At 51.1% G+C, this 68,299-nt stretch overlaps 6 protein-coding genes across 7 annotated transcripts; 2 read left to right on the top strand and 4 right to left on the bottom strand.

The window, feature by feature from the left end:
* Positions 1 to 10,115: 10,115 nt before the first annotated feature.
* Positions 10,116 to 18,500, bottom strand: crebzf (CREB/ATF bZIP transcription factor). 2 transcript variants are annotated; one of them, XM_068745042.1, is made up of 6 exons: positions 18,366 to 18,500; positions 16,767 to 17,596; positions 16,512 to 16,584; positions 15,458 to 16,133; positions 10,508 to 10,630; positions 10,116 to 10,332 (listed from the first exon to the last, which is right to left on the bottom strand). In XM_068745042.1, exons 2-3 carry the CDS (start codon positions 17,537 to 17,539, stop codon positions 16,575 to 16,577), a joined length of 783 nt encoding a protein of 260 aa, XP_068601143.1. In that variant the 5' UTR covers positions 17,540 to 17,596; positions 18,366 to 18,500; the 3' UTR covers positions 10,116 to 10,332; positions 10,508 to 10,630; positions 15,458 to 16,133; positions 16,512 to 16,574. The 2 variants fall into 2 exon arrangements, with proteins under 2 accessions (XP_068601143.1, XP_068601149.1); XM_068745048.1 differs by lacking the exons at positions 10,116 to 10,332; positions 10,508 to 10,630 and having other exon boundaries at positions 13,359 to 16,133.
* Positions 18,501 to 19,138: 638 nt separating this feature from the next.
* las1l (LAS1 like ribosome biogenesis factor) lies at positions 19,139 to 21,291 on the bottom strand. The gene has a single exon (XM_068745031.1). The coding sequence runs from the start codon at positions 21,186 to 21,188 to the stop codon at positions 19,491 to 19,493; it is 1,698 nt and encodes a 565-aa protein (XP_068601132.1). The 5' UTR covers positions 21,189 to 21,291; the 3' UTR covers positions 19,139 to 19,490.
* A 325-nt stretch (positions 21,292 to 21,616) lies between these two features.
* On the top strand, positions 21,617 to 24,927 carry haus7 (HAUS augmin-like complex, subunit 7). The gene is made up of 9 exons (XM_068749820.1): positions 21,617 to 22,207; positions 22,342 to 22,454; positions 22,543 to 22,613; positions 23,153 to 23,214; positions 23,297 to 23,484; positions 23,900 to 24,182; positions 24,337 to 24,552; positions 24,631 to 24,724; positions 24,799 to 24,927. Exons 1-9 carry the CDS (start codon positions 22,151 to 22,153, stop codon positions 24,861 to 24,863), a joined length of 1,149 nt encoding a protein of 382 aa, XP_068605921.1. The 5' UTR covers positions 21,617 to 22,150; the 3' UTR covers positions 24,864 to 24,927.
* A 525-nt stretch (positions 24,928 to 25,452) lies between these two features.
* Positions 25,453 to 26,052, bottom strand: mrpl49 (mitochondrial ribosomal protein L49). The gene has a single exon (XM_068751405.1). It carries the CDS (start codon positions 26,040 to 26,042, stop codon positions 25,533 to 25,535), a length of 510 nt encoding a protein of 169 aa, XP_068607506.1. The 5' UTR covers positions 26,043 to 26,052; the 3' UTR covers positions 25,453 to 25,532.
* Positions 26,053 to 29,228: 3,176 nt separating this feature from the next.
* si:dkey-93l1.9 (uncharacterized protein LOC562339 homolog) lies at positions 29,229 to 31,734 on the top strand. Its single transcript, XM_068749776.1, has 4 exons — positions 29,229 to 29,318; positions 29,999 to 30,233; positions 31,399 to 31,534; positions 31,614 to 31,734. Exons 1-4 carry the CDS (start codon positions 29,256 to 29,258, stop codon positions 31,672 to 31,674), a joined length of 495 nt encoding a protein of 164 aa, XP_068605877.1. The 5' UTR covers positions 29,229 to 29,255; the 3' UTR covers positions 31,675 to 31,734.
* Positions 31,735 to 36,568: 4,834 nt separating this feature from the next.
* On the bottom strand, positions 36,569 to 59,797 carry flna (filamin A, alpha (actin binding protein 280)). The gene is made up of 48 exons (XM_068750582.1): positions 59,347 to 59,797; positions 52,909 to 53,160; positions 52,700 to 52,797; positions 52,081 to 52,228; positions 51,834 to 51,952; positions 51,666 to 51,743; positions 51,380 to 51,542; positions 51,106 to 51,303; positions 50,339 to 50,476; positions 50,023 to 50,149; positions 49,811 to 49,947; positions 49,543 to 49,739; positions 49,354 to 49,467; positions 49,138 to 49,281; positions 48,939 to 49,062; positions 48,694 to 48,854; positions 48,517 to 48,607; positions 48,259 to 48,428; positions 48,010 to 48,127; positions 47,786 to 47,898; positions 47,564 to 47,713; positions 47,169 to 47,487; positions 46,874 to 47,047; positions 46,629 to 46,791; positions 46,386 to 46,546; positions 46,100 to 46,267; positions 45,848 to 45,971; positions 45,612 to 45,768; positions 45,349 to 45,538; positions 44,284 to 44,307; positions 43,746 to 43,993; positions 43,180 to 43,254; positions 42,677 to 42,776; positions 42,456 to 42,596; positions 42,199 to 42,327; positions 41,942 to 42,115; positions 41,698 to 41,859; positions 41,399 to 41,602; positions 41,137 to 41,289; positions 40,931 to 41,053; positions 40,542 to 40,808; positions 40,333 to 40,470; positions 40,125 to 40,240; positions 39,173 to 39,305; positions 38,904 to 39,080; positions 38,597 to 38,815; positions 38,315 to 38,512; positions 36,569 to 38,056 (listed from the first exon to the last, which is right to left on the bottom strand). The coding sequence occupies exons 1-48, from the start codon at positions 59,714 to 59,716 to the stop codon at positions 37,872 to 37,874; spliced, it is 7,632 nt and encodes a 2,543-aa protein (XP_068606683.1). The 5' UTR covers positions 59,717 to 59,797; the 3' UTR covers positions 36,569 to 37,871.
* Between the last annotated feature and the right edge of the window lie 8,502 nt (positions 59,798 to 68,299).

Raw genomic sequence — 68,299 nt, 5'->3', positions numbered from 1 at the left:
CTCCTCTCCAGACTCCTCAGCATCCTGAACTTCCTCCACACTTCTTTTCTTTGCTCGTGGTTGCACCGATGTTTCCAGTGGCAAGGAGTCACATGGGAGAAGAAGATTACGATGTAAAATCCTGGGTCTCCCTTTCCCGTTCTCCGGTCTGAGTTCATACACTGGAATGTCTTTACTCACTTGGCGCACAACTGTGTGAATAATATCCTCCCAGTAGCTTCTCAGTTTACCAGGGCCACCCCGTGGTGTCAGGTTCCTGACTAAAACACGATCGCCAGGTTGTAACACTGAGCATTTCACCTTACTGTCATAATGTCTTTTACTCCTCGTGGCAGCCCTGTGAGCATTTTCTCGCGTGATCTCATACGCTTCCTCCATGCCTTGTTTCCACCTTTCCATTTGTTTGTGATGATTTCCCTCCCCATGTCCTGGAGTCAGGTTGAACACCATGTCAACTGGCAACCGTGGAGAGCGCCCAAACAGCAAATGGAAGGGGGAGAAACCTGTAACTTCAGAACGAGTACAGTTATATGAAAAAATCAGTTTGTTCAGTGACTCTTTCCAGTTACTTTTCTGTCTCGCTGTGAGTGTCCTTAACATCTGAAGTAGAGTCCGGTTAAATCGTTCAACCTGCCCGTTCCCTTGGGGATGGTAGGGAGTGGTCCTTGACCCAACAACTCCACAGTATTCTTTCAGTTGTTTGAACAGTTGATTTTCAAATTCACCACCCTGATCATGGTGGATTCTTGTCGGGAAGCCAAATTTCAGTGCATAGTCGTTGAAGATTTTATCTGCAGCTGTTTTGCCTGACTTGGAAGTTGTGGCGTATGCCTGAGCAAAACGTGTGAAATGGTCAATGATAACCAGAATATACTCATAACCCCCCTTGCACTTGTCAAGATGCAAAAAATCAACAGAGACAAGTTCAAATGATTGGCTGGTCACAATGTTCGTTAGCGGTGCTCTTGTTACAGAACTGGGCTGTTTGTTTTTCAGACACACACATTTTTGTGTGACATAATCCTCTATCTCTCGTTGCATATGGGGCCAGTAAAACCGTTCCCGAATCAGTGATGCAGTCCTATCCACCCCCTGATGGCCCATATTATCATGAAGTTCCTTCAACACTGTACTTTTATGCTTTTCTGGAAGCACCAACTGTTTCTTGGTCATCGTTTTCCTGTGCATTACTCCACTCTCATCAATCTCAAGTTTGTTCCACTCCCGAAGGATACATGTGACCTGTGGACTGAGTTGTTTTAGTTCTGGGGCCAATGGTTTCGTTCCTCTCAGTTTGTACTGAACCACTAGTCCAATGGTGGGATCATTTCTTTGATCATTTTTGATCTGATCTATTGTCAGAGGAGTCAGGGGTGTGCATTCTTTTACTGTTGCACATTGGACTGAGACACCCATGGACCAAGACACACTGAATTCATCCTGATTTTCCACTGCTTGTGTAGCTGCTCCAATGACATCATATGAAACTTCCTCTGAACATTCTTTCATATATGTTTCCATGTCCAACGGCATTCGGGACAAGCTGTCTGCATCAATATTTTCCTTGCCAGGGCGGTATTTAATTGTGAACTGGAAATCTGCAAGTTCGGCTACCCACCGGTACCCTGTAGCATTAAGTTTGGCAGTAGACAGTACATAAGTCAGTGGGTTATTGTCACTGTACACTGTGAAGAATGGGGCGTAGAAAAGGTAATCTCAGAATTTCTCTGTAATTGCCCATTTGAGGGCCAAGAACTCCAACTTGCCTGAATGTAGATGATAATTTTTCTCTGCTGCCGTTAAAGTTCGGGAACCATATGCAATCACACGGAGCTTTCCATTCTGCTTCTGGTATAGAACAGCACCCAATCCCTGGTTAGATGCATCCGTATGGAGAACAAATGGTTGAGAAAACTCCGGGAAGCCTAGGACGGGAGGCTGAGAGAGACAATTTATCAGCTGTTCCAAGGTTACTTGATGCACATCCTTCCATTCTATGGGCGTGCGAGACGGAACCCCTCGGGTGTTTTGTTTTGTTTGCCACTTTCTGGTTGTTTTTTTCGTTGTGTCCGCTTTCACAGGTGTTTTAAGGAGGTCATACAAGGGGCTGGCAATACGAGAAAAATCTTTGATGTATTGCCGGTAATAACTCAGCAGTCCTAAAATAGCTCTTAACTCACCCACCGTAGCCGGCTGTTTGTCCTTCAAGGCTGTGACTGCAGCAGTATCAGCCGGGTCCATTCTGTTTCCAGCGGCTGACACAATCCTTCCAAGGTACCGTGTTTCTGCTTTAAACAGTTCACATTTCCGAGGCTTCAGTTTTATCCCATGCTCCCTCAGTCGTTGCAGCACCTTTCTAACATCGTTGACGTGATCGTCAAATGATCTGCTAAACACAAGGACATCATCAAGATAAGGCACACATATTTCATCCCTTAATCCCTCCAGACACTCCTCCATGCAGCGTTGGAATGCGGCAGGTGCATTCATGAGGCCAAATGGGATTCTGACCCACTCATACAGCCCCCAGGGGGTCACAAAAGCTGTTAAATTTCTACTCTCCCTAGCTATGAACCCCTGGTGATATGCCTTACCCTGATCCAACAGTGTGAAAAATGTGTTCCCTCCCAAGTTGTTCATAATGTCCTGTACTCTGGGAATGGGGTGGCGATCCGGGTGTGTTTTCTTGTTGAGCTCTCTGTAGTCGATACATAAGCGCAGCGTGCCATCTTTCTTTCTTACACAGACGACAGGGGAAGAATAGGGAGAAGCTGACTTTTCAACCCACCCTTGCGCTATCAAGTCCTGTAGGTAGTCTTTCATTTCCTTGTAGAGTGGTTTTGGAACAGAAAGATATGTTCTTGAGACTGGTTCATGACCTTTCAATGAAATGTTCATTTGCAGATTTTCCACACAGCCTATGTCATCATCAGACCTGGAGAATGACTCCGACTCATCTCTTAGCATTTGGCTGACCATGCTTCTCTGTTGTTCATCCAGATGAGTCAAATCAACAGGAGGGTCCCATTGTTCATGAGCAGGGTTAATTGAACTTGTGCTCTGTGCTTGCATATGGTGGATTGTTGTAGGTGCGGCACAGTCTGCTCTAAATGTGTTGGCCGGGTACAATGACCTGACTGACTGCACAGTTCCAATTACAGTCCTTCCATCCATCATGATGTCGCAATTTGTAGGGTTCTGTACACTGATGACGATTTTTGGATTTGCCCCTGCCTTCACTGACACAAGGGTATCACAAAACTCTAGTCCCTCAGGCCACTGTGGGTTCTCATAGGGCTCAAAAATGAGGGTTCGATCCTCTCTGAAAGGTGGAGTTTGCACTCGACACTCAATCTGTATGGAACTACGTCGGGGCACACTAATTCTTTCACTTGCTGTTCTTACATGATGCTCCCATGTCTGCCCCACACTCACTGCTCTAATGAAAGTTTTAGCTTCATTTTTTCTTAGATGGGGAAAAGCGATTTTTACTGCTCTCACAAGTTTGTCCTCATCTCCATGTCCCTTTCTTCCCTGCAAACTATCCACTACAAGCCGTTCAATCACATTAAAACCAATAATGGGACACTGCTGTTGTCCTCCTTTTAGTACTAATATGGGCACCATCAGCTCATCATCACTAGCAGCAAGTTTAAAGGATGCTTCAAGCCAACCAACATATGGCATATTTGTTCCATTAGCAGCTTCAATTTGTAAAGGGTTAATGGGGTCAACAATCTCTGCAACATCCCTTAGTGGCACATCATGTAAGTGGCTCGCTTTCCATACCTCATCTATAGTACAAACTTGGGAGCCTGTGTCCCACAATGCCTGAACCTTCTGTTTGTTTAGGTAACACTTGATGATGCATTTTTTTCCTACCAACTTCCTTAGAGAAGGTGTTTCCTCCGATGTTTTCCTTTCTTGACACTTCACTTTCTTACTTGACTTAGTTATCTGTTTCTTAGCACCAGAACTTGTGTATGGCTTACAATGTCTTTTGTGAGCCGGCCAGTGAGCTTTCTGGCATTCTTTCGAGCAATACAGTGTAATTTTACAAACTGAACAACCTTTAAGTGTCTCTCTGTTTTTTTCTTCTTCACAGTTTACGCACACTTGGGTCTTTTTCATGTGGCTGGTTGCTCCATGGCCCACGGGAGCAACCCCTTTTAGTTTAAAGGATTCTTCCTTGTATGTTCTGCTGCTGGTGGTCTCTGTGCTTTACAACCGGCCCTGAAGTGTTCACTGCTTCCGCACCTAAAGCAGTGTTGGCAGTACTCCTCACCTGCTTGGGTACAAGCAAAGCATCTTGGTTGGGGGCGTGGCGCTGGATAGTACCGCTGTGGTGCAAATCGCTGTTGGTATTGTGCTGTTCCCCTCATTTGTCCCGAGCCAAAGGGTTGCTGGTATGTTGATTCTGGTAGCTGCTGTTGATTAGATGGCATGGCACTCAATTCAGTCTTATACGATGAATGTGGAGGGGGGGAAAACATTGGGTAGGGTGCAGAAACAGTTCCTGGTTCTGTGCTGGGTGGAGGATACATTGGGAGTGGAGGGGTGGAATTTTGAATTGTTTCCTTGATTTGGGAAACCTCAGCTCTCAAATCTTTCAACAGCCCTATCTCAGAACGCATTTCTTTTATCTCATATAGAAGATCAGGAGGCAGAGAGGCAGTGCTTTGTCGGGTGGTGCTTTTCTTTTCTTCAGGAACTTCACTTGTCTGGACTGTGTTCACATGTGTTACTCGTGAGCCTGCAACCTGTTTCCTTTTGTCCTGTCTCTCCTTTTCGTTGGCGCAGGCCACATTCAGTTTCTCCAACAGTAGCTCATCTGAAGTGGTTGTTTGAGTGAGGTAAGGCTGCAGGTCGCTTTTAATACTATCATTTTGTAAGCCAGTTAGGACAGCGTGCATGAATAAATTCTGGACTAGTACCGGGTCATATTTTAAATTTGAATCATCTTCCTGTGAGGCAAAGAGGAGCGTCCGTCTCAAGTCCATCATCCTAATCAGGAAATTTTGTGCAGATTCTCTACTTCCCTGCGCTTCAGAGGTGAGTTGTTTATATAGCTCCGTAGCACCCCTTTCCTGGTAGTGACATCTTAGAATTCTACGAAGGGCAGGCAGTGTCAGTTCTCCTTTTCCTTCTAGGTAACTCCTTAGCTGCATGCCTGGTGTGATGGCACGAATGACGGCATCAATAATCTCTGACTCTGTGTAGCCTTTGCTGAGGCCACTTTCAATTTGTCTTGCCAGACTAGAAAAGGTTAGCCTATCTTTTTGCCCTGGCTCACCTATCTGACCTGATATTTTGAAGTCTTTGCGCCACATGCTACCACTAGAGGGGGCTGGGGGCATAGTTTTTACTGGGATGCTGGATTTTGCAGGTGTGGTTGTACTTGTGCTCACAAGTCCATTTAAGGCATTTTCTTTTTCTTGCAATGATAACCTCAGTGCCTCTACCTCTTTCTGTAGATGTTTCTGTTCCTCAGTTTGTTTTCCAGTTTCTCCTTCGTTCAGGTTTGTTGTCTTTAGCACTGTGACTATTATGTCCTGAGAATGGAGGAGCTCTCACATGCCGTTGTCCTCCAAGTCAGCTAGTTCTTCTCGTTCAAGATACTTTATTACCTGCGCAATCAATTGACTGCGAGTTTTACCAGTCACATCTTCTTCCGGTTCTGATATCCCGAGAGCATTGCGTACTTTAATCAGTTGCTCGATGGTCAATTTGTACAGTGCTCCTTTAATTTCCAACTGCAGGTTCTCAAATTCAGACTCCATTTTATCAGAGATGTGGGCATAAGCAGTCAAACAGGGGGTTAGTTACGTTATTGGCCCTTTGGTGCTCCTTAGTGGTCACTTCCGCTCACTTCAGAATGCAGGTTACCAGTTTGTCAGGAGACCACCTGCCTTGGTTGCTTCGCCAGCCTTTCTCCGATACCTGGGTAGTTTTAAGGGATGATCAGCCAGAAGGTTTCCACTACAGTTTAGGGATGATCCTCAAGCCAAACATCCCAGCGGTGCCTCCAAATGTTAAGCCCTTAAACAAAGGGAATAGTCGTGAGAAAGAGTGAAATAAAGCGCGACACAGCTCTGTCGTTCACTGTTTCTTTTGAATGAGGAAGAGAGCGCGCGCCTCCCCCTACTTAGACCCTGAGGCATTTCTAACCGATTACCGAACAATCGATCTATCTAATGTTTTGACTGCGCAGTCTCCCTCGACCTAAACCCTGAGGCATTACCAACAGATCACTGAACAATTGATCCAATGCCCCGACTCCGCGTCCGTCCCCTCAGCCAGCTGACTGCAGAACCCCGCCCAACGCTGAAAAACATAAACAACCACAACAACATAAAACACCTCCAACCATATACCTGAGAGTCAGAACAGACATCCCGACAGGAAATTATTGTTTTTGTTTCGGTGACATAATCACCGGTCACACCAGCGCGGAGCCGACAACGAGCAGCTCGTTAAGGAGTGACGTCACTGGAGCGTCGAGGGAAAGACAGACTGCAGCGCGGATTATCCAGACCAGAGGCAACCAGAGTCCAGGAGTGCAGCGTGGTTAAACTACAAGTAACACGTTTAAAACAAGTTAAATGTGAAAAGGTGGATTAACTTTGCTAACTTTAAAGGGACTAAGTGCTTAAAGGGATAACCTGCAGTAGTCTTAAATACAAGTTTAATTTGAGAAATGGTTTGTTTGATGCAAAGTGACTGTTACTAAATTAAGGTTAAAGTTAAGTCAATTACAAGTGGTTGACGATTTCAAAGTGTACACTAAGGTACTTAAAGTGATATGCTTGTAATTTCTGGTTGATACTGAAAGTTATTTTGGTGCAATAACAAGTGAAAGAAGATTCATTGTTTTGGTTTAAGGTGTTAGTGACACATTTAAGTTTATTTTTTGATGCAAGACATTATTCACGTTTGCCTACATTTAAGGGTGGTATTTAAGTTGAGTTAAAGCAATATTGCACTGATTTAAAGACATTTAAGCCCTATGTAGTACATACACAACACGAATACTGACATGGCCGACCAAGAAGACCATGACAGTGAAGCTGTGGACTCAGAGCAAGAAAGAAGTCTCGAAGAAAAGACTTCAGATAAAAGCCACCATGAAGCGAGCACAAGTCTAGCAGCTAAAGAGAGCTCAAGGAAAAGTGCACGACCAAGAAAACTCACTGAGAAAGCTCAGGTACTGTATGAAGAAAAGGTGAATAAGCTTCAAACTCGGTTCGAAGTCTGTTATAATGAATGGAAAAGTGCTGCTAAACAAGCTAAAGGAGCCCTTGATGCACCTGTTAGTGCAAGTTTGCAGGATCATATTCTCCAAATCCAACAGACCTCTGGAGATGCTAAACATGCTTATGAAGAGCTACGTGCTCAGGAAACTCCAGATAGAGACACTCGCCGCAGAGTTGACACCTGCCATGCAGTTTCTCAGAAGATCATACAACAAGCCGAAGAAAGTCTTGCTGCAGAAGATGATATAGGAAAGAAATCTGTGCGCTGGAGTGAAGCTGGCTCAGTGTTCATTTCAGCAGCCTTTAAAAAATCCAAGCATTCAAGTTCTGAACGTTCAAGCCGCTCAAGTAAGTTGTCTGTCAATAGGCAAGAAGCAGCAGCAGAATTAGCCGCAACAGAAGCCGCTCTAAAGGTGATGGAAGAAATGGAACGTGGAAGAAGGGAACTTGAACATCTGGAATGGGAGAACAAGCAAATGCTTGTGAAACAAGAAGCAGAGAATGCTGAAAATCAAAGAGCCTTAGAGCAAAAGAGGCGAGAGCTTGAACGCTTAGAGATGGTAAAGCAGATGAATGCTGCCAAAGCACGACTGAAGGTGTATGATGAAGAAATATCACACTTTTTACATGAAAAGAGTGAAAGGAATAAATCAAGAAAGTCAATAAGCCAGCCTGAACCCAAGACTATATTGTCAAATCTTAATCAGAATGCAAAGCCATCTACTATGCCACAAGACACCACAAGAGGGCATCCTACAAGCAACGTCACACAAGCAGATGGAATAACGGCATTGGCTACAGCTTTGGTAGAGGCTATCAACATAAGCCGTTTACCAGTTCCAGAGCCTGCTGTTTTCACTGGCGATCCGATGAAGTACAAGGATTGGAAAATGTCATTTCAACTGCTGATAGAAAGGAAGAATATCCCAGTTGGTGAAAAGATCTACTACCTCCGCAAGTATGTTGGTGGTCCTGCAAGAAAGACTGTTGAGCGTTACTTCCTATTGGGAACAGACGCAGCATACCATGCAGCTTGGAACACTCTGGAGGAAAGATTTGGAAGTCCTTTTCTTATTGCCAAAGCCTTCAGAGATAAGCTTTCATTGTGGCCGAAGATCGGAACAAAAGACAGTGCAGAATTAAGAGAGTTTTCAGATTTTCTCAGATGTTGTGAGACAGCAATGATCCAAATAAGAAGTCTTGAAGTCCTGAATGACTGCAGCGAAAACCAGAGAATACTAGGTAAGCTTCCTGATTGGCTTACAGCAAGATGGAATAGGAAAGTAATTAAGATTGAAGATGAATGTGGTTCATTTCCAACATTCAGCAACTTTGTTGACTTTATCGCCAGAGAAGCCATGATAGCATGCAACCCAGTGACATCGCTACATGCGCTCAAAGCAAATGATGCAGAGAAAGTGAGAACTCCTAAGATTCAAAGTGTCAGAGCAAACACTTTTGCAAGCAGTACAGAAGAGAAGATGGACGTGAAGAAATGTGTGTTCTGTGAGAGATCAAACCACAACATTCAGACATGACAAAAGTTTATGGAAGAGACCATAAGTGAAAGATGGGGGGTGGGGCAACAAAATCTGAGTACATACAATCAGAATAACACCCAAATCACTGAAGGCCCGTGTGCGTAATATATACCGGTCATAAACCACCCTTTATGACCGGTGCCAGAGCTTGGTCCGCATTGCCGGCAATAAGTCGGACCTATTTCCATTGCGGGTCGAGGGTTGGACTCCGCCAGCGCTGCCCTTTGTCACCGATTCTGTTCATAACCTTTATGGACAGAATTTCTAGGTGCGGCCAGGGTGTTGAGGGGGTTCGGTTTTTTCTTTTTTTTGTTTGTCCTCACAAGTCAGCACCATTCGTAGAACTCCTTGGAAGTGATTTGCACCTCATCCAAGTTGTCCACAATCCAGTCACTGATTTGCTGGCTTCTTTCTTCTGCATGAGAATAGTCGAGCCCAGCAGCGCTTTATCCAACTCTTTTTCTTCCGCTCCTGTTTCGGGAACTCCTCCTTTCGTTGTGCCTTCTCACACGCTTGAGCTAGCTCCTCAAGCTTCTTCCTTGTCTCACTGAGCTCTCCCCTAAAGGCTTCTGTCTGGTCGGCGAGCATCTTTTTGAAATGTTCCTCCTGCTTGGCGAGCAGCTCCCTGCTGACCTGCTCCGCCCGCTCAGAAGCCTCCACCCGTTGTTGCTCAATGTCCTCCATCAGCTGCCTGTGTTTAATCTGCAGCTCATCCACGCCCAACGTGACTTTCTCGTATTTGTCTTTTACGTCATTGACGTCATTGACGAAAGGTCTCTTGTAGACCTTTCCCTTCATCCTCACTGACACCCTCTTATCACATAGTGTGATCAGGCTAAATTACATGGGATTTGTTTGTTTGTTTTTTAGTGTGTTTTGCTGTGCTTTTAATTTGAAGTGTTCCCATGCCTTGCCAATCACATGACTCTTGCCCCAACCCCTGCAATCAATGATTGACAACACCTGTCCTGTGGCAGAAGGACGCTTTGAAAAGGCGCTATGTGGAGAAGCAGGGACGGGCCATTGAGATTAGAGCGCCAGGCCCTGCCAGTGGAGCACTACAGCGTCTACACCTATAGCGTAGCGCTGTAGCTAGCATCTATTATTGCCATTACTGTTACATGTAGCACGACTTCACAGAGAAACATTCCTAGTCTGTGAACCCTCATTGACAATAAACTGATTCTGATTCTGATTCTGAAAAGATGAAAACACTGGTTGTATCGTCACTTCTAAGAAGTCAGGATTACTGTCTGTGTGAGTTTTCAGGACTCGATGGCATGAAAGAGAGACGACTGAGTCGGTCTAATGAAAAGCACTTTATTGATCAACCACATGCACTAACGCAGCCGGTCCTGCTAGAGGAGGAGACGCTACAGAAACAGAAAAGGAAGCTGACATTCAGCTGAGTCGTCACTTCAAACAGAGAAATCCATACAAGAGACACAAACTGTCCCCAACGTGTCCAATCGCTGGCCGTGTCTTCCTTGGGACGTGAACCTACAATCCGCCGTGTCCCGGGGAACCTTCAGACTAACCTGACCGGAAAAACAAAGCAGCGTTTGTTAAAGTTAGGAGTCCCATGATGCAATGCAACGTCTGGCCCAGAGTACCTGAGTGTCCTGCAACTGACTTAGTATGGATTATTGATCATGATTATTGAGGATGATTTCACATCAATACTTCCGTCACTCTCATCATTTCCACTCTTACCTCGTCCATTGTTGCATCCCAGACCGCTGGGCATCCCGGTCCATCCGGGCTCCGAAGCAGCTTGAGGCCCATTTCCTGGTGGTCATCGGCAGGTCCTGCAGTCGGTCTCTTTGGCTTGCCGGCCTGCATGTTTTAACTTAAATTAATTAGAATCATTCATGGGGGGTTTTAAATGCAATGTTTTTCCCTTCATTAATATTTTATTTATTATTAACTTATTTAATTTCTTTTTTTTACTTTTTTTTACTAAATTTACTAAAATAACTCTGTTTTAGTGTTACATATACTCTATATCAGAGTAGAACTATAACACCTGAGGAGTGCAATTTTAACTCAGAAAAGGGGGTTCAAGATTAACTCAAAGAAATTAGTTACTTTTACTCAGCTCTGGAGTACATGCGTTGGTCACGCATGTACACTAAAATTTAGTTGTTTCTGACTCAGAGGGAATTTATTCCATAAGTCAAAATTTGCTGTGATAACTAAAACTAAACTATAATAAACAATCCAAAGCTATTATAACATTGGTCCTGTGGGGGGTGCTCCGGGAGTATGGGGTGTCGGACCCCCTGATACGGGGTGTCCACCCTTTATGACCGGTGCCAGAGCTTGGTCCGCAATAAGTCGGACCTATTTACGGTGCGGGTTGAGGGTTGGACTCCGCCAGGGCTGCCCTTTGTCACCGATTCTGTTCATAACCTTTATGGACAGAATTTCTAGGTGCAGCCGGGGCGTTGAGGGGGTTCGGTTTGGTGACCTCAGGATTGGGTCGCTGCTTTTTGCAGACGACGTGATCCTGTTGGCTTCATCAGGCCACGCCCTCCAGCTCTCACTGGATCGGTTCATCAGCCGCATGTGAAGCGGCCGGGATGAGAATCAGCACCTCTAAATCCGAGGCCATGGTCCTCAGCCGGAAAAGGGTGGAGTGCACCCTCCAGGTCGGGGAGGAGATCCTGCCCCAAGTGGAGGAGTTCGGAGTTTTGTTCAGTGTGCCAAAATTCCTTTTTTTTTTGTTTGTCCTCACAAGTCAGCACCATTCGTAGAACTCCTTGGAAGTGATTTGCACCTCATCCAAGTTGGCCACAATCCAGTCACTGATTTGCTGGCTTCTTTCTTCTGCATGAGAATAGTCGAGCCCAGCAGCGCTTTATCCAACTCTTTTTCTTCCGCTCCTGTTTCGGGAACTCCTCCTCTTGTTGTGCCTTCTCACACGTTTGAGCTAGCTCCTCAAACTTCTTCCTTGTCTCACTGAGCTCTCCCCTAAAGGCTTCTGTCTGGTTGGCGAGCATCTTTTTGAAATGTTCCTCCTGCTTGGCGAGCAGCTCCCTGCTGACCTGCTCCGCCCGCTCAAAAGCCTCCACCCGTTGTTGCTCAGTGTCCTCCTTCAGCTGCCTGTGTTTAATCTGCAGCTCATCCATGGCCAACGTGACTTTCTCGTATTTGTCTTTGACGTCATTGACCTCGTTTTGGAGACTTGTGACGTCCACAATGTTGCCCTCTACTTGGTTTAACTCCTTCTTGTCACTGAGAAACTTGATGGCATCTTGACCCTCAGGCAAGAATTGATCCCAGTTCAGGCCAGCCTTTGTCCATATAGCATGGACCTCCTTAGACTTCATTTCATTGCTAAGGACATAGAGGATGTGTACCAGCAGCGTTCCAGCCTGCCCCTGTGCTACGAGAGGCTTTGAAATCTCCCTGAAGAGCTGTCCCAGAGGGATACCCCCCTCATGTAGCATGGGGGTAATGAGCTCAGCAAGGTAACGCCAAAAGTCAGGAACATCCATGATGATGTCTTCTGCTGCCTCCAGGGTCTCTTCGAGTCCTTTGTAATACTGTTGCGGTGTCATTATCTTTTCCTTTACAAGATGTTGCAGCAGCAGACCCATTTGCTTTCTGTCCACAGTGTGCCGGGAAAGTGTCAAATCTACAGCTTTCTGTACAAACAGGTGGAGCAATGAGGGAGTGTTGAGTTCTGCCACACATTCTGATGCCTCCTTCATGTCTTTGAGGTGGAGGTATTCTTCAATGATGCCCTTTGACTTCCTTTCTACCTGCTCTGCAGTCAAGGTAGATTTCTCTACTGTGTCTTTTTTCAGCTCTTTCACCTCCTCTTTACGGTTGAGAGCAGATGCTTTCACAGAGGGTTTCCAAGCATTCTTAGCCTTGTGGAGCACCACGTCCTCGGTGGATATTTTATGGGGGCTTGTCCCGGGACTCCAGTTGGGATCATATGGCTTGGATTGTGGGTCCCGTGGCTCAAACTTTGATGTGCTCCTGTTCTTTTGCGACATCAAAGGAGTAACATCTTGATTGACGTTCTTATTCAGCTGAGATGGTTCAGCAGGTCGGAGACCTTTATCCATGTTCCTGTTTACTCGTTGAGTTTGCATTCCGCTTACTTATGTAAATATAATGCTGATTCATGCCTGATCCATTGCTCCTTATATAACCTTGTCCTTTAATGTCCATCTGCTTTGATGTCAATGCTCTCTTGTAGACCTTTCCCTTCATCCTCACTGACACCCTCTTATCACATAGTGTGATCAGGCTAAATTACATGGGATTTGTTTGTTTGTTTTTTAGTGTGTTTTGCATATGGGTTTTAAGTGTTTGCTGTGCTTTTAATTTGAAGTGTTCCCATGCCTTGCCAATCACATGAATTAGAATCATTCGTGTGGGGTTTTAAATGCAATGTTTTTCCCTTCATTAATATTTTATTTATTATTAACTTATTTAATTTCGTTTTTTTACTTTTTTACTAAATTTACTAAAATACATTTTTATATACAGTAGTCCCTCATTTTCCGCAGGGGTTAGGTTCCAAAAACAACCCGCAATAAGTGAAATCTGCAATGTAGTCATCTTTATTTTTTGACAATTATTATACATGTACATAAATGTGTTAAGGCTGTAAAACCCCTCACCACACACTTTACACACGTTTAACAGTCAGGCATTAATCTAAATAGATTGTTTCAGTATTATAGAATGAAACCAAAGATCAAAACCTCTTCAGAACGAAACATTTGTTTGAGAAATATAAATATATAGTACGTACAGTAAACGTTTTCCTGTTAATAATGTTAAGGCGTGCAGGTCGAGGAAAGAGCCGCTTGGAGTGCAGAAGAACAAATATTCTACTCGTGCTGTCTTTAGCCTCTCATGCTGCTTTATTGGATAGCTTAGCACAGCGGAGCGGCAGCGGCTACATGTATCAACAGGAAGAAACAAAACCCAAAAGGGACGTGACGTTTATGCTCCTACAAAATAAAAGCCTCTTTTTACACAGAGAATAAGAGCGCTATTAAACAAACGCTTAACAAATAAACATAGCTTTTAGAAATAACAAATTTAATTTTAATGACACAAGTTATTAATAGCAACTCGCGCGTATTTCACAGTTCCTGCGACCACGCCTCTTCGTCCTTGCGCCGTTTCAAGGCGCGTTCAAGTGCAAAAAATAAAATCTGAAAAATTTTATTAAAACTCCGCGAAGTCGCAGAAGATGAACCGCATTATATCGAGGGACGACTGTATTTAGATTTTTATTTATTTTTGTTTTGAATGTAATTTCGTTTTTAGGTCAAATTGTAGGCCTCTGAAACCTGCCCACTTTCCTCTTGGGCAATAATAAAAGCCCCTGTGAGACAAGGGGCTTTTATTATTGCCCCTGTGAGACAAGGGGCTTCTATTATTGCCCCTGTGAGGCAAGGGGCTTTCATTATTGCCCCTGTGAGACAAGGGGCTTCTATTATTGCCCCTGCGAGGCAAGCCGGTCGCTGTTTGATTCTGTCAGGTTTCAGCGGACCAGCTGGGATGTTTGTTGAAACGATATTCCTGTCGTCATCCTGTCCTCTGATCTAATTCATCTTTTACTGCATAGCCCCCGAGAGCCAGTACTTATTGGAGTACTCTTATTGAGTACTGCGTTTTTAACTTGACCTAAACTAACCTTAACTAACCTAACCAGCCATAAAACGAGCTTAACTTCGTATCCATGGAAAGAAAGAGAGAAAGAAAACTCGGCTGCTGAGCGGAGAAAGTTTTATAACAAACTCTGCAGTATTATAGTAAAACGTAGTAAAAATTAAGAAGCTGTCAAACAGTGGGACGAAGCAGCCCCCTCCCAACTCTGTTTAGTCCTCAATGACGAATCGATCAGCGCTCAGTTCGGTTTCTGATCAATACCCATTCACAGCTGTCCGGTGTCCGGGTCGGTCTCATAATGACGTCATCGTATGGGTGGCACCCAAATACCGACTCGCTGATATCAAGAGCAAGAAAGCTCGTCCACGGTGAGAGCAGATCATCAGCGGCAAATGAAGTATTAATCGAAGCGTGGCCGAACACTGGTCCGAGATTGTAGCAATTAAATTAATAAGAACTAAACTAATAAAAACAAACTAACCAATCCACTGTAAAAACTAACTGAATTAGAGAAAACAAATTCAAAACTAACTAAAACTAAATTATAATAAAAAATCCAAAACTATAATATTGGTTTCAGCGCAGTGATGTCACTACAGAACCCTGTGTTTTAATGCCGTGGTTACTGCAGAACCCTGTCTGTTTCACTGCAGTGTTGTCACTGCAGAACCCCGTCTGTTTTAATGCCGTGGTTACTACAGAACCCTGTCTGTTTCACTGCAGTGATGTCACTGCAGAGTAGATAACCTCTACAGATCTTTTATTTAGAACGGTTCAGCTCTCTTCATGTTTTTGTACATAGAAATCTTAACCTTTTACCAGGTAATTTATGTTTAGTCAAGTATTTTTTTTTGGCATTTCACGACATTTCCAGACCTTTGTTGCCATCTTTTTTCTATTGTGGTACTAGCATCAAACTCAATTCAAGCAATTTTCAACAATGAAGTTTCTCAATTTCAACAATTTATAATTTCATTTTCGTTTTGAGTAACTATGGGGTTTCAATGTTTGGATAATTACCACAATATCTCTTTCCATTTTCAGCGTGACCTTTTTTGAAACAGGGTTGTTGAAGTTGTGATGATTTGAAGAAAACGGGCAAAACCTTAAGTTGCCAGAGGCCCTTTCATGTGCCAGTACTTTGTAGTTCCACCACATGAGCTAATTCTGTCGTTTGGACAACCTTTACCAGACTTGACCCAAATGTTCAGGAAAAGTAAGACGTTAACCGGCAGAGAGCTTGCTGTTCAGAGAGAGAAAGAGAGATGCATTAATATCAAAAGTACAGAGAAAGACAGTCGTAGATATTTGTAGCTTACACTTAATGAAAACTTTATTCGAAATTTCATCATTTACCGCAAACACTACATTATCAAAGATATATACACATTTACAATTTGCTCCACTTCACATCTTAACGCAAATCATTCTGGATGGATGAAATCGATGCACTGAAATATAATCAATAAACATGGGAATTTTGATACCATTAAGCGACCCCCTTCCCCCGCCAAGTACTGGTCACCTCTCAAAAAACGGCATGAGCAACTCTTTCACAACCTGCACATGCTGTGGATTATTGGTGAAACAGAATTTAACATATACCACTTGATACCAATACTACCTTAAAAAAAAAATACCAGGCCGCGTCGGCAGCTGCTTGTCCAGCCTCTTCCCCTTCCACCAGCAGAATCCACTTCAGCATAAAGAAAAACAGGCGGTGCTAAATTAACGTGTTCTTTTACACAATGGTGCCGGTTCACAAAGAGTTCGGGTCTTAGCTAAACATGGAAATGAAGATTTAACATTCTCATTAAATTATGCCATTTCCAATTTCAAAACTGAATCATGCCAACTCTTTGTGGACCTTCACCTTTATCTTAATCTTAATCAAGAGACTCTGATTTAACTCAACTGATATTAGCTTAAATAAAAACAACAACAAATAACTGAAACCATTGTGAAATACTCCAAACTCGGCACGGGAGCAAGGACTCTTTAGAAAGAAGTACTTTGCAGAATGCCAGGACAAGAACCAAAACAACGAAGAATGAATGTCTTTTCTGATCCTTACCATGGAGTCAAGCAGGGAAAGGTGTTCTGAAAGCCACTCCTCGCATGGCGGATCGAGCATTACCTAGAAGAAACTGTCAACAAGGTTTAGCAGTAACGTGTACTTAACCCGTCATCACACAAACACGTGCACAGTAAACAATTACTGGGTATTTTTAACTAGTTGAGAAGTGTTCATCCATCTTCAAGCAGTCGAGCACTGAGCCTGATTACGTTCAGTCAATATCTGAAAACGGAGAACGGTACTTGAGCCTACATTTTAAGCGCCGTGCTTGCACTCTCTGCACACTTAGTGCAGAACTCCACCGAGACGTGGTTCTTGTCCACATGCAGACACACGCCGCCAGACGTGTCTTTGTCCTCCACTTTAACGCGCTTTCTGGGTAAGGCATAGTCGTGGTCGTTTGAGTCGAACCCCTGGAAAAGCGAGGAAGATAATTTCATCCCATTCATACCGCTTAGTCTGGACAAGAGCTGGGCTAACATGCTCTCATTGGCCAGCACAGCTCTCAAGTACCTGGTCTCATCCTCCAACTCCTCCACCCTCTGGGTCAGCTGGGTGTTCTCCTGTTTGAGCTTGCTGCTCTCCGTTGCCAGGACACCAACCTTCCTCTCCAAGCTGGTGACGTACTCCTTCTTCTTCAGGCGGTTCAGTTTGGCAGCAATGGCGTTTTTGTTGATCGTGTGGCTTGATTGGAGTTTCCTGTTCTGGAGCTGCAAGTCAGACGACATTCTGTCTGGCGAAGACGCCACGGAAGCGTCAAACCCAGAATCTTGTTCCTTGGCACTGCACACATCCAGATCAGCCAAGTCAAGATCAAAGAATGGGGAGCTGGCGTCTCTGTCAAGTGTCCATTTTAAGTCTTCCATTCCAAAGAGGGCCTCGACCTCTAACCCAGCCACGCTGACGTCATCGGCGGGGACTCTCTCAGGCCGACCCGGGAGCTCTTGGTCGGTTTCCGCCGCGTCCACCTCCGAAGGCCGAACGCCGGGGCTGCTAGCGGTGCGGCCTCTTCTTCTGGTGATCATTGTGCTTTGACAGCAGGACCACAAAGACTCCTTTAATTATATCTTGTGTTGCTTCCCCTGTCGAAAATAAACAAACGGCAGTTTAACGTCGAGTCCTTCAACTATTGACGATTAATTTAAGCATTTACACTAAAAACAAATCATGTTCTCAAATTATGATGACGGTCAATTAGGGACAAATAACGGATAATTGTGTTTTTTATCTGCAGTTTCACCATGAATTAGGTAAATAAAGTGTAATTTATGACTTTGCTAACTAGATTTAAAATGCAGAAATAAAATAATGTTTAATAAAAATGGGTTTAGACTTCCGGTCTGGCCACCGGGCTTTACCAGTGACGCGAGCGAAACGTTCCGCTGTCGTGCGTGGCTCGCCGCTTGGAGCAGGCCCTGCTAGCATTAGCATTAGCATTCAACTCCTCCCCATACACGTTCTTATTGCACATACAAGCCGCTGTCCACACATCCGGTCAATTACTTACAGTAATGCACCGGATGACGAATGATCAACTTCACCCGGAACCTTACGCGTTACATTAGCGCGTCACTGTAGCGTGAGTGTCGAGGTAGCATTCTCTACCGCGACCAGCCGGATTAACGGGTTTTATTCCGTCTAAATGTCTGCGCGCTTTGATCCATCGCTGCAGTCGCGTTCTGCGCCACAGCTTTATTCCTGGAGGCCGCGCACTTTTCCTTTTATGCTGCAAAGCTAGCCCAGCTCGGTCAGATAACACGAGCTAAAGCTAAAGCTAAGCGGCCTCGCGGAGCCGCATTCACGATCGACGCAGCATCTTTCACCGGCTCCCGCCCGTGAACTGCGACCTACCGTCCCGTTCCGTCCCGTTCCGGTAAATACTGCAAAAGCAAAGTTCTCCGGTTCGGCGGCTCCGTCCTGCCAGCTGACGACGATCGCGCGGTTTAATAACACCGGAAGAGACAGAGGTCCGCCACAAGGACGCAAACACTTCCGGTAAAATGACTTCAAGGCTTCTTCTTTTGTGGTTTATTTCTGGCGCGCATTAGCGCCACCGTCTGGTCGGATCTTTGCTGCTTCGCTTCGGGGTGGGTCTTTGTTCACGCCTGTTTAAATGTTCACTTTCAGTGGTTTTCAGTGGAATAAATAGCTCCTTTAATATTTTCTTCATTTCCAATATTCCTTCTTACGTATTCTCATAATACTCGCTAACATACTTTTATATTTCTTATATTCATTTTCAGCTTCTACTGTTCTGTGTCTTAGGAATGTGTTCTTTTTACAAGCATTTACACGTCCCTTTCAGAATACATCATGTGCTCTATCACTCATTTCTTTACAGTACTTCCCAATCCTCCATTGTGGTTTGTTGTTGCAGGCGGTCACTGATATCACAGACCAGTATTCCACTCGCTGCGTTATTAAGTACCATCAGAGGGAGGCGCTAGGAGAAGAAACTCGGCTGAGTCTGGGGACATTCTGCTTCAGACGAACGGGACTGACTGAAACATGTTCCTCCGTCCAGTCCCTGAAGAGGTCTCTGTTGGAACCTGGAGTTCTGAATGTTCAACTCACAATGAATTACTTTGTTATAAAAGACATAAACACAAACAAATCATCCAGTAAACCTGTAAAACCTTTAATTCCGTTTACATCAGAAAACATTCTGACGACTGGAGACGCGTCGATTCGGCGTCGCCGTGAAGGTTTTAACAAAGACATTAGGACCGATGTCCACGGCCAGCGGGAGGCGGGGCTGACCCCGCGGTCTGAGCCACGTTCAGAAAGCGCGTAGAACCAACACCAACGGGCAGGCTGCGCATCAAGTTAACGTAGGAACGCAGAACGTAGAACGTAGAACACGCTTATGGATTGCTAGGCAGCTGGAACATTCAAACAATCATCAACGCGTCAGTAGAAGAAGCGCCAGCCACCAGCTGACGGAAGCAGGAAGTGGAGGGCGGCTCCGAGCCGGACTCAGAAGAGTCTCAGCCCAGATTTCAGTTTGTTGACGTCAGTCTGGCTCCAGAGACGGCCTTCGGCCGTCCTGGCCGGCCCCACGGCGCCGGGCGGGCTGCGGGAGGCGCCGCCCTCGAGCTCCACTGGTTGCTCCGACACCGCCATCGTGGAGTAGTTCTCGGCCATGAGGTAGGACGGGTCGTCCGACTGGCCGGGGGCTTTCCCGAGAGGGTGGTCCCTCCACTGAACTTCATCCGCGCACACCTGCCACGGAGACCCTTCGAGCAGCTTGGCGTTTTCGGCCTGCGCCCACGCCAGCCCGTCCTGGGAGGACTCGCTCCTCTCCGCGTCGGCGGGGAAGCTCCCGGGATGGCGCTGCAGAAAGCTCTCCAGCGTGTACACGGGCTGCTGCCCCCGCCCCGGGGCCGCGTGGGCCACGCCGGGCGCCGTCTGGGTGTAGATGCGGCAGAGCCGGAGCAGCTTCTCCTGGGTTTCCGGGGGCAACGGATGCTCCATGTCGCTCAGGATCAAGCGGAGCAAGTGAGGCGTCCCGGAACATGGCGCCGCCAGACACGCGGCGAGCAGCCGCTGCCACCGCAGGTGGATGCGGTTCACGAAGATCCGGTCCCTCTCCCGGGCCTTCTTCTGAGCCTTGGTCTCCATGCAGGGTTCCACTTTGATGCCGTTACACACGAGGACTTGGGAGATCCAGGCCGAAATGTAGAAGGCCCGGTGGTGGTTCTGCTCGCCGGAAAGCAGCTTCAGCTCGCCGAAGAGCTTCTCCAGAAGCAGGTGGATAAAGGCCGGCAAGTTGAGCGTCCTCAGGAGGGGCAGCCAGAAGTGCAGGAAGGCCGGGGGCAGCGTGGGCTCGGAGGGAGCGGCGCCGCCCCAACAGCCACAGCCCAAGGTCGCCAGCTGTTCCACGGTCGGAACCAGAAACCCGTCCTCCAGCAACGCACCAATCAGCAGGTCGCTGGACTCCAGAGAGAACCGTTTGATCTCGCCCAGCAGCCAGCTCATGTCTGACAGCGGGGCGGGCCACGGACCCGCCTCCTTGCCTTCTGGTTGCCGGTCCAAAGCCCGGTACTGCTCCTTCTCAAAGGCTATCAGCAGGTCTCGGGCGTTCTTGTAGGCCTCCGCCTCTCTTTGCCGGGCAACGAGCTCGTCCTCTCTCTCTTCCTGCTCCATCTCGTCACCCTCCCCTCCCAACTGGGACCCCCAGTCCTGATGTGGACCCCCCCCCAGCTGCCTGGCCCAGTACTGCTGCAGCAGCCATTCCAGAGCCACCTGGCATCCCTTCCGACACCAATACAAGGTGGGCTTCTTCCGGTGCGTGAAATCGTGCCTCAGGTTCACGACCCACTCCGGGATGTTCAGGTTGCTCGCCAGCGCCCGGAGGGGGCGGGCCGATTTCCCCTGCTGCCGCTCAGTGATCAGGTTGACGAACCGGATCAGGGCCCCCCCGTAGAGCAGGACCAGTCCTTCTCCGTTCAGCGGTCCGCACCGGTCCTGGACTTGGCACCGGACCAGGTCCGCTGTGCACTCCACGGCCAGAGGAATGCTGTCGGCGCACCTGCCCTTCCACGCGGAGACCCGGTCCAGCGCGAACCTCTGCTGCGCCGGTTCCGTGGAGTAGAGGTACTCCAGAACCTGGTCCCACTCGGCCTTGTTGGCCCACGCCACCACATGGCGCCTCTTCTCCGAGCTCTTCTTCATTCTGGTCGAGGGAGGGACGAAAGTAGAAAGTTAGCGAACCCGCTAGCCGGCAGCTAACGTCTTTAGCGGGAAGCGACGCGGAGCGCGAGCGTTTACAACGAGCGCCGAGCGCAGCCCGGAAATGACGTATAACGTCTTCTTCTTCGTCGTCTCCTTTGACGCTCAGCGGCCGGAGCTAGCTGTAGCGCCGCATTGTTGTCACGGTCCGGAGGAGGGGAACTCCTGCAGGGTTCGGTTCTCCCGCAGGGTTCGGTTCTCCTGCAGGGTTCGGTTCTCCCGCAGGGTTCGGTTCTCCTGCAGGGTTCGGTTCTCCGGCAGGATTCGGTTCTCCTGCAGGGTTCGGTTCTCCGGAGTTCTGTCGGTCCCGGAAGGTAAAGTAGGAGAGAACAACACTATGTACATGTATACCATGTATATGTTTTATTGAGAAACCATTCCTGTCCCAAAGAACCTGAATCTGGATCCACGGTTAAAAGAGAAGAGCCTTCAGTATATTCTGTTAACAATACTAGAATTACAGTGGAGGAAGAGACGATAGCAAATACAAATACATCATTCTGTAAATGATGACCAAGATGACTCGACCACTGAGGTCATAGGTCATAGGTGATCATATGATTTGATGATGTACACACGGCACTCGCCAGAAACTGTGGAGCAGATTCTATTTTTGTTATTGCAGATATTTCTCCCTTTCTTCTTTCAATCTGATTTTACTGAGCAATTTAATGTTTGTTTTTTTCTGCGTGTTTTGTAATGCTATTTTCATCTGTAACCGTTTGATTTGTTCTCTGCACTTTCTTTAATGATAAAAAGCTCTCAATAGAAATAAAAAGTTATTTCAGATTTCTTTTCACGCAGCTCCCGTGTCCTGACCGGTAGGTGGCGCCAAAGGCAGTCAGAAGCTGCTTATTCCTGAGGAAGAAGAAGAAGCAGACGCAGAAGAAATCACCGTGCGGAAGATGGCGGGATCTTTGAAAGAGAAAACTCGAGGCCGGCGTGTTTATGACGCACTGCAGGTGAATGACGCAGAGTGCCGGAATATATTACGCGCTGAAGCCTCATTTGCGCGGCTCTAAACTAAACGCTGCGCTGCGCCCGCGCTAGCCGCAGCTAACGTCGTGACGCTCTTCCGGTCTGTGCGCCCGTGCAGGCTGCTTCCTGTCCCTGGGTCACGGATCCGGGCCTGCAGGAAGATGAAGTCCTGCAGCTGCTGACTCGTCCCTCGCAGCACCGCACCAACATCCTGGCCTGGACCTGCTGCAGGTAGGCGGCGTCCAGCCCCCCTGCAGCGTCCGGGCGGGACACCAGCTGACCCCCCCTGTCCCCGTCCCCGTCTCCTGTCTTTCTGCAGTATCAACCGGAGCCTGTGCCCCCCCAAGGAGGCTTCGCTGGCGCCTGAGGAGCACGGTGTCTTCAATCGAGGTGACGTTGTTGTCTCTTCCCGGCTGACGGGGGACGACCCGCTGACGGGGGGACGGCCAGCTGACGGGGGGACGGCCCGCTGACGGGGGGACGGCCCGCTGACGGGGGACGGCCAGCTGACGGGGGGACGGCCCGCTGACGGGGGGGGACGGCCCGACGGCCTGCTGACGGGGGACGGCCCGACGGCCTGCTGACGGGGGACGGCCCGCTGACGGGGGACGGCCCGCTGACGGGGGGGACGGCCCGCTGACGGGGGACGGCCAGCTGACGGCCCGACGGCCCGCTGACGGGGGGACGGCCCGCTGACGGGGGGGACGGCCCGCTGACGGGGGGGACGGCCCGCTGATAGGGGGGGACGGCCCGCTGACGGGGGGACGGCCCGCTGACGGGGGGGACGGCCCGCTGACGGGGGGGACGGCCCGCTGACGGGGGGACGGCCCGCTGACGGGGGGGACGGCCCGCTGACGGGGGGGACGGCCCGCTGACGGGGGGACGGCCCGTCGGAGCAGCCGTTTCTCATCCTGTTCTCGTCCCAACAGAAATGGCGTTGCTTGGGCGGGACCTGCTGCTGTGCCGCGCCGAAGACCTGGACCTGATAGAGGTTTCACAAAGCCGCGTCAGAGGTCAACCGGAGGGGACGTCCCGATAAACCCCGTCCTTCCGTTGTGTCTCCTCTCGTCCAGGGCAGCGCCAGTGTTCACAGGCAGCTCACCTTCCTGGAGCAGCTGTTGGCTGTCGTCTCCGGCGGGACGTCTGCCCGTCCTCCAGGCGATGCGGAGACGCTGCTGGACGCGCTCCACGGCGCCGAGAACCTCCCTCACCTGTCTCAGATGCTGGAGCCCACGCTTCAGCCGTGGACGGGACACGTTGCGTATGTTGTTGTCTCCACATGTCTGCATGTACTTTAGGACGGCCGTCCATTGGAAGTGGACTGGTGTCCAGTGTAGGACAGTCAGCGTGCAACCCACCGAGGACGGGCCGACTCGGAGGACAGCTGCACCCGAGGACAGACAGACTCGGAGGACAGACCTGCAGGGTTTGTTGTGGTGCAGCTCGGCTCAGATGGACTTCTTGTCCCTCGGGGAGCTTCTGTCTCCGTCTGAGGCCGTGCTGCCGGGTCCTCGTCTTCCCAGCGTGTGGACGGTGGACACTTCCTGCTTGATGATCCTTTCGTTTGCGTCTCTCTCCGGATCTGCGTCCTCAGCGTGTCCCTCCTGCTGTGTGTGCCGATACGTTCGTGTTCTCTCGCCTCCTTCCTCCCATCATTCCTCTTCCTCTCTTCGCAGAACCCTCGTCCAGGACAGCACGCCGTCCTCGAGGCCGAGAGGACAAGAGGCCGCTGGTGTCCTCGTCCAGGACAGCACGCCGTCCTCGAGGCCGAGAGGACAAGAGGCCGCTGGTGTCCTCGTCCAGGACAGCACGCCGTCCTCGAGGCCGAGAGGACAAGAGGCCGCTGGTGTCCTCGTCCAGGACAGCACGCCGTCCTCGAGGCCGAGAGGACAAGAGGCCGCTGATGTCTCGGCTCTTCTCCAGGCGACCCAGTCGGCGCTGCAGGAGCTCCAGTCAGAGGTGAGATGATGATGATGATGATGATGAAGACGAGAACGATCAGTTAGAACCGGGAAAGGGGCGGAAGGGGGCGTCGTCCGGTGTGATCTGCACTGGAGGAGGGACGACTGAGGACACGCGGTCTCAGTGGACTCTGCTCTCTGCTCTTCTACAGTGCGGCTCCTGGAACGACGAGGCTCCGCCTCCGAGCGTCTTCTCCCCGGGCTCGCTGCGCGTGGCGGCGCTCGACCTCCAGCAGCTGATTGGTGCGTTCGGCCACGTCTTCGGGAGCGACCTGAGAGCCTGCTGCAGCCTGGAGGCCAGAAGCAGCTACTGCACGGGGAGCGGCGTCTTCCAGAGCGTGCACCGGCTGCTGCGGGCCTGCGTCACGGTACGGGGACACGCCTCCCGGGAAGCCCCTCCCCGCAGAGAGCCGCCGCGCTGAACCCGCCCCCTTGTGTCACGTCAGGAACTGGAGCTGATGCAGGAAGTGTCCGAAGCGTCTCGGTCTTTGGGGGAGGATCTGGAGCAGCTGCAGAGGCGAGGACAGAGACCCGCGTTGCGTGAGTGATGTTTACCCCCCCCCCCCCCCCAGTGAATGCAGACATTCACCCGTTTCCCGCTCTTTGCTTTCCAGGGGACCAACTGGAGGAGCTTTCTAAACGGGCCGGCGACTTCCTGTCCCTGCTGGGATCCTGCTGACTTCCGTTGTTCCGAGTGAACGCGGGCTGACCAGCATTAACCCGAGTCTCTCAGGGACCGCAGAACCCGGTAAAACGTTCAAAGGTCTCTGCTTGATGGATTCTTACACTCCACAAACCGGCTCCGGCGCCACCGTGACCCGCAAGCCGGAAGAAACGCCCACGAGGAGCACCGCAGCATTCCCCTTTGGAGCCCAGGAGGAGCACCGCAGCATTCCCCTTTGGAGCCTGAGAGGAGCACCGCAGCATTCCCCTTTGGAGCCTGAGAGGAGCACCGCAGCATTCCCCTTTGGAGCCTGAGAGGAGCACCGCAGCATTCCCCTTTGGAGCCCAGGAGGAGCACCGCAGCATTCCCCTTTGGAGCCCAGGAGGAGCACCGCAGCATTCCCCTTTGGAGCCCAGGAGGAGCACCGCAGCATTCCCCTTTGGAGCCTGAGAGGAGCACCGCAGCATTCCCCTTGCTGGTCATTAAAGATATTCCTAAATGTTTAAATGCTCTCGTTTATTTAAATGCTCTTTTTAATTCTGTAGACTCAGATTGACTGTTTTCTTTAATAAACCACGTTTTAACAGAAACCAAACGGAGCCCGTTTTTCCCACACCTTTTAATGCAGCTCCACACTGTGACGTCAGAACAGCAACATCTGCAGCACGGAAAGGGGGGTCCTCGTCAGAAGCCTCTGGTGGTCAGCCAGTCCTTCAGCTCCCTGTCGAAGTGACCCTTCACCTTCAGGGTCATGGTGACGTCATTGACCTGCGTCGGCAGCTCTTTCCCCGTCACGCCCTTCAGATAGTGCTTCACGTCCCTGTCCAGCGCCCAAATGTCTCCCTCCACCTTGCGTATGACCGTCATCTTGCGGCTGCCGTTGGTCACGTCGGTGTAAACCGGGATGTTGTGCATCCGGGAGCGGCGGATCATGTACGGGAGAGGCGGCGGCGCGGCGGGCGGCGCGCTCCAGCCGGACGGGGCGACCCCGGCGTGCTTGGGCGGGTCGGGGACTCTCGTCGGTGGAATGAGCCGCTCCACGAACCTGTACGTCTCCGTGGACTCTGTGACCGTCTGTCTGTCCTCTGGAGCCGCGTGAGCGACGAGCCTGGAGGGGGCAGGAGGCCCGGCGGGGGCCCGGAGGAGCTGTCGGAGCCCGCGGAGCGCAGAACGACCAGCGGTGAACGCCGCCATGTTGCGGAGCCGGGACTGACCCGGAAGTAGTTCATAAATATACATGACGAGAAATGCGTGTTTTTAGGACAGAGACGAATTTTGATTGTTTGCATTTATGAATGTATTTTTACAACATAAACTAATTTAATATCCTCTGTTTTCGGTTTTAATGTGAGCTTCGCCCCACCCCTTAAAGGGGCGTGCCACCCGGTCCTAAGCGGAAGTCGTTTCCATTCTGGCTCTTCCTCGTTCAGACAGTAGACTCACTCATTCATGGTTTGTCCACCCAAGTGGCACAAGACAATCTAGAAACATCAAAGACCTGGTGCAGCTGGTAGCTCAGACTTACATTTTGTTCCTGCTCTCTCTCTCTCTCTCTCTCTCTCCCAACCCAGACAGATGCTGCTGAGCGCAGTGCCTTGAGGCAGCACTGTGTTCAGGTGAGCTGATGGAACAGGCACCGCCCCATTTTTGGTGTGAGCCACGCCCATATGGAGACTGTCCTGTTGGTGGGAATCACCAAAATGTACTGCTTGGATCTCGCTTGCATATTTCCATTTTTAGTTTTCTGCAAAATCAATTTGCAAGACAATATTGTCTTCTGGGCCCTGAGAGCAGAACGCTCAGGTGGATCAGGTGGATCGGGTGTATCAGGTGTATCAGGTGGATCGGGTGTATCAGGTGGATCAGGTGGATCAGGTGGATCGGGTGGATCGGGTGTATCAGGTGGATCAGGTGACTCAGGTGGATCAGGTGGATCGGGTGTATCAGGTGGATCAGGTGACTCAGGTGGATCAGGTGGATCGGTCTTCGGTGCGGCTGGAGTTGCCCATCGAGACATAAAGCGGGTCAACACCGATGTCCTCTGGGGACAGCGGGGGTGTCGGTCCAGCCACGGAACGCCTAACTTCAGCCAGTGTCTTCTCCCTGTGTGTCCATTCAGGGACCGATTTGAGGACACCTTGTTCTTTTTTTTTTCAGGTATCTTTGTCTTTGCTGAGAAACGTTCGGTATTTAAGCGGATCTGATTGGATCCTTTATCTCGATGCTTTTGATCTCTCTGCTGTGGTCTTGCGTTCCATCTAAAAAAAACAGATGGTGTCACATTTAAATATATATTATTTCATGTAGTTTGTGTACAAAGTATGAAATAGTGTATACAGTCTTTTGCATAATAATTTAGAGGTAGCATAAAATATACTCAAAATACACAATATAAAATGGTTATTTGTGCATTCGAAGGTGATGCGTTTGGAAATGACGACCAATAAATCTCCTCTTGGCTTTGCAAAGCTTGACCTTGTTTTGTTCTTGTTTCCCGTCCTTCCATGGAGCTAACACTGCTAGCCTGTAGACAAAGGTTTTGTGGAAATGAAAAAATAATATATCTTTCAAGCACATATTTTTCATTAATATAAGGAATTTCAATGCTATTTGTCAATAAAGTTACTGTTGAATCAAATGTTATTTCAGTCTTATGAGTGTCCAAAACCTGGCAAAGGGACAAAAGACATGGCAAATCACTCAATATAAAATCAGATTTTATATAATAAAAATAGTAATTTATCTATCATGAATGTTCATAATAAAGTTACTCTTTGTGTCGAGAAGGTGCAGCATGAATAAGAAATGACAAATGTATTTTTGTTTTTCTTATTTCTGCCTGAGACAAATTCTTTGACAGTTGGAGAATCACCCTAGTGTGACCTTGACATGGATGAAGGTCACAAAGGCCGTGTTAGAGGGCTCTTTCTGATTACGCGTCATTTTGAAAGTCAAAATGAAACAGAGCAGCGGGAGGACACAAGTAGGATGTGTCGGATGCAGCTAGGAGGAAGAAACACAAACAACACAATCCGACCGAGATGTAAATCCAACAGACGTAGATCCAACAGATTTAGATCCAACAGATTTAGATCCAACAGATGTAGATCCAATATATATAGATCCAACCAATATAGATCCAACATATATAGATCCAACCAATAGAGATCCAACCAATATAGATCCAACAGATGTAGATCCAACAGATGTCAATCCAACATATATAGATCCAACATATATAGATCCAACATATATAGATCCAACCAATATAGATCCAACCAATATAGATCCAACAGATGTAGATCCAACCAATATAGATCCAACATATATAGATCCAACATATATAGATCCAACCAATATAGATCCAACCAATATAGATCCAACATATATAGATCCAACCAATATAGATCCAACAGATGTAGATCCAACAGATGTAGATCCAACAGATGTAGATCCAACATATATAGATCCAACAGATGCAGATCCAACAGATTTAGATCCAATAGATGTAGATCCAACATATATAGATCCAACAGATGTAGATCCAACAGATGCAGATCCAACAGATTTAGATCCAATAGATGCAGATCCAACAGGTGTAAATCCAACAGATGTAGATTCATTTGACAGATTCTAGTTTCGTATCCTCTTGTTTTAACTGAATAATGTTCATCGTCTACATACATAGTTTGTATTTACTCTTTCTTGGTTTGAAGGACTCCAGTAGGCATCAAAGATACTGCAGTAATATTTAGTATTAATAAATGTAAGGCAATAGCAGATCAATACGGCACATAAAGATGATCAGTCCATTTGTGAAATCGTCTCTGGGTGAAGGAGCTCCACTTCTAGACGTCCGTGTCTTTATATTGTCCTTGGGACAGGAAGCAGTGATCACTGCGTTTGGGTTCTAAGCCTCTGTTTAGGAACCAAGCGGATCTTCTGGATGTCGAGAAGCTTTAACTGTAGAACCAGAGTCTGTGTTCCCTGAAGCAGAATCAGCGTCTTCAGAACCTGAAGTCTCTGTCTCTTCTTCGTCTTCCTCACTGGTCTGCTCTGCCTCTTCTTCGTCATTCCAGACCCCTGACGAGATGAGGCGTGGCTATTGGCTGAGTGCGGGTGCGTTTGTTTCGGCTGCCAGGGTGGCGCTTCATCTTTTGAACGCATCCGATTAGAACAAACGTAAAATGTTACAACTTCTCTCTTCATGCCGTAACACGCTGGTGAAATATCTGGCTCTCGCCAGCAGCTGTTCGCGACCGGAGCAGCCCATTGGATGAGAGGTCCAGGTGACTTCATTTAGAAGTGGGAGGGGAAACCTCCCTGTAACTGGAGCAGTTGTTTGACCTGTTACACCTGTCGGCGCCGTCAGGTGAGACGCCGCCAGCAGGACAGCTGCTCTGGACGATGGACAGAGACCACAGGTTTCACGGAGAGAGCGCCGCTCTGAACAAACTCTGCGACATCGAGGTACGAAGCGCAGCATTCAGCTAGCCGGTTGGCGTTGTCACGGTGAGACACACCGTTCAGGTTCGTTGATGTCGAGTCTCAGGCTGGGACTAGAACTCGCCCCACGCTTCAAATAAAACTGCGTACAAAAGAATGAGCCGAAAGAGGCGCGCCCAGGTGAGACTCGTCTACCTGCGGTGCAGCCGGGGCGACTGAACAGCTGCATGCTTTGCTGTTGGAGCCTAGAGAGAGTCTCGATTATAGACCCGCAGTCAGCAGTTTTCACCACCACACTCGTCTGGGACATATTTATATGCCTCTTTTGTACTTTAAGAACCAGTAGTTCAGGCCCCGGCGCCTTTCGGACACTGGTGCAGCCGACTTTCGGGACATTGTGACCGGGACGATTTGGTTACGCCTGTTGTCAGTTTTCGGGTACCTGTACCTCCCTCTCTGATGCAGTTGCCTTCACTGGCCACATATTTCTCGGTGAATCCCAGATGCCAGAGGACGGCGTGTTGTTTCTTGTGTGCGTGACTCCCTTCGTCTCGCAGCCACGCCCGACTCCACCGACAGGGAGCAACAACGTGACATGGTTCCGAGGAGAAGCCCTGTCCTCCTCAGGGTGCTGTGAAACCGCTCCAGAGGGACCGGAGTCACCGCTGCTCCTCGGATCTAACCTGTCCTTTCCTGTCCTGCAGGGACAGAGCGCCCCCTCTGGAAAAGCACGTCGCCTGATGAACCTCAATCACTATGCCACGAAGAAGAGTGCTGCTCAGAGTATGCTGGACGTGGCTTTGCTGATGGCCAACTCGTCTCAGCTGAAGACCGTCCTTTACGTGGGACCCCATTACCGCTTCTACGTCCCCCTCCTTGTCCTTCTGTCTCTGTCCATCACCTTGCAGGTCATGGTGGGGCTGCTGCTGGTGTTTATCGGCAAGTGATTTAGCCCTTCTTCATTGCCCCCATTTCATTGTTGATGTGTCTGAATCTTTCTTTTACTTTTGATATTGAAACAATGTTATTTTTTTTGGACGGGAGAATGTCTGCCAGAGGGAACAAAAGTCTGTCAAGCATTCCCGCCTACAATTGACTTATTCTCAGCAGTATATTGTGATCTATAATCAATAGTAGAATTCCGGTTGATCCCAACTGATCCCAAACAGACTTTATCCTGTTGATCCCAAACAAACTTTATTCCTGTTGATCCCAAACAGACTTTATTCCCGTTGATCCCAAACAGACTTTATTCCCATTGATCCAAAACAGACTTTATTCCCATTGATCCCAAACAGACTTTATTCCTGTTTATCCCAAACAGACTTTATTCCCGTTGATCCAAAACAGACTTTATTCCCATTGATCCAAAACAGACTTTATTCCCATTGATCCCAAACAGACTTTATTCCCGTTGATCCCAAACAGACTTTATTCCCGTTGATCCCAAACAGACTTTATTCCCGTTGATCCCAAACAGACTTTATTCCTGTTTATCCCAAACAGACTTTATTCCCGTTGATCCCAAACAGACTTTATTCCCGTTGATCCCAAACAGACTTTATTCTTGTTGATCCCAAACAGACTTTATTCCCGTTGATCCCAAACAGACTTTATTCCTGTTGATCCCAAACAGACTTTATTCTTGTTGATCCCAAACAGACTTTTTGTCTGTTGATCCCAAACAGACTTTATTCCTGTTGATCCCAAACAGACTTTATTCCTGTTGATCCCAAACAGACTTTATTCTTGTTGATCCCAAACAGACTTTTTGTCTGTTGATCCCAAACAGACTTTATTCCTGTTGATCCCAAACAGACTTTACTTCCAACACTAAATCTTCTGCGTTGCTAGGCAGCCACTAAAGGCATCACGCCTTCAGACAGGGTTCAGGGTTCACAGTGACGCTTTTAGCTGAGCGGTTCCTCAGTCTGGGACGGTGACCTGAATAGAGCTGTTCCATGTCGATGTTCTGCAGACTTGAATGAAACTCGTGACTTTGCACCAGCATGAAGGCGAGTCCTTCCTGATTTAACGTTTTGCTTTGCTGTTCTGTGTCATTCTTCTCTTCTGTCTTTTCGGCTTCGTGTTCCTGCGCCAGCAGTGAAGTACGATCTGAACGATATGAGGAAACACGCCAAGTTGAACAGAATGAACAACTGTGCGACCGTCTTGGTCTTCTTCACCGTCCTCATCAACATCTTCATTACAGCCCTGGGATTCGAGGGATATGCCGTCAGGTGGGCTGTCACCGGACACGCACGTCCAGACGTCGCTGTCCGCGTGGTCAACTCCATCGCCTTGTCCTTTTCATTCCAGGTCCTTATCGTCCTCTGAGCCTCAGCCGGCCTCTGATCTCAACGTGACTGGTGGCCTTTAGACCGTCTCTGGACCAGAATAAGACTTGTTGCCTCAAAGACTCAGAATATAGCAGATGGAGCAACATGAACAATTTGCTTAGTTACAATATTCAAAGGTTATATCTCGTTTTTGTTTTTGTACCATTTTTATTTCAACAAGAAAGGCAGCTTTTCTGTGAGGAGTTTGCAGAGACGTTCTCCCCGTGCCTGCGTGGGTTCTCTCCGGGTTCTCTCCGTGCCTGTGTGGGTTCTCTCTGGGTTTTCCCCGTGCCTGTGTGGGTTCTCTCCGTGCCTGTGTGGGTTCTCTCTGGGTTCTACCCGTGCATGCGTGAGTTCTCTCCAGGTTCTCTCCGTGCCTGCGTGGGTTCTACGAGTTCTCCTCGTGCCTGCGTGGGTTCTCCCCGTGCATGCGTGAGTTTTCTCCGGGTTCTCCCCGTGCCTGTGTGGGTTCTCTCTGGGTTCTCCCCGTGCATGCGTGAGTTCTCTCCAGGTTCTCTCCGTGCCTGCGTGGGTTCTACGGGTTCTCCTCGTGCCTGCGTGGGTTCTCCCCGTGCATGCGTGAGTTTTCTCCGGGTTCTCCCCGTGCCTGTGTGGGTTCTCTCTGGGTTCTCCCCGTGCATGCGTGGGTTCTCTCCGGGTTCTCTCCGTGCCTGTGTGGGTTCTCTCTGGGTTTTCCCCGTGCCTGTGTGGGTTCTCTCCGTGCCTGTGTGGGTTCTCTCTGGGTTCTACCCGTGCATGCGTGAGTTCTCTCCAGGTTCTCTCCGTGCCTGCGTGGGTTCTACGAGTTCTCCTCGTGCCTGCGTGGGTTCTCCTCGTGCCTGCGTGGGTTCTCCCCGTGCATGCGTGAGTTTTCTCCGGGTTCTCCCCGTGCCTGTGTGGGTTCTTTCTGGGTTCTCCCCGTGCATGCGTGGGTTCTCTCCGGGTTCTCTCCGTGCCTGTGTGGGTTCTCTCTGGGTTTTCCCCGTGCCTGTGTGGGTTCTCTCCGTGCCTGTGTGGGTTCTCTCTGGGTTCTACCCGTGCATGCGTGAGTTCTCTCCAGGTTCTCTCCGTGCCTGCGTGGGTTCTACGAGTTCTCCTCGTGCCTGCGTGGGTTCTCCCCGTGCATGCGTGAGTTTTCTCCGGGTTCTCCCCGTGCCTGTGTGGGTTCTCTCTGGGTTCTCCCCGTGCCTGCGTGAGTTCTCTCCAGGTTCTCTCCGTGCCTGCGTGGGTTCTACGGGTTCTCCTCGTGCCTGCGTGGGTTCTCTCCGGGCTCTCTCCATGCCTGTGTGGGTTCTGTCTGGGTTCTCTCCGTGCCTGCGTGGGTTCTCCGGGTTCCTCCCCGTGCTTGCGTGGGTTTTCCGGGTTCCTCCCACCACCAAAACCATGCGACTTAGGTGAAACTATAGTTGTCCCATAAGTGTGAATGATTGTCTGTATGGCCCTGAACTGGCGGCTTGTCCAGGGTGTGGCCCGCCTCTGGCCCATTGACTGCTGGGATCGGCTCCAGCACGACCCGCGACCCGATAACGGACAAAATGATGAATGAATGAATAAAAAACTCTTTATAAATACTAAATAAAGGAGTGAAAATGAGTCATGGCGTCTTCTGTAGACGTTTATTACACACGTTCAACACGTCAGTGACATTTGAGTAAGTGCAGGGGAATAATTGTGATCGATACGTGTGAATTAGTGACAAAAGTAATCGTTAACATTTAAAGAGTTGACGGATTGTGGTGCAACAAAGTTTTACTAGAATAGAAACGGATCCATTTAGCAACAACATGAATGGACGGGAATTAAACTGCTGAACTTCCCTCCTCGTAGTAGCAGACAGCTAACACCGCTAACAGCAGCACCACCCGAATGACCTTCCGTAAACAGCCTCCAGACTTCCCGACTGTCTCCCTGGAAGACATGGTGCTGTGATTGGCTGCTTTGTTAGGGATCTGATTGGAGGCGCTGAAGCACAGAAGGTCGGGTGATATTTAGCATTGAGTTCAAAGACGAGACTCACCCCGTGTCTTCGTCTGAGTCCTCATCTCGACTCTTCGCTTCAGCCTGGATGGAGGACACAATGGAGACAAACGTCAATCACGTGTCTCTGGAGAAGCTCACGTGTGTCCAAACCCCTCATGGCTAACCTGGGGAAGGAAAGCAGAACCGGATCAGGAACAGTCAGAGCCAGTGACGTGCAGTCAGGGGAGGCAGGTGAGGCACAGCCTCACCTGTCATCATATAAAGTCATATAAAAATCATGTATTTGTATTATTAAAAATCATATAAAAATCATATAAGATATAATATAACATCAGTGATATTACATTATATATTATGATTTTTTCATTTTTAATAATACTATTAGTGCGTCACGTGTTCTTGTGCTCAGCGGCATTAAAATACTGCAGAATGAGGCCACGTGTAATACTGCCTTCAGCCCATAGGAGAACCGTGAGTGATTCAGCGCACTCATCAGCTGATCCGCTCGTTCAGACGGGCTTGTAAACACGGAAGCGCTGGCTGTCTGGATGTCTGGACGTCAAGCAAGAACCCGTGTTTCCTGCTTTTCCTGCCTTCTTTTCTCAACTTCTGAAGATGTCTGGACTCGGATGGGATATTGCGACATGAAGAATTTACCGAGAAGCCTCCAAACACGAGCAGCGACCGCGCGTATTCATGGTCAAATTGAGGGACCAATTCGAGCAGAACCGCGGCGGACTGGGCCTGACAGAGTCCATTGGATGTGAACGAGTGTTCTGTAACGTTCTGGAGAACATAAGCTGTCAAATGAAGCCCAGCTTTTCCTCCAATATCGCTCGTATATCTGTCGGTCTGCGCTATCTCTCTCTCTCTCTCTTTCTCCCTCACCCACTCACTTGCTCCGTGTCGGGGAGCAGCGTGTCCCTGTCCCAGCAAACAGGGACACACACACACACACACACACCCTCATCCACACACAGACCCGTCTCAGAACATGTGTTTAACAGTTAAACATCAGTTAAACTTTAACTGATCAACACACGCATCCACACACATCCAACGCTGCACACACTGATACGCAGAGTTTAATAATTTCATTAAATCTTTTGTAGATACGCAGATTATGTGTGGTCTCCCCTTTTTGTCATAAACTGATGAGCCAGGTTTGTGACAAAATGTAAAAAATGCTGGTACGAATTTTTAAACAAAACACGTTAAATGTTGCCAATCAAATGATGAACAAGCTGTAGGTTCATTTATTTGTAAATCTGACTGTGCCTCACCAGACACGAACCTCACCGCACGTCACTGGTCAGAGCAGGACAATCTGTGGACAACGTGGACTCACCGGACCGGACTCGTACGTGATATAGGTGACTTCCTCGTCTGTGAAGTAAAACTTGACATGTCTTCATGTCCATCTGCTTTCTTCCATTCAGACACTTTCCAGACAGAGGAATGTCTCTGTCCCTTTACAAACATCTGGATGGAAGCGTCTCTATTTTCATGCTTCTGTTCAGCCGTTTCTATATTCTCGTCAATTATGCAGAAATCGATGCACCGATTTCCACAAAACCTGGTGGAGGAGTAGGATGAGGATGAGGATGAGGAAAATCAAACGAGGAAGGACGGGCCAGGTTCCAAACAGGAACCCTGTACAGGCATGTTGGTTTATTTAACGCCCACAACATTCCAGCTAGCTGACCTCTTACAGGACAGCCGAGGACACGTCTCCGTAGGTGTCCGTTGTAGGACATTTCCAGACCCATCTGCAGGCCTACCTTCCTCTCTGTAGTAGGTCTGATCAGAGACGGGCTTCACCGGACCTCCCTTCATGGACGTTTCCTCTTGTCGTGCAGATTCTACGGTAAGTAACCCAATAGGAATCTATTCGTTTTGGGTCTAGACACTGTGAGATAAATGTTGATGATTTCAAGGTCACAGTCGATAATACAGTAATCTCGAGCAAAGGAGAGATTACCTATTTGGGCTGTGTTCTTGACAAATACCTGTCTGGTGATAGTATGGCAACTAAGGTGATCAAAAAAGTCAATCAGAGAACAAGATTTTTGGGCAGAATGTCTGCTTTTGTCTCCGGACGCTTGCTGGAGCCCTCGTTCAGCCCCTTTTTGACTATGCTAGCACCTCCTGGTATTCAAACATCAAAGTGTCCCTGAAAACCAGGCTGCAAACCTCCCAAAACAAACTGATTCGGCTACTCCTCAATCCCTCTCACTCTGATTATTCATGTTATAAATATGTGAGTAATCTCTCTCTCTCTCCCTCGGTTTGTCCCTCTCTCTCTTTCAGGTCCTTCTGTCCGTGGTGCTGCAGAACCTGGACCTGTGGCCCTCAACACTGATGTCCATATCGCTAGCATTAACATTTATAGCTTTATATTGCTAGCATTAGCATTTATAGCTTCATATAGCTAGCATTAGCATTTCTAGCTTAATTCATCTTGTTTTTGTCTGCTCCTGCTCTGTCCGTCACGTCCCTATCCATCTCCTTGTTGACTCTCCTACCACTCTCTCTCTCAACCCAGCCCGTCAGACAGATGGCCGTCCACCATGAGCCTAGGTTCTGTCCAAGGTTTCTGCCTGTTAAAGGGAAGTTTTTCCTTCCCGCCGTCTCCAAAGTGCTTGCTCTTGTGGGTCAAGTTGAGTTCCGTTTCCCTGCTAATCCTGTAAATTGCCTTGAGATGACTTCCTGTTGTGATCTGGCGCTATAGAAATAAAACTGAATTGAACTGAATCTTGCAGGCAACGCTGAATCCAGATGCATCGTGAGAAGGGAGGTGATCTGATCGCATCGAGGTTTTAATAGATGCATCTGGTTCATTTGGCTTTCCTGCTTTTAAAGCCTCTCCCATTGGGTCGGCAGGATTTCTACTCGACTAGATCCAAACTGCTAAATTCAGCGTGACGCAGACATTCAAGACTCAAAACCAGTCAGTCGTATACAGACATTTTATTGTGTATCAAAACAGTGTCTTACAAACACCTTTAAAGCCGTATTCCATTTGAGAAAAGATGGAAGATGTTCCGCCAGAGGAATTAAGCACGAAGCAAACTGGAAGGGGGGGGGGGGGGGGGGGGAACGAGCACTTCGACGTCTGTTCTGTTCAACCCGGTTTCAGCATGTGACAAACACTTAGCCGTTCTGACCCGAGTCCCTTTTTAAACCGTCCACTCCCAGGTGGTTCCGGGTCAGAGGCCGCGTGGATCTTCACATTTCCAACCCATCGAACATCAGCGCATATTAAAAAACACCAAAGCAGCCGCTTCCCATAATGCATCATTGAGAGCATGCGTGAGCCAAACGCCTAGTAAGCTACTGTGAAATGTGTCTCCTCCCCCGTTCACAAGTCGCCATATTTAATTTTAAACCAAGCATTTCCTGTCACCAATCCATATTACAGCATTAAAACCAGCAGCGGCTAAAATGGGAGCACGCTAGCAGCAGGGGAACCAACCGGGACACAGGACGACCACGCTGGAGCGGACCGGGTCAGCGCCAAGCACAGCGTGTACGGACACTTAAAGGTCTGAGAGGAAAGTGTGTGTGTGTGTGTGAGCGAGCCCTTTGACATTCTTAGGTCAGGAAACCAAATTATAAAACCGAATCCATAATGTGTGTAAAAGTAGCTCCTCCAGTGTAAACAGCAACCCCACCCGAAGCCGGACTCCACCGGGACGACGCCTACTGCTGCTGCGCTACGTTAGCCGCTCCGTCGCTACACAGGGACGACGCCTACTGCTGCTGCGCTACGCTAGTTGCTACGTTGCTACCCACAGGGACGACGCCTACTGCTGCTGCGCTACGTTAGCTGCTACGTTGCTACCCACAGAGACGACGCCTACTGCTGCTGCGCTACGTTAGCTGCTACGTTGCTACCCACAGGGATGACGCCTACTGCTGCGCTACGTTAGCCGCTCCGTCGCTGCGAGCGAGACGGAACAAGAAAAACAAAGTGCATTTATTGCCTCCTTAAACGGACTGAGCAGTGAGATTACCAGGATTAACCAACAGGAACTAGAGCATGGGGACAAAAAAAGCAGTTTCTAGGCAGCGGAAGATTCTGGACCGAGTTAGTGGGACAATTCACCCGTTGCTTCCCCCGATGTGACAATTTCTTTACTAGTGGGTTAAATAGGATAAAACAAAAAGGCAGAAATGCGATTCAGGACTTGGCGCTGTAGACGGTCGGTCCGACTCCAGACAGAATCCGCCCAGACAGTGGTATAAACGTGGGGCCTCAGACGCTGATGTGGAACGGGCTTCCGGGGATGTGCTGCTCGCCCCACTTGACCACCAGGGTGTACTCGCCCTTCTCCTTCAGCTGGTAGCTGACGTTGTACAGCCGGCTGCCCAGGTGTTTCACAAGGATCTCCTCGCAGGGGGTCTTGGGTCCGTCCACCCCAACCAGGAGCATGTTACGGCCTGCATGCAGGTAAGAAACAGAATCAGTAGCCGCAGCAACCGGGCAATAGTCCACGTTGAAGTACAATGGAACAGTCCGGATTGGTCCACGGGCACCGTAATGCAGCAGGGGGGAGTCCCCCTGGGGGGGGGGGGTAACACTAGATCTCACTTAAACGCCTGCCACTGGTGCCTTCGAGCTAATCGGAGCGAGAAATATTCCGTCTTGCCCCCTTTGGTGCTCCGAACGTTCCCCCGGCGAAGGCGAGCGCCACGAACCTGCTTTGCTGCAGTCGACGCTGAAGCTGTTCTTCTGCCCGATGAAGGCCCTGGTCAGACCCAGCCCCTTGGCCATGACCTTGCTGGCATCAGACTGGATGGGGGCACCCTGCTGGGTACTGCTGAGGGCCCGGGTCACTGGGTCAACCATGACGGAGGAGGTTTCATGCAAACTGTGGCTGGACACAAGCTTGGAACCTAGAGGAAGCCGGACAGACGTGCACGCTCTCATTCAAATCACGATTTTAATACGTTTGCCTCAAGAGCGAAGCCGGCGCTCACCAGTGATCTTCGCTTTGAAGGGGCTCCCAACGATGTGGTAAGGGCCACCATATTTGATGGAAATGAGATAGTTTCCGGGAGCCATGGGCGTGTACGTGACCCTGTAGCCCTCGGGGCTCTCCACACAGTCCATCTTCACCTTGGAGGGCCCGTCGATGTTCACAGCAAGCGCTCCAGGGCCCGCCTTGCTCGTGTTCACCACAAACTCACAAGCAGTTCCTGGTGGCGAACGACGAGAAGAAGACCGTCAGGTTTACCGTGACAGGAGGAGACATTCAACCCGTGCCCTTTGGAGGGACGGCATTACCTGTGGTGCCCGCCTCCAGTCCTGGTCCATAAGCAGAGACCATTCCAGGGTCTCCGGCCTGGCCCACCTCTCCGACTCTGATCTTAAATGGACTTCCAGGGATATGGCTTCCATTGAACTTCACATCGATTACGTAGAGCCCATTCTCCCTGGGGATGAAGCGGACGGCGTACTTGTCTAGCGGTGAGGAGAAAGATTGAAGCTTGTGAAGAGTCCACGCACTCCCAGAAGTTCCCCTTCGAGACGTGAACTCATGTTAGTCTGGTTACCTTGGTCAATCTCAGTGACGCAGCATTCTTCCAGCGCTCCGGATGGGCTATGGACCTTTGCATCAATCACGCCCTTCGCCCCGTTCAGGCTGACGGCAAAGGACGCCGGCTGGTTCACCTTTAAACCCGACTCCTGCTTGACAACACACACTTCCACGCTCAACGCGGCATCAACACCAACAACTGTCCAACGTCTACTACAACGCCGTCCAAGGCTCACACCCACAGCAAGAGGGACGGCAACAGCTACCTTACCTGGGGGCGGGGGGGGTCGCTAACAAGGCTAAAGAGGAGGGCTGCACAGAGGAAGAGCAGGAAGTTGTTGGAAAAATGGGAAAGACGGTAAATATTTGGAGAGTGTATAGGAGAATGCATATACGGACAGTGAGGCCGAATCCAAGGCGCATTAATTCCATACGGAAATATATTTTTAGCATTAAAACAAATAAATCAAAGGTTAATCTCCCAAAACATTGGAGCAGGAGGACAAGCTAAGGGTCTCCCAAGTGTGGGACGGTGGTTCTAAAGACGGTGCAGGTCGTTGCACCAAACTCGAAGGTGTAGAAAGGTGGAGCAGAACAGCCCGTGCCAGGCCTCTTTAACCCTTTAGCGCCCCCTACCAATGGCAGAGACAGGAGGCTGTTGGGAGTCTTTAGAATGAGGCACGAGACACACACACAGTCCTCGAGTATCCCAGAAGCCTTTGCACTGCCCAACAACACGGCAGCAGCTCGTGCCCCTGAACTAGCGGTGTTAGCATGCTAAAACACGCTTGACTTGCATCGAACACGGAGACACTCGGCAGTTTCTCCTGAAGCTGGTAAAGATCTACGGCCGTTTGCCCTTCAACCTGATCCAGCGAAGCAACGATCTGCTGCTGCTGCATTGTAGACAGTGCACGGCGGCCTGGCGTGTGTGCGCACACGGATGCGTGCGTGTCCCCGAGCCTCACCTGAAGACTGGCAACAGTGAGGCGACGGGCGTCGTCCGACGGCGAGGTGATGGGGACGATGAAGGGGCTGTCGGGGATGTGCTCTTCGTTGAAACGGATGGACACCTCATAGTCCCCTGAAGAAGAGGAGACGCCACCATTAAATCAGACGCAGCATTGAAGACATCTGCTGGACGCAGGACATTTGGACCTGCAGCGCATTTCTCACCGGGCTCCTGCACGATGTAGGACACCCCGCTGGATCCGTCTTTACGATCCTCGAAGGCGATCTCCGCTTTGCTCGGCCCCTCCACGGCGATGCTGAGGCCGCCGGCTCCCGCCTCCCGCGTCCAGATGCTGAACTCAGCTGCAGACGGAGGACGCGAGTGAGACACTGGACGGGGCAGAACGCACCAGCAGTGCAGGCACCACACGGACCTGGTACTCCGGCCTCGGCTCTCTCCAGACCCGGCCCTCCAGCGCGGACCTTATGAGACCCGCCCTCCCCCAGGGGGCCGACCGTGAACTGGAAGGGGCTGCCGGGGACGTGCATGCCGTTGTATTTCACACACACGGTGTGGACACCCGTCTCAGTGGGGACAAAACGAATGCAGTAGGTGTTGTTCTCTCCCTCCATGATGTCAGCCTTGTGGACATGTCCAGACGGGCTGGTCACCAACGCCGTCATGTCGGATATGCTGATTTCTGTGGACACGCGTGAAGCATTGAAAGCACACCGACCTCGTCCGACGCCGTCCGTCCCCGAGGGGCGTCGTTGTTGGAAAGCTGTGATGTCACCGCCCGGGCCGCCGCCTCCCGTCACTCACCTGGAATCTTCAGGCTGAGGTCACACTGGCTGCCCACGTTAGCCACAGATGGCGCCCTCCTCTTCCTGGTGATGCTCTCCTTCATCCTGCCCTCGCCTGTCACCTTAACCGTGAACGCACTCCCTGCGTGCACACACACACACACACACACTCAAGCAATGTCCACCGGTAGCGCTTCGCTGTAAAGCCGCTCATCTGAAGGTCACCTGGCACATGCTGGTCAGCGAACTTGATGTTGATGATGTAACTTCCTGGCTCAGTGGGGCAGTAGGTGACCTTGCAGGTCCCGTCCTCCTGGTCCTCCGTGTTGATGTCCACCGTACTGGGTCCTTCAATGGACAGGCTCAAGCCGCCATAGCCTGCGTGGAACACGGAGGTGAATCGTAACGCACCGATAGTGTTCCTCGTAAAGCATCCGAAGCCCGCGTGTGTGTGTGTGTGTGTGTGTGTGTGCGCGTGTGTGCGTACCTGCATCACGCGTGTCGATTATGAACTCGGCAGGCTCAAAGGTCCGGGCCTCGCTCAGACCCTGGCCGCTCACACGCACCCGGCCGGCGTCGCCGATCTCCGATTGGTTGATCATGACGGAGATGGGGCTGTTCGGGATGTGCTGGCCGTTGTTCTTGATGTTCACCAGATGTTCTCCCGTCTCCTTGGGGACAAACGAGATTCCTGCAACAGACACAAAGACCTTGTTCAAGGCCCGGTTGCCGCGGCAACAAGCTGCAGGCGGGGCACGTCTCCGCCCGCTGCCCCCAGCCACTGACCAACATGTCCGTTGCGCAGCATCTTCAGCAGGCAGGGCTCCTCGCTGCCCGAGGGCGGAGTCAGGGACGCCGTCAGCTGGTTGAGATCAAACTCGCCGATGTCCAGAGGGATGTCCGTCGCCGAGCCCACCTTGAGATGGGACATCCTCATGGAGTCATCACCTGAAGACAGTGATGGACATCGTGGGTTCCAAACGGAGCCATCGTCGTTCTGGAGCCGGGGGGGGGGGGGGGGGGGGGGTACCTGTGATCCGAGCAGAGAACGGGCTTCCTGGGATGTGTTTGTCGTTGTATTTCACCAGGATGCTGTAGTCCCCCGGAAGGACGGGCACGTAGGACACGGTGCAGGTACCGTCCTGGTTGTCCACACAGCTGATGTCCGCCTTGGACGGACCCTCAATGGCCAGAGAAAGACCACCTAAGCAAAAACAGGAAGGGGGCGTCTCATGGATGTCCTCGTCACACTGGGTTTGGACATTCCTATCCACAGCTGCCGCTTGCCTTCGCCGGCGTCTTTGGTGTTGACAGTGAAGACGGCAGGCTTGTTGACCGTCCCGTGAATGAGTCCGGGTCCGTAGGCGCTGACGTTGCCGCTGTTGATGTAGTCCACGTAGAACTGCAAGGGACTTCCTGGCATCGAAAACAGAGGAAAGACAATTGGCCAAGGCGTTTCCGCCAACTCGGTCACGTCGGGTCCCACGCGCCCTAGAGGCGGGACATTGTCCTGCGCCTGCAAACACTTGGACGCCCAGCCGTACCGGGGATGTGGATGCCGTCGTATTTGATGTCCATCTCGTGCAGGCCGGCCTCGGTGGGGGCGTACTTGACGGTAACCGTGCCGTCCTTGTTGTCTGTTATGTCAGGCTTGGCCACCTTGCCTGATGGCATTCTGACCTCACCTTCAGCAGGGGACAAAGGACGGTGACGTCGACGCAAGACAGAACTCGAAGCAGTCCGGGCGCAGAGCCGGTCGAGGTACCTGTGATCTCGCCCTTCTGGATGGTGAAGGGGATGACCAAGTCAAAGGGTCTCAGTCCCGCCACGTCCAGGCCGTTCATGCCCATTGGCCTGTCTGTTGCCTAGGAGACACAAGTCCTACACTGTCTGAAGAGTTCACCGTAGCAGCAGCACAGACACGGTCGACAGTGGAGCACGGCGATGTTAGAGCGTCCAAACGCCAACGAACGAGGCGGTGAAACGTGCCCAGAACAATGGAGGTTAAAACGGAGGACACGGGCGGACAAGGAGGACAACAAGGGGACAGACAGTCAGCCATTTTTAAAAATGTGGAACAACTGACACCCACAATGACGATTCCCAAAATGGTTGCTTTAGTCGGCCAAGCACACGGACAAGGAGCAACGCAACCCCCCCCCCCCCCCCCCCCCAAGAGGAATAAACAAAGCGCTGGTCAGTTCAGACATCATGCTGCAACGAGGTGAACATCAAAGCAACGTGAACCCCCAGGGAGGAGACCGGTACCCAGGGCTGCTGAGCGTAGTACTGGGGGGTCTGGGTCTGCTGCATGAGCTGGTCCGATGGGGCTCCTTCCAGCGCCTGGCGGGGGGGGGGGGGGTAAAAGAGGATTCATTCATGAAACTTCTGTTTTGTGGAACCAAGACCTGATCGGGTTTGGAGCCCAAACTCGTGACAGCCGAGCAAGTTAACGCAGGAATATGAAATATCGGGGGCAGCCTTTGGTCAAAACAGCAAATTGATGCTGCAGGACCATGCAATGAATGTGGACCCCCCCCCTGCGACTTCACAGGGGCGGGGGGAGAGCCTCCTGCCAGACTGGTTTCAGTAGCTAGAACTAGCAGGATTCACTGGATGGTTTATTGAGCCGTTTGTGGGCCAATAAAGACCCAAACCCTCCGTCCTCGGAGAAACCGAGGAAAGGGGAGTTTAAAGAGTCTCCATAAAGGTTGGGACGCCGCGAAAAGCCCCGTGACGGCGGGGGGGGGCGTCGGGAGGAAGGAAGAGCTGCACACTTTGTGTGCTCCGTCAAACTGGGCGGTGTCAATAAAGTTTAAATGCACCCGTCTCACCGTGACTTGGAAGGGGCTGTTGGGGATGTGCTCCCCTCCGAATCGGACGCAGATGACGTACTCGCCAGGCTGCGGCGCCGTGTAGAAGATGTCAAACGTGCCGTCCTCGTTTTCGACCACATCCACATCCAGCTCCGCCCCGTCCGGCGTGCAGACGCTGCACGTCACCTTGCCTTTCCCGGCAGCCTTTGCGTCCACAGTGATGACCGTCTGCTCGCCGATCTGAATCGTGGGGCCGATCCCAGCACCTTCAAATTTTGAAATGAGCTCATTAAGTAAAAACTAATTAAAAAATCCTCAGCAACAATACTCTGCGTGCACACACTAGCGAGACGGACCAGGAGGAAGTTGGAGCCATGCTACTTCCTGTCAAAGCAGGTGGTTACTCATCACACATGTTACCACAGAAGAACGAGATTAGCCATTCGCACCATGCCATCCTAGCTACTCAGAGGGAAATGTACAGTGGAGATCAAATGTTAGCCAGATCAAAAGAGGGACGGAACAGGAACATTCTGAAGGTGTCCAGCAGGCTTACCTAAACCATGACCGCCGATTGACACTGATAAGAGGAACGGTGAGAAGCAGGGGAGCAAGAAAAACAAAAGAAAAAAGGAGTGACAGTCAGGTGGGGGTGGGGGTGGCAGGAGGCAACAACTGTGCTCCGAACACGACGCGCCGGTGGAGTGTGAAGCACAGCATGAAACATCAGGCGTGAGCAGCAGGGTATGCTGGGAGATGTGGCCTGGAACCGACCAATCAGCACACGGACTCCTTATTTTAATGTTTTAAACTATCTTGGCCAGGATTACTGCTTAAATTGCAACGTCATGTTACGATGAAGGAAAAGCCAGGAATAAATCTGCATGTTTGATGTTCCTTCCATCCCTTCCCTGGACGGGATTCTCTCCTTGAATCAGAAAGATGACCATCCCCCATCTAAAATCCAAACCCTCTCTCGGAGGAGTTTGTTCTTCTACGCTCTGGGCGGAGGTACAAACTCCCCAGGACAAAGAGCAACAGATTTAAATGTATTTGTCCCAAGTGCAATAAATGTTCTTAACCTGCACTAACCTTCACTTGTCTGCACTGCTAAGCAGCACTTTATTCATTAGGGCCTCCATCCCAGAGATGGGACAGATTTATTTATCCTCTTTGAGGTTGTTTTTACTGTTGCTTTACTTTGTTTCATGTCGTCGTGTGCATTGCGATATTGTTGTTGACCTCCAAAACAAATTTCCCCTTGAGGGACGATAAAGCTCTGAACTGAACCGAACTGTTGTTCGTTGCAGTCACGGGGTTCCACAAGGCTCAGCTCTCAGCCCTCTCAATTTTAACAGACATGTACGCTAATAGCTTAGACCGTCGTAAATAAATAGATAAAATGAAATAATAAAAGTTAGGGAATATCCTGAAATGTCAAACACTGTTCTCCTAACACAAAAAAATGTAAAGATTTGAAGTTAGCGACGCGCTTTGTTATCTAGCATACAAACGGAACTATGATCAACAGAAACGACATTTAGATTCGTCACTACCCCCAACAACAAGGCATTCATCAAAACAACCACACGCAAGTGAAGCCTACGCATCCTTTACAAACCTGTGACTGTGCACTTGCTGGCGTCGCCAGTGGGCAGGGCTCTGATGCGGTAGGGCGAGTAAGGGATCTCGTCCCCTCCATACTTAATGTGGATGGTGTACCTGCCCGTCATGTCTGGCACGTAGGACACCAGGTAGGTCCCGTCGTGGTTGTCACGGATGCTGGCCTTCTTGGGCTTCCCTTCTGGGTCCTGAGGGGAAAGAGTCCCGTTGGTTTGAAAACAGAACCGAAGCCGTGTTCTGCTCATACGCGTAAGAACCCACAGTGATCTGCACCGCCAGCAGTCCCTCGCCCGCGTCCTTGGCATCAATGGTAAACTCTACTGGCAGAGAGGCGGGCACCCCGGTGGTGTTGAGTCCGGGGCCACTGGCACGCACCTTGCTGGCGTCATGGGTGGGGAGCACCTTCACCTTGTAGGGGCTGACAGGGGAGACGCCGTGAGTCCAAGACGAACGCGAGGAGGGTCCAGGCGTTGGGGAAACGCTGCGGCATCCGTTACCTGCGGGGGATCTCCTCATCGGCGTACAACACGTTAATGGAATAGGGCCCCTCTCTGGTGGGAACATAGCTGACTGTGTGAGTCTGGTCCTTGTTATCCACCACGTCCACTGGCTCCACCACCCCTAAAGACACGCACAAACACACAACAGCGTCACAAACGAGTGTGTGAACTGCAGTTGGGCTCGTACCGAAGCAGACCGAAGCCACCCGAGCGCTACTCCTCAAAAAGCCGTAATGGCAGAAGACGAACCTTTGGGTCCCTGCACCCGGACCTGCAGCGGGGCCACGCCAGCTTTGGAGGCGTCCACTGTGAATGCCTGTGGAATGTTGGCCCTGACGTTGCCCCCCAGACCTGGACCCTGGCACTTCACCTTGGTGCTGTCCACGACGTCGCTGACGGGAACGGAGAACGGGCTTCCTAGAGACGGGCCAGAAGGGTTTCAGAAGCAGCCCAGAAGTTCAACAGCATCGGGAGCCGATGCTAAGCTACCAGGCGCTAGCTGGAGACACGGTAAAGGACGACAGAATCCGCTTACCCTGGACAGGCTGTCCCCCGTAAGTGACATTGAGGTTGTATGTCCCGGGTTCATACGGGACGTACTCCACACTGCAGCTACCGTCCTTGTTGTCTGTGCAGGACATCTTGGCTTCCGAGGGACCCTCCATAGCCAGGCCGAGACCGCCGGTACCCGCTCCTCTGCAGAGGCAACAGGGCGTTCAGAACACGAGCAGGAAACTCGCCCCGGACATCCGTGCGCTGCGGAAACGCCGGCCGTTACCGGGTTTCCACGGTGAACTTGTTGGGTTTGTTGGTGGTGCCCGCTTTGAGGCCGGGACCGTGCACACGAACCCGAGCTGGATCGCACCCTTCCGTGACGGCAACGGCGAAGGGACTTTTAGGCACCGGGGAGCCCTCGTAGCAAACTTCCACGCCGTGCAGGCCTGAAGCGAACATGCCTGATGAGGACCGACCCAAACGCGTCCTGGAGGAGCCGATGCACGCCCCCGCTACCGGCAAACTTACCCTCCTCAAAGGGCGTGTACTCCACACTGTAGGTGCCGTCGCCGAGATCGGTGACCAGCGCGTCGGTCCGGCTGCCGGACGGGTTGCTGATGAGCGTTTTGATGCGGTCGCCGCCGGCCTTCGTGAGAGCGCGCGCGTCCACCGTGAAGTCGGTGGTCGCCTCGCGGAAAACACCTTCAAAGGAAGGCGGAGATGACGGCGGCGTAGCTGAATGTGGATCGATGTCGCCCGGTCCGCGTCGCAAAGGCCAGTTCCAGAACAAACACAAAAGCGAGAGCGGGCAGAGTGAACGAACCTTTGTTCTCCACGCCGGGTCCGAACACACGGACGCCGCTGGTGTCCACCGCAGGCGCCACGCTGAGTCGGGCAGGGAAGTTGGGCACATCCTGGCCACCGTAGCGGATGGTGAGCGTGTACGAGCCGGGGTAGAGCGGGATGTAGGTGATGGTGTACGTCCCGTCGCCGTTGTCCTGGATGTGAACCTCGGCCTCGGTGCCGCTGTCAGAGATGATCTCAATGGTCAGGTCAGCTGGGCCGGCATTGGTGCAGTCCACAACAAACTCCCCCTTCTCCCCGACCTTGGCACGCTCCAAGCCGGGGCCAGAGCAGCGCACCTGAGAGGCAGTGGGGGGACAGAGACATGAGACTAGATTTACGCGTCACACGCTCCTCCAACAACGTGCGACGCACCTTGGAGGGGTCGGAGTCAGGGTAGGCCGTGGGGGTGAAGGGAGACGCAGGGATTGGGACGCCGTCGTAGGTCACCTCCACCTGGTACGGCCCCACCTCCCTGGGGATGAACTTCACGTGGCTGGTCTCCGGACTCAGCCCCGGTTCAACCTGAACCAGAAACGCCGTTTCATCCCGCGTCGGAAGCACGTTCGCAAAGGTTAACCGAGGGAACCCTCCTACCTTACAGTCCACCGGCTTCCCCGACGGCGCGCTGACCCTGGCAGCGACCTTGCCCTGGCCGCCAGCACCCTTCGACTTCACCGTCGCTTCCTGGTCTTTGCCGACAGTCATCTCTGCAACGGCAAAAACGCACAGCGCAAAGTGAGACCTGAGAAGCAGCCGACGCCGTCAGAGGGAGGCGGGGCTACGGCAGCATCGGGACGGCGAGCGCGTGCAGCACGTACTGTCGCCGAGGCCCGACACGCTGATCTTGCTGAGGTCTGCAGAAGGTGCCACAGAAACATTGAAGGGGCTCTTGGGAATGTGATGGGTACCGTAGGTCACAGCGACGCCGAGAGGACCCTGGGACAGACAGAACGCCGCCTTGACTTTCAAAATAAAAGCACGCCAAGCGTCGCATGCAGGATGTGCAGGAGAGACGGGACGTGCCGACGCGTCGGATTTGGAACGGGCATGCGTGACGCTCCTCTTACCCGCTGGACAGGCGTGTATTTCACAGTGTGCGTGTTGTCGTGGTTGTTGATTACTTCAAAGTCCTTGACGGCCTCCGCTTTCGTTGGGCCGCTGAAGGTGCAGCCCAGGTTGGCCTTCCCGGCTCCCTTGGTGCTCACAGTGAAATGAGTGGGTTTGTTTAGCTCAACACCTGGGGGGAGGGGGGGGGGGGGGTAATCAGGTAATGCCTTTTAACCAAACAGGAAGGACCACACATCCGACGGAACAGGCGGTCGCACCACTGCGGCTCAGTCCCGGTCCCTCCGCCTTGACTTTACTGGCGTCATGTGACGGGTCCACTTTGATCCTGATGGGCGTCATCGGGATGGCCTGAGCGACATAAGCAGTGTCGTGTTACACATGCGAGGGAGCAGCGAAGCAGCCCCCCCCCCCCCCCCCCCCCGACCCCCAGTCACCTGGCCGGCGAACAGGACCATGATGGTGTAGCCGCCGGCGCCGGGGGGGGTGTATTTCACCGTGAACGTGTCGTTGTCATTCCTGATGATGTCAAAGTCGATGTCAGCCTCTGCGGGACCCACGACCCCGGGAGCGCACTTGATGCCTATGCTGATGTCCCCTGAGGACAAGAGAGACAAGTCCAGGTCAGGTGCTGCTCAGGAAGGCGGTGGAGCCCCAGCAGTCGGTCAGGGATCGCATCTACCTTGACCCGCCTCGGCGCAGTCGACGGTGAAGGACGTCGGCTCGAAGGCCTTGAGGCCGGTCTTGGCGACCCCAGGTCCCAACACCTTCACCTTGTTGGGGTGGCAGCCTGCTCCAATATTCATCTGCAGTCACAAACAGGCGGTAAGAAGCGTTCCCGGGACGAAACCGCCACCTCATCGGCTCGTCTGAGGACTTACCCTGAACGGACTGTCGGGAATGTTGACGCCCCCCCAGGAGATCATAGCGGTGTGCTTCACCGGTTTCCGTGGCGTGTAGGAACAGGCGTAGGTGCCGTTGCCGTTATCTTTAACTTGAACTTCCACAGGAACGCCTTCAGCATCCTGAGCAGACATGGAAGGGGAACATTTCACCGTGGGGGGCCGTCCTACACATCCCGCAGTGTGCAGCCTTACCTGAGACACAACCTTTAGGGGACCCTTCCCGCCTTGTTTGGCGTCGACTGTGAACTCGGTGGGCTTACAAACAGCCAGACCGCTACTCTGAAGGCCTGGACCAGAAGCTTTAACCTGGAATCCAGTCACGGAACTTTTAGAAGTGGATAAGCTCAGATTTAAATATGCCACGCCTTTCTGCGGCCGCACCTTTTCGGGGAAGAAGTCTTTGGCCGGTGGGTCGACAATCTCGGCCATGAAGGGCGAGTGCTGGATGTCTTCGTTGTTGCAGAGAACGTGCACGGCATACTCGCCAGGCTCGGTGGGCCAGTAGCGCACGTCGCAGGAGCCGTCGCCCTTGTCGTCACATTCGATCTTGGCCTGAGACGGCCCCTCCACGGAGAAACCTGGACAGGGAACGGCACGCTTAGAGACCTCGGCTATGCAGGACACGCCTCCAGCTCGCCGGCGTCCCTACCCAGCGTCCCGACGTCATCTCCAACCGCCTCCACGACGAAGTCGGCAGACTTCCCAACGATGCCCCCCTCCAGCCCTGGACCCCAGGCCCGCACCTTCTGCTGGCCAGCCTCAGCACCAATCACCACCTCCATGGGACTGGACAGAGAGGCAACGGTCAAAGCGGCTGATCAGCATGCAGGGACTGCTGCTTGGACCGCCGTCGTCGTGTACCTGCGGGGGATGTGCTGGCCTCCCCAGGTGATGGTGATACTGTACGTTCCAGGTGTGCTGGGGAAATACTCAAATTCGTACAGCCCATCCCCAAGATCTCGCCTTTTACAGGGCTCCTCCAGACCCTCTGCGGACAGTGAAGCACTTTAGGAACATTTCATGGATTATGAAGTCGTGTATCGCAAAGTCCCTCACTGAGGCGTAGTAGTACACAAAAAAATAAAATGTACGTATATATGAAACCAGATTCCTGGATCTGGGGTCTCTTGGGCGACAGTCTTCATAGCTCCTAAGCCTTTGCTGCAGTGAGACTCACTGGGCCCCTTGATGGTGACCTTCAGCTCTCCGGTTCCGGCTCCTTTGGTGTAAACCTTGAAGTCTGCCGTCTCTTTCACCCGCAGGCCTTTCGGCTGCAGACCCCGACCTTTGGCTCGGCAGAGGCTCGGGTTGCACGCTGTGGAGAGACATAAAAAGACACTGAAGACTGGAAGCATTCCGACCCCAGAAATGTCATCAAGCCGGTTCAATGAGCGTTTTAGAGGCGCACGTGCACAAATATCCATCCGAGGAGCAGGATCGAGCATTTCCCTTGGAGGATGAAGGCTACCTGGGAAACCGACTTCCTTCCTCCTGCTAAGAGTCTGAGGCCTCGTCTCCTAGGCCACATTAAAGGACTAAAAACATGAACCAGGAACACAGACGATCCGTTTTCTAACATGCGTTTGTATCACATTCAACTGGACGCTTTGTCGAGAACGACCGAGTCATCCTGGGATTAGAGCTCGGCAGAGCGGACACACAAAAGGTGGAAAGAGGAAGACGTGGGCTTCCATGAAAAGGCATCGAGGTACAGGAGACATGACCGGCACACAGCAGCTACCCAGGAGAGCTCCCAGGAAACCGGAAAGGACAGCAGATGGACGAGGCCATCCCAGAGAGAGGACAGAGACGACCAGGACGCTATCAAAGAGGAGAGAAGGAGGACAACACAAAGGCAGGAAAAAAAGAGCAGAGGTCCGTTAGCAGCTTGAACCGATGGCGTACGAACAGTCAGCCAGAGCAGGCGAGGGGGGGCTCACTCACCCTGCCCCACGCCGACGGTGAAGGGGCTCCTGCTGATCTGGCCCCCAGCAAACAGGACAGAAACGCAGTGCTTGCCCTCCTGGGTGGGCGTGTAGGTGCAGCGGTACGTGCTGTCCCCCTTGTCCTCCATGTTGTACTTCACCGTGTACTCGCTGCCCGGTTCCGTGATCGTCACCTCCACCTGGCCGTCGCCAGCACCTGAGAGAAAACGGGGAGGGGCGGTGACCAAACGTGCCGACTGCCGCGGCCGCCGCCTCATAGCGCTCGCCTGCACCTGCCGTGAAGATATCAAAGTGGGTTTTCTTGTTGGCGATGTTCCCCGAGGCCTCGATGCCGGGTCCCTGGGCCGTGGCCTTGCTGCAGTCTCCCTGAGGCATCCCTACCTCCACATCGAAGGGGCTCTTGGAAATGTGCTGCCCCGCAAACAGCACCGTCACCTACGGGGACAGAGGAGGGTCAGGCTCAGTCACGCTCACGCCGACCACAGCGACGGCGGCCGTTTAACAGCACGCGAGTTCTCACTATGGCCACGCCGGAGCGGCCTCGCCCAACGCCCTTACCTTGTGCGAGCCCACGACTTTGGGGGTGTACTCCACAGAGTAGGTGCGGTTCTTGTCATTGTTGGCCCTCACTTTAGCCTGGAGGAATTTCAGACCATGTTCAGGATGCCGTGAAGCAAACAAATAAAATCCCAACACATCTCGCAGAGACAAAGGACAGTGTCTCACCTCCTCCTTGTGTCCTTCGGGGTCCTCCACGTAAACCAGCACCTCCCCCATCCCCGCGCTGATGGTCTCCACGGTGAACAAGGCCCTCTTCTTCACCACGTTACCAGCAGGCTCGATGCCTGCAGGACGAAACGTAGGAAGGTCACCGGCGCCGTGCATGTCCCGTGACCAACGGGGCCGTCGGCGTGGTGATCCCCCCCCCCCCCGCCCCCCCACTGACCCAGCTGTTCAGGATGGGCTTGCCTACCTGGCCCGTAAGCGCGGGCTTTCTTGGGGTTGAGTTTGGGCCGGAGCGGCGCACCAGGCTTGAGTTTGGCCTTCGGGAACTGGGACAGGTAGGTCATGACCGAATGCTCGTCCACGTTGGGGTCGACAATCTCCTCGGGGGTTATCACCTGAGAGGTCAAGACAAACGTCCACGGAGTCAACAGGAGCAGTTTGGATCAATAAGACTCCAGAGAGCAAGGGTTGGTGATTAGTTCAGGGAGGGGGACGTTCCTCTGCAGGGACGGGACGTCTGTTCAGGGAGGGGGACGTTCCTCTGCAGGGACGGGATGTCTGTTCAGGGAGGGGGACGTTCCTCTGGAGGGACGGGACGTCCGTTCAGGACGGGGACGTTCCTCTGCAGGGACGGGACGTCTGTTCAGGGAGGGGGACGTTCCTCTGCAGGGACGGGACGTCTGCTCAGGGAGGGGGACGTTCCTCTGCAGGGACGGGACCTCTGTTCAGGGAGGGGGACGTTCCTCTGCAGGGACGGGACTTCTGTTCCAGCCATTCAGACGCAGCTCAGTCGTTTGACTAAAGACATCGTCTTAGCGAGGAAGTCCGGCCAAACCGTCGGGTTGCTCGGGCGGCGTTTCTCGTACCTGTGGGATGCCGAGCCAGTCGTCGGCTTGCTGCATGGCCTCACGGGCGTTGTCCGCCGGTTTGCATTGGTCCCACTGGTCCCAGTCAGGACAGAGACCTGCAGGACACCGGAGTCAAGCCGCAGTCACGACAGGAAAGGATCACTCCTCTGAAGGAAAGCCAGCCCGAGGAACAAGAACCGCTCACAGCCGCGTGCTCGCGTCCTCACCTGGGGCGCAGCTGTCAACGAGGGCCCCCAGCGCCCGGCCGTTCTGCCAGTCCCTGTTGAAGTTGGTGATGGGAAGCTCGGGCAGCTTGTTCTGGATCCAGCCCAACAGCCTCTGCTTGGGCGTCTTCTGCCTGCCGTCATCCGCCTCCTCCTCCTCGTCCCACATGGGCATGGAGATGGAGTAGTGGAGAATCAAGGTCCAGATCAGACCCAGGATCAGCTTCAGGTTCCCATCCACGATGGCTTTGGAATCTGGAGGAGAGGAGAAGACGACGCTTTGAAACTGCTCGGCCTTCTGCGATTGGGTAAGCCTGGAAGTCGTAAAACACGTTTCAGCTAAGCAGAGGAAGCCCCAGTGAGTCACGTCATCGGGGTCAGGATGGGCGTCCAGGCTGAAACGGTGCGAGCCATTTTAGCTTCCTGGCTCGCCTCGCAGGCAGTGCGGCCGGAAGCAACGGTCCTGCCCTCGGGACGCGGACGTCCTGGGCAGGACGTCCACATCCAGACTGGGATCTCAGATCGTGCTAGCATGCTGGGTGGATTTTGGCTTCAGCGTTGGACTCCGAGCGCCCGCCCAATCAGAACGTGCCGCTTCATCCTCACCCGTTCACGGCGTTCCATTCTGCGTCGCAAACCAAAACCATCGTCCACATGGACACGCCCAGAAACCCGACGGCAGCATCTGTGAACTCTTGAGCCGGTCTCCGTTAGAAAGTTGAGCTCCGGCGCGTTTTATCAGGTTCAGTTCTAACGTTTGCTCAAGAGGAGTGTTCAAGTGGAAGCCTGACTAAAAAGCCTCTCGTTTGCAAAGCCGATGACGAAGCCTTTCATCAATCTGTGCTGCCGACTCAGCTCACCGAACGGACGAGTCATTATAAAAAGGGATCGATTCAGTTCACGAGGTCAGAGCGATGACATCACCAAGGCCTCGCCGGGGCGCAACTCCAGAATTCAACACTGATAAGGGCTTGAAGCGCGAGTTATTGACAGATGAAGTGGACTTTATAGTCTTCATCACTCAATTTCAGTTCCCCTGAAGAGTTCGACTCGAACAGGGGCAAGAACCACCAGGAACCCTTTGACCTCTGTTCTGCAGCTCCATGTTCTCAGGAAGGATCACATTTCACCGCTGGCTCGCCGTTAGTCCAGGACCAACCCGATTCTCAGTCTGGAAGGGAAGCACCATAAAAACCACCGACCCTTGCACCGTCAGCAACGAACGCTCAGCCAGTCCAACAGGCTCCTCTAGATGGCGCTGCTGAGGCCTTCCACAGCGTATCGTCTTTGTCTTCCCAGGACATCGACTCAGGTAGAAGACAATGCTAGCCGCTGCCCCCCCCATAAAGGAAACGCAGGAGACTCCCAGCTTCTTAAAACCCAATAAGAGTTCTCTAAAAGGCGTGCAGACGCGTTGCTCTTTGACTCGTCACAAGTCAGGTCACTAAACAAGTCAGGAATTTGTGAACATTCCCAGCAGACCACAATGACCACAATGCACCAAGGCCAACAGAGCCCATATAGGGATGAAGACTTCTGCAGCCCCCCCCCCCCCCCCCCCCCCCATGTGCGAGTCAGGGGGGGGGCCTGACTCACAACAGCACAAGACTGGGCGAGTCGTTGGGAGGCGACCGTCTGTGGGCAATAGTCATTTTGCTTGCTAAAAGCACACCATGACTCATCATTTGGTTCTTCGCCAAGGCCCGCCCCCCCCCAGCAACTTTGTAACATCAGGCGCATCCTTATTTAATCCCAGCACCTCCAGGAAGGGCACGCGGAGGTCTGTCCAGACTTCAGGCTGCAGCGGATCGATCCCAAGATACCGCAGGTCCGACTCCTCAAGGTCGCCGCCTGGTTCACCGTTTCCTAGACGATGCAGACGCCATCGCCTAACGTCCCGACACGCTATTAGAAGCATCAGGCGAAAAAAGAACTCAGATTTTATTTACTCGTCCTAAACGTCGTGAGCAGGAACAGAATCGGACAGAAAGACGTTGCCTAGTCTTGTTTGTTGAGCCTCGTCTGTGGACGGGGGAACCCCCCCCCCCCCAGATTCAAGTCCCGGCTAGCTGCTGCTGCCGGCAGACTGCCGCTGACATAATGAACGGCTTCTGTCTGTGCAGGTCAGAGGGCAGCCGTGGACGGGGGCGTTTATTCACATTATCCAACTTGTCTGTGAACCAGATCCATTCGTCACAAAACAAAAGCCCAAACCGGCGGGTTCATGGAGCAAATCAAACTGTTCTCTGGGCTGCGACTGGCAACCAGACGGCCAATCGGAAAGCCAGGACCGGTGAGAAACGGCACGCTTTGCTTCCCCTCTGCCCTCGTCTCGCATGCAAAACGGACTCCTGAATGTTTCTGAAGACTTTTCCTCGGTGCTGCAGGAGTTCTAGAACAAACCTCAAACATCCCAAAGACGAAAACACAGCTCCCTGCCCACCTTCCCTCTGAACCACACATTGGAGGTACTACACTTCCTCTTCAGCCCCCGCCCCCCCCTCCTCCCTGGAAAAAAGTGCCTCCTGGTTTTTTAGCCTTAAAAGGGCAGAACAAACTGAATCCTGGCATGCCTCCAATTCCCTGGGCTCCGGTTACAGGCAGGAGGAGGACGGCTTTCCAGACAGGGAGGAGGCGGGAGGGGAAAAACAGGAAAAAAATGCAGGGCAAAGTTTTGTGTGGTGCATTTTAAAGCCCCGCCCACCGAGGATGAGACGAGACATGTACATTTGAGCAGAGACCAGAAAGGAAAGTCGAACAAAAAAAAAAATAAAATAAAAAATAAAAAGGTTTTCAAAATGCAACCGGCCAAAGTAGCGCGAGCGTTCCAAGCCCCCCCACCCCTCCCCCTCCCACTCCCACCGGCGGTCAGCTCGGTTCCACAACAGCACTAGTTCTTAGCTCGGTGAAAAACGATTCCGGAAGAGTCGATCCTGCAGGATGCCAGATTAAAGCAACACCAACCGACTAAGAGTCATTTAATCGGCTTCACTTTAACATTGTAGACAAAAAGAATAAACAATATTAGCTCATTACAAAACAGCCACTGCCAAGCAGGAATGCAAGAAGTGCAAGTGCATGCAGGAACATATTGCATAATGCCCGCTTATTGCCCGAACATGAGGCACGGCGCACCGGGGCGCGTTTCCAGCTCTGATGTCATGCAATAGCCTGAATGGAGTGGGCCCGCTACTAACCCTTGCCATCGCCCCCAACAGCCCCCTTCCACCAGCGCAGACAGGAAGTCATGCTAATGATAATGAGCTAGCAGGAAGTGATCCATTTGGACCTCGGTGGTTAAACTCTAATCTCCCCGTATGGCCAAAGACTAATCGCGGCCACCGAAGCACTTCCTCTCCCACCGTTTCTGACCACACGATTAATGATGAGGAATCACCAACCCGAAAGCAAGCTAGCTGTTAGCATGTCATGGCCGCTAACGCGGTTGTACCATAAAACAGAAGGTTGCTCTTCCTGTACACGACAACTTGGAATCGCCAACTGATGCACGACTATCGACAGCCGTCCCTTGCGGCACCTTAAATTACAGCTAGGATTGGTGTCTGGTACCATGGACCGCCTAATCACTGATCCGCTTTCAGCAGCAGAAATTGGGATCGGAAGCAGCCAACCTCCGGATGGATCAGCGCGAGGGTCAAGTGACAGACGAGTCATTTTAGAAAACGTTTAAAGGCTGATGAACATGGAAAAGCTCTTCATGAGACTGGCGACTTGTGTCAAGCTGAACTACAACCTCGCTGTTGGGGGAGTAATACACACACACGTACTGCTACAAGTAGAGTTACTCCCTTCTCTATTCAGTAATAACACATTATGTTACCAGAGGAGCAAAATGCCCACGAAGTAGACGGATGGGACGAGTCTGAACCAAAGACGGACCAGCCTAGTCAAGTCAGGAATGGACTGGAAAGAAGTTGAGAAATAATAAATGCATTCATCACATCTGTTTTTATAAACTAGTCATCTGTGTCAGGAATAGAGAAGCGCTATAGCAGCAAAAAGGTCCTTTACTCATTGGTGACGAAGCTTCACTGCCACACAGCAACGATAAAGCCTGTTCAAACATGGGTGTGAGCACAGTGGAATATCGGCATGCTGGACATTCCACGCAGGCATTGGGTCCTCGCCACTTTCAAGAGGCTTTTTAAATTCCACGAGGAGCAACAACAACATCGTGTACATTTGTACAGCTTGAATTCTAAAAGACAGCAGAGAGCCGAAGCCCGGCTGGTCAGTGTCTCCGTCACTCGCCCCACTGAACCAACGGTTGCCGAGTGACACCGCCAGCGCTCTGTCGGCTTCTGACAGTAATGCCATGTCTGTGGGATTGCGTCAAAGCCATCTGAGCAGACATCACCTGCTGGGTGGGGTCTGCATTGCATAGGGCCCGGGAGTGCAGTCTTTGGGCTGCCGCGGTTGGGATAGGCCGGTTAGAGCAACGCTTAGCCCAGAGTCGCTCCAATCTCACAACAGGTATCAGAGAATCTATCCCAAGCAACGGGATTCCAGCTGGGGGGTGGCCGGCTTATCTTAACGGCGTACACGGTGACCCGACCGATGAAAATACTTCCGCCGGCAGCAACTCTGGAATCCAGTCCTTTACAGTGCGACGTAAGACACATCGTTCCTCAAGCCTCAGTAAATATAAAGTGAAGAACGATTCCAGGCCAACGCTTTCAGGGGTGAATGAGACGGACTATTCTTGAACCGGGGCAGCGCCTTCGGAGCGTTGCACCCTGGAACCCGCCCGCTCCCAAGAGATTAGACGGTCATTGCGACCTTCGGAATATTTATTCATTTTGAGACTAAATCAGATTAGAGGCTTCCCCGTTTGTTCGCTTCCACCCCGATTTAACCGACCCACCGGTTGTGAATAACCCACGCTTGTTTTATAGCCCATCAATACTCGGGTTTTCGAAAAGCAATAAATGAAACCCGTCAGTCCAGGACGAGACTTAACAGGGTCAGGAAAGCAGAGAACGCCAGCCGGGCCCCGCCGACAAGACGCGTGGCATCGGACTGAACCGCCATGGTAGTTTGGTCATTTGTGGTGAGCGTTGCTCACCGGGTGTGTCCATTTTTGCAATGAAAGGAGGAAGTAATGGAGGAGGAAAGGCTCCGCCCCAATCGCCTTAAGAAACAGCTCAGAATGAGTCAAGAGCAGCACAGCGCCGATGAAGATGGCTCATTGGTGTCTGGTACCAGAAGAACCCTGGTTAACCTTCCGGTTGGGTCCGAGATGATTCCGTTCACGACCAACACCCCCCCCCCCCCTCCCCCCCCGCCCTCGTTACAGAAAACGCTTCTCAACCACGCTGCATCGGATTTAGAAAATACATCAAGCGTCTTTCCAACAAGCTCGACCCGAGCGTTCCGTCTCCGCACAGAACCAGAACTGGTTAAGGTTCATCTCGGGTCATCACACCTGCAGCAGGAAGCGTCGACCTGTGGACACCGGCTGGAGACACTCGTCCCAAACGTAGAACCACGCCCGGGTTCTTCCCACCCGAGCGCAGACGCGCTACGAGTCTCCCGTCTCAGAACCCTTCTCATTGGTCGGCTATACTCCAGGTGTGTGCGGACGCAGTCACCACCTGTCCAGTTGAACGTCACACCAACCTCAAAAGACATACTTCAAAGCCTTTATTCCCGATGCCAGGATTCAAACATTGGGAGGACGTGATGGACGACGTCGTCCGGTCTCCACCGGGGACATCGCACACACCTGACACCTGCAAGCGGAACCAGAGCAGCAGGTAGGCCGGACCTCATCCCGGCACCGAACAGCCGCTCGGAAGCGTCCGGCGGAGCTAGGGAACGGACCCACAGATCTCACGCCCGGCCCAACGGCGGGATCAGGCCTCCCCCCGACCCAGTCAGGCCGGGCCGACCCGGCAGAAACAAAGTTCTGCTTCAGCCCACTTCCAGTCGGGCACCAGCTCTCCTCCCTGCTGCACGCCGAAGCCCAGTAGAACCCAGCTCCATGCCAACGAGTCCGAACCAAATCCAGCCCACAGTGCAACAGGCGTGGAGACAATAGACCAGTGTGTGTGTGCGTGCGCGCGCGCGCGCATCCTGCTAGGCCTGAATGACATCCTGACCCAGAGGCCGGCCTGGACGCGCCCAGGCCTGCTCGGAACACGAAGCCCGGCCCGCTCAACCGGAAACAGCACCGGCCGACCCTGCGCGGAAACGCGGCTCAGCAACAGCGACCTAGTGAACGCGCAACTGACACGCGCACGCTCGGCTCGGGTTCACTCGGCCCTGAAGTCACGCATTCTTCCACTACGGCTTTCAGGTTTAAACACGTTGGACCAACTCCAATTAGCCCGAACCATGACGTCACCCACAGCGGGAGCTGCGTCAGCGCGCCGTGGAGCGCGCCGTGGAGCGCGCCGTGGAGCCCCCCCCCCCACTCACCGATGGACACCAGCTTGATGTTCTCCTTGTCGATGAACTCCAGCCCCACCGACACGTTCTCCAGCTGCATCTGGCGGAAGGTGGGCCTCTGGTTGTACTTCCGGAACATCTTCTTCTGGGACAGGACCTCCAGCAGCCCGATGAGGCGCAGCCCGTCGCTGAGGTCCGTCTGCAAGTTGGCGATTCTCTTGTTGACGCACTTCAGGTGCTCGTTGCACCAGCGCGTGAACGTGTTCCGCTGGATCTGCTTCCACGGCGCGTCCTCGGCCAGGTCCTTCTCCGTGGCGGGCATCTCGGCGTCCTTGTCCGGGCAGAGTGCGCTTGGAGCGGGCGCGGCGCACTGGTGGAGCCGGGGGTGTGAACCGCTCATTTTTATTGCGTCGACTGCGTCTCGGTTCGCTGGCGCGTTTCTGGGCGGAGTCTGCTCAACTCTGCTGGACCGCCCCCTCTGTCTTTCTCTCTGTGTCTCTGTCTCTGTATTCGCAACGTGTCTGTGCATGAAAAGAAAGAGGGACAGAACGAGACATGAGACATGAGACGTGAGACATGAGACAAACCCGAGACAGAGAGAGTTTCTGCGCGATGGGACCGGCGGTCCAACAAACACGAACTGGTCCGGATCCATCTGTCAAGCTGTAAATATTTATATTTATATGTGTTTTCACCCCCCCCCCCCCCCCCCCCCCATCTTTGTCCAAGACAGAAGGTAATAAAAGTTGGGATCACAAGTCTGTTCTCTTCTCAACAATTAAAGTATTTTCTCTCTTTTGTCAAAGTTGTGCAGTGTCAGAAAATGTTAAGGGAATAAAGTGGACAGCTAGTGGACAACTAGTGGACAGCTAGTGGACAGCTAGTGGACAGCTAGTGGACAGTCTGACCTTCTGCAAGAGAAAACTCTTCTGAGGAAACGTTTAAAGTCAGTTTGTAAGCCAGAGGGGAAACGCCGACTCAGTCAGAGTCGTGATTCATGTCATAGTTCTACTGACTCCACAGACTGGTCTACGAGGAAGAGGATTCCAGCGCATAGATCTGCTCAGGTCATTGATAACTGAGGTGTGTGTGTGTGTGTGTGTGTGTGTGTGTGCGTGTGTGTGTGTGCGTGTGTGTGTGATACCACATACAAGTACATTGACAGCTCACTGTGGGTTACGCATGGCCAAGAGGCAGGAAAGCCAAATAGTGCTCATAGTCAATGTATTTATTCCACTTTTATTGTGAACCGGAACAATCCTAGTTCCGGTTGTATATGCTTTTATTTTGGAAATCCCCGCGCTAACTTCGCCGGAAACACCGGATTCAAATTTCAACGTGACATTGTTGCTCTCAACAATCAACATTCATTGATTTCGCCTCCCTTTGTGATCAGAAGTATCAAGAACGTATTGTGCGCACGTGCGCGTGCGTGTTAGTCCATGATTTTGGTCAAAAGGAGAACGTAAAGAATGTCCCTGTCCCCTAAGGAACACTTCGAACCTCCAAAATAAAAAGCCTTATTTACTGCCTCCAGAAGCAGGACGCACCGGATGTCCTCGGGCGGTAGTTTGGCTCCCTCTACTGTTTCCTTGCGGTACTACAATTAATAAATATCCTTCGATCCAAAGATATTTCACATATTCCAGTTCAGTTAAAGACATGAGGAGCTCCTAAATTCAGTTTACATGTGCCGGATGGCGATGATAGCAAAAACAGAGCATTAAATTATCCACATTTATAACACTGAGTTTTCTGAATCGATGAAATCGGAAACTTGGTCCCGGAAACTTCAGATACATTTCTCCCATTTAAACAGAATTCAGAACAGACTTCGTGGAAAAGGTTTGTGTTCCAGCAAGAGAACCCAAATGCATAGCTCAGCACAAACTATTGAGGCGATTGCACTAAGCATCACGTGAAGCGACTATTATAAACATGAAGTTTATTGTCATTTGCATAATAGTGCATGTTACAGTGTGTGAAATGAGCCTGAATGCGTGTGTGTGTGTGTGTGTGTGTGTGTGGCGCAGTGCTTCATACTCTCAGCCCTAACCCAGAAAGATTCCCAGGAGGGGCCGTTACAGAGCGTTACAAATCTCCAGAAAACATCTGGCAATCCTTCAGAATAGAATTTCTCGTTCATTTCATCGACCGCTAGATGTTTCAGGACCGTTAGCCTGCATTTAGCATCATTTACAAGTAAATAGATTTTGTTGATGGAAACTGATTGTTGACTTCGTTCTCTCCTAAACATGTCAGGATTGTTTCACAACGTAAGTCTTAAAAGTCTCTTCAACGGTCAAAAGTCATCAACACCATATTGTAAAAGCATCAACGCCAAACACGGGTCTCTTGGACTATCGGGTGAATTGATTAACTGGCAGATGAAAGCAGAACTTGACTAAAGAAGGACATTGTTGGCCAGCGGTCCACAGCGGGGTTCCGTTTCTGTGTCTACTTCCTCCGGCGAGGCAGCGTCTGCGTTACTTCGTCTGTTAGGAAGATAACTCAAAATGTTACAGACGGATCTTGATGAAATATTCAGACAATGTTGGGAATGTTTCCAGGAACAGACGATTACATTTTAGTGATGATCCAGAAGAGATCCTGGATTCTGGATCACTTTGAAATGTTCTGTAACATTGCAGTCAGTGGAGCTTCAAAATGTGTTCCTCAATATCTCGGCTGATTATTGACCGATGTTTATGGAATTTGACACACTCATGTAGGGTGGGGGTCTCTACCTCACCACCAAAAGTCTTCTGGTTCTGATCCGGAATGAGGTCAGGAACAAATATTACATTTTAACATTAAACCCATTTATGGATTCAAGAATCAGGTAAAAATACACATAAACTCTGATTCACTTTGACTTTTCATGGTTGGTGTATAAAGACACCAAGAACAATCTAGAACCTTCTGGTGCTGATCCAGATCACCGTGTGGACGGTGTAGATCCAATTAGGAGGGGGACAAGCTGCTTGGGGGAGGTCTGTGCTCTTTGAGCGCTTCAATGTCTTTCTGCCGCTCCCCGTCCCCGTCCCCGTCCCTGGGTCTCGCCTCGCCTTGCCGACCGCCGCTGATTCGTGCGCCCAGGTCTTGCGTATAGCATTTTCGAACGATTGTTAGTAGAGCTGGCCTTTTTGTTATTCTTTCTCGGCTGTGTCTTGTGTTATATAGATATTTTCGTTGGGCTCCAGCCGCCCCGCAATCCTGTGTACAGCTCCAGGAAATTGAGCTTTCTGACGAACCTACATCAGTAAAATATAAAGTCAACATTCACACCGTCTCCGTCCTCTGTTCCCTGGGGTCCCCTCGCTTCAGTCCATAACACAAACATCTACACCTTTTGACTTGCAGTGCTACACAATGCCAAAGGGGCGATGCGTGTCCAGAGGAGAGACAGGGACTATATCGGTAGAAGGATGCTGAGGATGGAACTGCCAGGGAACAGGACTAGAGGACGACCCAGGAGAAGAGACATGGACGTAGTGAGGGAGGACGTGAGAGTGGCTGGTGTTGGGGAGGACGATGCAAAGGACAGGGTGAAGTGGAGACGGTTGGGTTGCTGTTTTGTGCAGTTCAATGCATTTTGGGTGTTTCTTGAAGAGTCTCGACATTTTAACATTTGAAGTTGAGATATCTGCAGTTCCAGATTCAGGAATAATGTTTTTGGCTGTTTCATCATTCAAACATTGCAGAATGTTCAAATGGGCAAATAAAGTGGGGAATATTAAGAATTGTCATGGAAAAATAAAAGACTATTGTTAGATTCATGTGATTAGACTGTGTTGCAGGGAAAGGGACAAGAATTATACTTCAAATAAATAATTTGATCTATCAGTCCAAAGAACGGAATAGACAGATCAGAACTTTGGGCTGCCGGAACAGAACTGTGTTATCTGTGATTGGATGATCTGTTTCCATGGTAATAAATCAGACATGGCGAGCATGACAAATGATTTTAAATATTTGTTCAGCCAATTAGTCTCCATGCCTGCATTTCTGTCAGAGCAAAGTTTCAGAGACAAACACTCATAAATTACTTTATTTACCAAAGATTGAACTTCGTCTCAGATTTGGAATTTTGGAGTAAAAAAAATGCAATTAAGAGGAACAACTTGAATATTTAGAACTTTAATGAAATGCATGCGTGGAATGAGATCCAGAGTTTTCCACGCTCGTTATCAACGGACCAACAATCAATCATCCTGGGCTGGAGCGGCGAGTTATTAATCACCCAAAGCCGACAATACGGAATGTTCATTTAAATCTAATTACATTCACAAGGCACATAAAAAAGGCACATTCCATTTGCACAGCCTCATCCTCAAAGGAATTAAGGGGGGGGGGGGCTGTCCACTGGGGAAAAGGCAATTACATTCTCTGAGGTGTGGATCCAGGAATATTCTTCATCTCCCAACTTCATTTCAACAAATACTGAATCAACAGTTTGTTGGTGATGAATTTGACTGACATGAAGTGGCACCTTGTTCGTATCCCGATTATAGTGCCGTAGTTCGTCTTCATTCCTTTCCTTTAGGCACATTTACGCATTTCTCTCCATAGATAGTAAATCTATTTTTAACCTGTTCATGCGTAAATTGATCCACGATCAATAAAATCAGTCTTGCCTGTTGTGCAGACATGAAATAGAATGATGATGCAGACTTTTGAATTTTGAATCAGCTCATTGTGGAGCTCTGCGACCCCCCCTCTAGTTCTAAAAAGGAAGCATGTGTGTGTGTGTGTGTGGGGGGGGGGGGTCTTATCCTCAAATAATAAAAGCAAATGTGTCCTCTGCTATCTTTTAGAGCTGAAGCGGTTTTCCTGTGAACAGCCTTAAACTTGGACGTGCCGCACCGCCCTCTTGCAGTGTGGAACCCGTTCCTGGCGGCGGAGGGCGCGCATGCAGCCGCCGCGCACGGCCCCCGTTAAAAAGGATCAAGCGCAGTCAGTGTCCGTGTTTTACCTTATTTGGTGCGGAGCCCCCAAACGCAAGACCAGCGAGATATTTCAGTCTGCCGCTGCGGCAATGCACGCAAAAGAGTGCGCTCCGGCTCCGTCGCGCACAAACGACCTTTATTGGACTGGACGCGCGTGAAAGGGATGGATGCGCACTTTCACGCGTGCCATGCATCATCTTCTGCGCGTTTGGGACGGACCGCCGCGCTGTCAGTCCGTTACGCGAGTCTATATGGACCTAAAACCACCAAACCATCCAGCGCCCGAGAAGAGTTAACGGTGCGTGAGGCGCGGCGCACCGCGGCGCACCGCGGCGCAGCGCCGCTCCGTCCAATCCGAACCGAGCCAAGCGATCAAACATGACAGAAGCCCCCCATGTCACCCATCCGCAAACCGCCCCGCAGTGACGGAACCACGGCCCCATCCCCTCTCTCCTCAGCATGCCGGGGAAGAACTCACCGCGTCTCCAGCAGTGCGCGCGTTCCGGTCTGGTCCTCTCAGCCGTGGGTAGGTTGGTGTGTGCAGCCCCGAGGTCCCGGTCCTCCCTTCCCACGCAGTCCCAGTGTGGGGGGGGGGGGGGTTGCGTAAAGCGAAGGGAAGGAGATGGTCCCGCGCTGCTTCCCTCTTTCCTGCCTCCGCGTCTCTCTGCCCACCGTGACAGCCTTAATTGGTAAAGGTTTCAGGCACAAGGGGTTCTAGGGGGCGTCGCCCACTCGCCCGCCCCGCCCCTACTTCTGCTCTGTCCTTTTACATGACGTCATGATCGCGCCATCAGTATTTCAAAGGTATGACGTATTCGACCCACGCAGGGCCACGACCTCTCCTTTTCCCGAGAGGAACTGAAACATGTTTTCATCTGCGTGGGGATCTCAGGACTGTGAGTGGGAGTGGAACCGGCCGCAATCAGAGAGCGAAAAAGACCGAGACATGTTTGCAGGGCGGAAGAAGCAACTACTGCCAGAGTGGCTAGAATTTATGAGCTTGCAGGAACAATTATGAGATTAAATGCAAGATTCCAGCCTCAGACATCAGCCAGAGGTCCCTGTGGGGGGTGCACAAAGGGAGAGGCGGTTCCTCACCTCCACGGGGCTGGGGTTCGACACACCGACCTTCTGATGAGGAGACGACGTGCGTTTATGTCGTTGTTGTTGTTGTTTCTTTCAGCAGGATGCAAGTCTGAAGCAGCCAATCAGAGCTGGTGCTGACGCAGAAGGTCAGACTGCGTACGTTACCTGGTCGCCCCACGGCCAGCATCTTGTCTCTGCGGTTCGTTTTTAGTCCCCAAATAAAGCCGGCAGATATTTGACAAGTCCCTCCTGAACACCAAAATGTGTCCCAAGTCCCCCGGAGGTTTTCGTCATGTTTCTACGGTCATGTTTTGCGGCTGTATTTCTCATCCTTATCAGCTGATGTTATTTTGGTGCAACAGAAAATTTGCTCTACTTTATCAGGATCTTGATGATTACAAATCTGAAACTGGGTCTTGGTCTGACTTAGATCCCGTAAAAGTTCGAGAGCGATCCGGATTCCCGTCTGGATACAAATCTAAGAATAATAATCTGGATTTTCCCATTTACTTATAAAGGAGGCTTTTGCAACAAATCCTATCTTGTAAAATCTGCATTAAATTCAGTCACCAAGAATCAGAGTCATGAAGGGGTCCGATATGAACCATCATGAAACATCTTCTGGTTCTGATCCAGAACGAGGTCAGGAACAAATACTACATTTTAACATTAAACCCATTTATGGATTCAAGAATCAGTTAAAAATATACCAAGAACAATCTAGAACCTTCTGGTGCTGATCCAGATCACCGTGTGGACAGTGTAGATCCAGTTAGGAGGGGAGAGAGCAGCTTGGGGGAGGTCTGTGCTCTCTGAGTGCTTTTCCGGGTAAAACATGCTCCAGAGCATTGGAGGTAAAAACATAATCAGATATACTTCATATCAAGCATCCTTTTCTTCTAAAGCTAGAGGCATAGCCACAGTAATTTGTGGGCGTGTCCTATTTCTGAGCTAATAGTAATGGTAATCTCAGCCATTTTGAACTGGTTGGATTCTATTGGCATGCATAAGGCGAAGGGTCGCTGTCCCCACACCTTCATTCATTCATTATCCAACCTCTTATTCCGTTATCGGGTCGCAGGCCAAGCTGGAGCCTATCTCAGCAGTCAATGGGCGAGAGGCGGGGGACACCCTGGACAAGCCGCCATCGCAGGGCAACACAGAGACAGACAATCAGCCACACACACACTCACACCTACGGGCAATTTAGCGTCACTAATCTGCATGTTTTTGGGAGGAAGCCGGAGAACCCGGAGAGAACCCGGAGAGAACCCACGCAGACACGGGGAGAACATGCAAACTCCTCACAGAATGGCCACAAGTCGGAGACGAACCGGCGACCATCTCGCTGTGAGGCAACAGTGCTAACCACTGCGCCACCAGGCCGCCCTGGCTACTAATACTCCTGGGGAGTCTGATTGCCTTGGTGGTTTCAGTCCTTTCTTTGTTTTCTGCTCCAACAGGAGTGCAAGTATCTAAACTCTCTACCAGTCCTGTAGAACTGAAGAAGTGTCTTGGATGAGAGGAGAAACATCTCCAATCAAACTTGAACAGGTCCAGTCGACTCTTTGTTTTTGCTCTTCGTGACTTGTGGAACAAAGTTCCGCTCCCCCTGAACGCCTCCCATCCCATACAGGCATTTATTTCATCTGTATTTAACTTGAAATGAAATGAAACGGTGTTATCCTGGCAGTTTGGAACACTGGATAAGAGCTCTCTTGAAACAAGAACTGAATTGATATGGGAGTAGGACTTGGAAGACAACAGTTTTCTGTCTTGTCTGGATTCAGCTCGCTCCATACTCAGATCCACCGGCCATTCGTCTGGCCTTTGTGTCTTAAAATGTTTAGATCTAAAAGCTCAGACTAAATAAGAAGGGTGAGGGGAAAGGGATGATCTCATTTTGGAAATACACCCTGATGTCCAGCGCTCGCTCCAGCTAAAGAGGTTAGACTAACGCAGTAGTCATCAGAGATACCCCAATAATACGCCGTTAGTACTAACAAATGTACACAATCACACATACAGTCATCAATTAAAGACAAGACCAGATCAATAAGTAAAACTAGCTAAATACACAAGGAGTCTGAGTCACCGTGGCGACGTGAGGAAACACACATGAACCCTGTCGCTTCGGTGAGTCGTTGGGTTCCTGACTCAGCCAAGCAGGCGAAGGGTTAACAGTCGAATCACAAATCACATGACAGTGGAAGCGCCGGTAGTTTCCCATTAAAGTCGCCCTTCTGCTGTGAATCTCCGGAGTTCAGGCTCGCCACTTCCTGTCAGCGTGGGGCTGAGTCGATAAAGATTTCAATCATTGTTGAGCAAAGCCCTCAAAGGAAAGCGAAGGAGCGGAGAGAGGGGGATGGAGTTATGAACTGACCCAAATGTGTTCCCTTTAAAGTGTGTGCGTGTGTGTGTGTGTGTGTGCGTGCGTGTGTGTGTGCGTGTGTGTGCGTGTGTGTGTGTGTGTGTGCGTGCGCACTCTAAGCAGATCCAGATGGCTGCCGTTGTAGTCGTGCGCTTGTGAAGTCGGTCGATGACATCATCAGTGTACAGCTTGTTCAAATTACATCAGCAGAGGCTGCAGGGGCGAGAAGAAACGCCGGCAAAATGAAGGTTGTCATGGAGACCGGCTCAATCAGCATGTCAGTGTTCACGTCTCATTATAATCCCCCCCATCCGACGCGATCGCTGCCGATCAGGGCAACGACCACAACGACCACAACGTGCTGCCGATCAGGGCAACGACCACAACGTGCTGCTGATCAGGGCAACGACCACAACGTGCTGCCAATCAGGGCAACGATCACAACGTGCTGACGATCAGGGCAACGACCACAACGTGCTGCCAATCAGGGCAACGATCACAACGTGCTGCCGATCAGGGCAACGACCACAACATGCTGCTGATCAGGGCAACGACCACAATGTGCTGACGATCAGGG

This window comes from Brachionichthys hirsutus, chromosome 2 (assembly GCF_040956055.1).
Source record: "Brachionichthys hirsutus isolate HB-005 chromosome 2, CSIRO-AGI_Bhir_v1, whole genome shotgun sequence".
Classification (NCBI taxonomy): Eukaryota; Metazoa; Chordata; class Actinopteri; order Lophiiformes; family Brachionichthyidae; genus Brachionichthys; species Brachionichthys hirsutus.
Note: the sequence above shows the minus strand (reverse complement) of the source record. Positions and strands in the feature narration are given on the sequence as shown.

Bases quoted from the DNA above. Each gene is read 5' to 3' on its own strand.
- flna (XM_068750582.1), bottom strand. From the start codon at position 59,716: ATGAGCGGTTCACACCCCCGGCTCCACCAGTGCGCCGCGCCCGCTCCA. The intron at 50,150-50,338 runs GTGAGTCTCACT...CACTGTCCGCAG, and splicing joins GGTCACCATCAAGGGGCCCA to AGGGTCTGGAGGAGCCCTGT. The intron at 49,740-49,810 runs GTAGGGACGCCG...TTCCCTGTCCAG, and splicing joins AGATGACGTCGGGACGCTGG to GTTTCTCCGTGGAGGGGCCG.
- haus7 (XM_068749820.1), top strand. From the start codon at position 22,151: ATGGCGGGATCTTTGAAAGAGAAAACTCGAGGCCGGCGTGTTTATGAC. The intron at 22,208-22,341 runs GTGAATGACGCA...GCGCCCGTGCAG, and splicing joins GTGTTTATGACGCACTGCAG to GCTGCTTCCTGTCCCTGGGT. The intron at 24,553-24,630 runs GTACGGGGACAC...GTGTCACGTCAG, and splicing joins TGCTGCGGGCCTGCGTCACG to GAACTGGAGCTGATGCAGGA.
- las1l (XM_068745031.1), bottom strand. From the start codon at position 21,188: ATGAAGAAGAGCTCGGAGAAGAGGCGCCATGTGGTGGCGTGGGCCAAC.
- crebzf (XM_068745042.1), bottom strand. From the start codon at position 17,539: ATGATCACCAGAAGAAGAGGCCGCACCGCTAGCAGCCCCGGCGTTCGG.
- si:dkey-93l1.9 (XM_068749776.1), top strand. From the start codon at position 29,256: ATGGACAGAGACCACAGGTTTCACGGAGAGAGCGCCGCTCTGAACAAA. The intron at 29,319-29,998 runs GTACGAAGCGCA...CCTGTCCTGCAG, and splicing joins ACAAACTCTGCGACATCGAG to GGACAGAGCGCCCCCTCTGG. The intron at 30,234-31,398 runs GCAAGTGATTTA...CTGCGCCAGCAG, and splicing joins GCTGCTGCTGGTGTTTATCG to TGAAGTACGATCTGAACGAT.
- mrpl49 (XM_068751405.1), bottom strand. From the start codon at position 26,042: ATGGCGGCGTTCACCGCTGGTCGTTCTGCGCTCCGCGGGCTCCGACAG.